We start from the raw sequence: 72,089 nt of genomic DNA on the forward strand, positions 1-72,089 counted from the left end.
ATCCATTGGAACTGTCAGTGTTAAAGATCTAATGCAGAGATAAGTTGCTTAATGGGTGTTTAAGTGTTTCATTGAATCTAGGCCAGACTTCCATCTCAGGTATATGGATGCAAATCCAGAGTTTCACATTGGTGCAGTTAGAATCAGAGTATGGCCCTAGATGAATGAATCACAAGACAAATGAATGCTCAGGAAGTCTGATGTCCTACTGCTGGATGGTGGGAGGAGGATTTGAGAATGGGAGTCTTAACTATTAACTGGAGAGCAAGAACTGGCCCAGATCTTTGCACCTTCCCCAGCCTGACTTTTCTTGCTATTTGGATTAGATTGAACAGGGGTCCCCTCTACACACATTTGGATGGTGACATGTAGGTGCTCAACAGCTACAGTAGCCTCTCTTCTACATCCCAACACAATCTTAACCTTGCACACACTACAGACATCTTCCCAATGAACTGCATGTCAGTTCAGAAGAGACTTCCATTCAGTCATACTGGGATCTAGAAAAGGGCTGCCGTTAGCCTGTTATATCAGAATAGTACCAAGGGAGTAGTCCTGGAGTAATTTAAATACATTGGGGCTAGCCCTATTTGTGGGAGCTTTATGCCAAATAAGATATATAGGAGTAATATGTAGGATCCTGGCCCATCCATCCTTATCTTCTCCTCCAAACTTTTATACCTACTGCATAGCTTCTGCATGAGGGCATATACAAGCCACCCAACATAGGAGCATAAGCAACAAAAGGAAAAGATACCTCTGGTGCATTTTTACTAGTTCCCATTACACTCATGCTACAATACTGTAAAGTAACAGACGGGGAGATCAGTGAGGAGAGGCAGCTGGACACTTGAAAACAGCTGGCCCACTGGCAGCTCTCCTAGAGCTGTGTTATGATTATCTATTTAACAGTTTTTTATACAGTTCAACAGTTCTTCATGCTATACTACCTTCACAGTTGGCATAAGCCTTATATGATCCTGTGAGAAAAAAAACATGTCTTATTGAATAAGAGAAGTGTCCTAAGGATATAGTTATTACTGTCACATTTTAACTTTTCTTATAGTCTAATAGAGTATACACTTACCTGTACAGGAAGGTTTGGAGAATAACCCCCGGGCCTTGACAAAGAAACCCATAGTAAATATGCTGCTATAAACAACCAAGAGGTGAAAAAGGCAGCAGTACTGTACTGAAGCTGCATCTGGAGCAATTGGATATTCAGTAATCTTTGATTGGCTTGATGTAAGCCTACTGAGAATTGACAGAACTATAAAAGCTGGCCAATCACAGTAGGAAGCAGTTAATGTGAACATTGTGGATGAGGAAGAAGTTTTTGGTTAGCAGTCTTGAAAGTGACAGAGTTCAGTCGGGTTGGAGCAGAACTTAGGTTTAGAGGTAATTTTTCTTAGAAAACTGTGTTGGTGTCTGTATTGATTGCAGAGCCAAGCTGTTTGGTCCTGAGGGCTCTTTCAGTTTTCCAGACACAAATGTTTATACACAATTCTGTAAGTTCTCACTAATATATAGTATGGATGGGTTTTGAAGCAGGGAGGTATGTATGTATGCAGCAGGTTTGTGTTGGGTTCAGTTAAAGCCCCCACCTGAAGGCATTAGATGAAATGGAACATGGAAAAGTTTCTAAAAAGCCTTTAAAAGCTTTCTTATACTATCTTCATCTGGGTCTTTATGTGCTACCTTAGACTGTGTTGGTAATGTCTGCTGAGTAACAACTGCTCCAAGGTCTTAAATAGAATGCAAACTGAAGAGCAAACAAATACTACTCTGTCTCTAACTGTGCTAACAAATATATAAAACTACATTAGTGATTGTGAAGCACTCTCCAGCATGTGTAGAAAGAGGCTGTCATTCTCTATATCTATACCATTTTAACTTAAAATTCAAGGTGATTCCAATTGTATTGCAGAACCTCAAACAGAAGTTAGCATTAAGTGCTTGTGTTTCTCCCAGGTAATGCCAGTCAGTCGCACTTCTGTTATAGTTCTTAAGTCTTTTTCTTTTCCCAAAATAATTTAATCATAAGTCTGGCTACAAGAATTCCATGTCATGAAAAACGCTGAGATTTTAACATCTTTTTCTATTCTGATCCAGAACGAAATGGATACAAATTAGAGAGTAACATCCCAGAAGTCTGGTGGGTAGGGCACATGCTTAGGATGTAAGAGATCTAGGTTCAAGTTCCTTGTCTGAATCAGACTGAGCAGGTTCAAATGTCCTAACCAGCAGAATATTAGACAGCTACCTCAGAATAGCTTTTTCAACAAATATGTTTCCACAAAAAAGGTCTGGCTTCAAAAAGTTATCATTTTCCAATGAAAAAACATTTTTGAACCTGCTCTACTTAATTTTTGTCTTCCTCTGTAGGAAAATGCCTAAGAACGTATTCAGTTAGTTATTGTCTTTCAGATATTTCATGATTCCTGACCAAATACCAGGGCAGTGAATCAGTCATGAGAATCTGCTGGACCCACATCGTTTATGCTAAAACTCCCACGGAACTAGCTTGCGGTTTTGTCAGACTCTGATTATACAATGTACTCTAGTTATAATGAAGCTCTGTCATAAGTAGGTTTTGGCTTTCTATACTCTGTTTGCATGGTTGGTTTTATTTTATTCTTATTGATTTTCAGTATAAACCATAGTATAATACAAAAAAACTTAAGTGAACTGAAAGAAAAACGTTGGTTTAGAGTCCTGTTTTCCTGTTCATGACCTCCCTAACACTAAAAATAGTGAAAAATCGATTCCTTACACTGCCGTAAGGCCATGGTTAAAAGTCTATTAGGCTTCAGTGGGCTTTAGATCAGGCCCTCAGTGTCTGGGATGCTACCAGTGCCAAGCAGGAGTGCAGCTGCCAAATGCTGTGTTCAGTGAATGCCAATATAAACTTGATCCATTAGATGATACAACTCACATTTGGAATTTCCCCTTACACCACACATCCTAGCTGTAGACTTGCGCTCAGGTCCTAAGTTCTGGGGTTTGTTAGGAATAAATATAGGTAGGTTTTGGAAGTGCAAAAGCAAAATTAGGGTTGAGTCAGCTCTGGGTCACATTTTAATGAAAATGCCAATATTTGAGTTGCGGCTAGGTGGGGCATGTTTTGGATATGTAGTTGTGCTTGGCATCTCTGTATTTAACTTTTCTCATTGGAAGTTATTAAATGCATATCATTTTAAAAAAGAACCCTTAACTTGGGCCTCCTGATTAGTGAGCAGAGCAGGAATGGCTTTTTTCAAGTAATGTACTTAGTTTTGTACTTGCTGCTCAGACGGCCTAACCCTGCAGTTTGGGTTAGGATCTCCTCACTGCGGAAATTCAGATTGGGACCTGAACCACCCTGAAGTACAGGAATGTTCAGTTCTGAATTATTCTAAAATAGGCCTCAATTCTGCAAGTGCTTATACACATGCTAAATGTGACATCAGTGTGACTACTCACAGTGCCTAAAGCTAAGCACATGCTTAGGCCAGGTCTACTCTAGGGACTTCTGCTGGACCATATAGCTATGTTGATAAGAGGCGTGATCCCTGACCAACATAGCTGTGCTGGCAGAAACCACTAGTGTAGAAGCATTTATGCCAGCAAAGCTGTTCTTTTACTGGTATTGCTTGTTTAATTCATGGGCATGTGGTTTTACTGTACCAGTATAAGACTACTGGTAAAGTATTTCTAGTGTAGACATTGCCTACATTAAGTCTTTGCAGGATTAGGGCAATAAAGTCTACAAGTACTTCACACCTGCAATTTGCACCTTCCTGCATCTGTAGGAGCATCTGCATTTGAGGAGAAATTCACCTTTGGAAGAGTGTCAGTATCACTGTTACTTTTCCCTTGGCAGGGCAGGGTAGCTCTTTTAATCAGGTTGGGACTCCGTTAGGGAGTTGTAAGAGTTGTAACTTGTTGTAAGATCCAGAGACTGAGGTGAGCTAGGGGGCAATCTAGAGGAGTAGTCAAGCGTGCACAGGTGGTCAGATAGCCAGCAGGTCAATCTGTAGCAGAGGAAGTCTGGGGCACTGCTCAGAGGTCTCACAGGGTCAGTAGCAGGAAGATCTAATCCAAGGGACTGGGTCAGTGGATTGGGGGGGACAAGGTCAGGTGAGGCAGCAGGACAAGGTGGTTTAGGCAGCAACAAGTAGACAATGGTCTGTTGCTCAGACAGCTGATTCTTCCCATTGGGGCCTTTGTATAGTCCAGGTATGCTGTGAGAGTGATGAAGGCAGACAACTGAAAAGTGACAAATTTTATAAGTGCTTGCATACAAATGCCGGAAGTTTAAATACTTAGATGGGTGAAGTTGAGTGTCCGGTATTAAATGAGGATATTGATATAGTCATCAAAGAAACTTGCCTCTCACTGCTTCTTTTACTTTGTTGTTTAGCCACAGTGGCTCTTTTTCGGTTTTCTTAACTATGTTTTTTAATTTGGGGTATACATTTAAGTTGAGCCTCTATTATGGGGTTTTTGAAAAGTTTCCATGCAGCTTGCAGAGATTTCACTTTTGATGCTGTACCCTTTAATTTCTATTTAATTAACCTACTCATTTTTGTGTAGTTCCCCTTTCTGAAATTAAATACTACAGTGTTGCATTTTCTGTTGTACGGTACTGCATTTTCTCACAGCATTTTCTGTAGTTTGATAGTGGTTTTGGCTAATTAATGAGGCGGATGAACGGGAAGGGTGGAATCAGCGTCAACAGAGAGCAGTTAAACTACCTCAGATTCACAGATGATATCATGTTGATTGCCAGTAATATAAGGATACAAAATATATAGGAATGACAGAGTAGATCATGCTGGTGAGGGAGTGGCACTATATGTGAAAGAAAGCATAGAGTCAAATATCGTAAAAATCTTCATGAATCAAACTGTACCATAGTATCTCTATTCAAGCATGGAATTTCTATCCATATTCAGAGCATGGCAGTAGGAATACACTACCAGCTACCTGACCAAGATGGTGATGGTAACTGTGAAAAGCTCAGGGAGATTAGAGATGCTATAAAAATAGAAAACTCAGTAATAATGGGGGGATTTCAACTATCCCCATGTTGACTGGGTACATGTCACCTCAGGATAGGATGCAGAGATGAAGTTTCTAGACACCATTAATGATGGCTGCTTGTAGCAGCTAGTCCTGGAACCCACAAGAGGAGAGGCAATTCTTGGTTTAGTCCTAAGTGGAGCACAGGATCTGCTTTCAGAGGTGAATATAGATGAACCACTCGGTAATAACAACCATAATATCATTAAATTTAACATCTTTCTAGTGGGGAAATACCAAAGACGCCCACCATCATAGCATTTACCTTTAGAAAGGGGAACTTCACAAAAATGAGGAAGCTAGTTAAGTGGAACAGTCACAAGAGTGAAATGTCTGCAAGATGCACTGAAACCTTTTAAGAACACCATAAAAGAAACTCAAATTAAATGTATATCCCAAATTAAAAAAAAAAACAACATAGTAAGAGGACCAAAAACGCCACCCTGGCTAAACAATACAGTAGAAGATATAGTTAGAGGCAAAATGGCATCCTTTAAAAATTGGAAGTCGAATCCTGCTGAAGAAAACAGAAAGGAGCATAAACTCTGGCAAGTCAAGTGTAAAAGTAAAATTGGGCAGACCAAAAAAGAATTTGAAGAGCAACTAGCAAAAGACACAAACTGACATGAAAAAAATTAAGTACATCAGAATCTGGAAGCCTACCAAACAACGAGTAGGACCACTGGACAATTGAGATGCTGAAGGAGCACTCCAGGAAGACAAGGCCATTGCAGAGAAGCTAAATTAATTATCTGCATTGATCTTCACTACAGAGGATGTGAGGGAGATTCCCACACCTGAGTCATTTTTTTTAGGTGACAAATCTGAGGAACTGTCCCAGATTGAAGGGTCAATAGAGGAGATTTTGGAACAAAATGATAAATTAAACAGTAATAAGACACCAGGATCAGATTGGTATTCACCCAAGATTGCTGAAGGAACTCCAATATGAAATTGCAGAACTAGTAAGTGTGGTATGTGAACTATCACTTAAAACAGCCTCTGTACCAGACGACTGGAGGATAGCTAATGTGATGCCAATTTTTAAACAAGGCTCCAGAGAAGTTTCCTAACATAGTCAGCAAAGGACACGCACCAGGTAATGAATCTGACTCTATATATTAGACCTGCAATCTTAAGTAGATTTTGAAAATGTGTTTCAATGTTGTGAAGCTCTGTAGAATTGCTGTTGAAGTATGAGCCAACGTGTGTGTGTGTATGTGAGAGAGAGAGAGAGAGAGAGAGAGAGAACGAGCGAGAATGAGCCCCTAACAAATATAGCAGGAATGAAACACAAAATGAATTGAATGTACTTAGAAGTGAACAAATTCCTCTTGGATTAAAAAGAGACCTAACCAGGTTTTTGGGTCAATGCCAGTTAACTTATTAGTGACTAATATAAATATGAAGTTTCAATAGCAATTTCTTTGGTACACTGAATGTGTGTTGTATGGTATTTTTGTTCTCTACTTTGTACTGAGGCTTGGCACTTCTTGGCAGTGTAGCAGGGACTGATCTTATTCCAAGAGGGAGGAGTGTCATGATTCAGGCCATATCTACACTGACCAGGGATCGACACAGCTGTGATCGATGCAGCAGGGATTGATTTAGTGGGTTTAGTGAAGACCCACTAAATTGCCCGCAGAGCACTCTCCGGTTGACTCCGGTACTCCACTGGAACAAGAAGAGTAAAGTAAGTCAATGGGAGAGCATCTCCCATCAACACAGCATGGTGTAGACGCCGCAGTAAGTCAACCTAAGCTATGTCAACTTATTCACGTAGCTGGAGTGGCATAATTTAGGTTGACTTACCCAAGTAGTGTAGACAAAGCCTCAGAGATGGGCTTGGGATGTGGGAGGCAGGAAATGTTGAATGGGAACCATATGCCATTCATCTCTGCTTAGCTTCTGCTTGTTAAGCATTGATACAGTTATGTTGAAGGAGAGGTGATGTATCAACTTCTTAAAGCTCATGTTAGTTGTTCTTGTTGGGTATGTTTAGAACATACTGCAAAATGTCAGAAGACCTGCAATGTAGAATATGACTTGATAGAACTTTCAGTCACTCCTGTTCATTCATCACTGGTCTACTCGCATTCCTGTTAGTAAATTGTATAGCTGTTAGGGTGAGCGTGGGGAGAAATCTTCCCTATCTGGGAAACTTCAGTGCTTCAAAATTGCTTTCCATTCTGAATCAGAAGAGTCACTACAAAAAAAAAATCCAAACAGTTTAGAATATGAACTTCCAAATGGCTTTTTCAATTAGACATGTTGAAACACTTGTCATTTTGAAACGTTGATTTTAAGGAAGACTTTGTGTTGAGTACACCATTCAAAATGACTGACATCTACACTTTCTCTGCAGAGGTTTTTGACAAAACCACACTTCACAAAAGGAAAATTTGGGGGATGAAAAATGCCATCAAGCTCTAGTAAACTGCTACTCTGACTTCATACTTGCTATCTTCAGTGGCAACTTGGCCATTTTAGACATTGCCTAAACTTCACAATCCAGGTCTAAGATTTAATCTTGCCCAGATTTTGGAGGTATTTGGACCCAGACCCATATCTAGTTCTCATAGCGTAGCTAAGGTGTATGGACCTAGCAGGTTTGAAAAGACAAATTCATAGAAATAGATAAAAAGCTAAGTGCCTGATTCTAATCTCACAATTCTCCATACTTCAGTGGCACTGCTCTAGATTTTACAACAGCATACTTTAAAAATGGCTGTTGGCAGATTTCGTTTGGGAGAACTAAGCAAGTGCTTCATATCCAGATATGCTGCATTATTAAAACAGCTAATATATCTTGCATTAGGCACTGTATCACAGGGCATGGAGACTTGCAATCTGTATGAATGTTTGACTGATTGACAAATTCCAGGGATACTTGCTTTTGAATGACAAACACCATGTTATGAAGTAGCCCACACTATTCTTAAGCGGAGGGAGGGAATAGTGGAAGGTCAAGTTGACTTTTTTTACTTGTTTTCAATGACAATATTTATGTAGTAAGAATGAGTGAAAATAGCAAAGTAGCAAATGATCTGTGTGAACCTTTTGCAATGAAATCTGAAACTGAAGTTCACTTTTTTCAGGGAACAAAATGTACTAAATTTCTGCAGATTTCTGGGCCCCATGAAACTCCAAGTGAAATGTTTTGTTGTCTTTAGATGAAAATAATGTTCAGGGTTGAGTTTCATACTTTTGGTCTTGTTTGGCAAAATCTGTGGTAGTGCGAAGGGGAGTACAGACTCCTTAATATGAACTCTGAGCTAGATTCACAAAGGGATTTAGGTACCTAACTACCAATTTAGGTGCCACTTATAATCCACAAAAGCCCTGCTTGGCTGCAGCCAACACTATAGGTACTTAAAGTCACTCACCTACATTTCTGCTGTAAAACTTTTCTGGGCACCTAAGTTTCTGCCTCTGGGCATGCTGACTACTGCCTCACTCTAGGTGCCTGTGCAATTCACAAAGCAGAGGAAGGTAGGTGCTCGTCCACCTATCTTGCCTGCAGGTCCTGTTCAGGTAGGTGTGCTCACACAAAATGGCAGGGGGGAGGGAAAAGAAAGACAACCTCCCTCATAAGTTTTAGCCCAGTCAGTGGTTGGCACAGGTACTCACATGGGATGTGTGAGACCCCCATTTTGTGCCCCCCACCCCTCTGCCTGATTAGAAGGATTTGTACACAGATCTGCCATTCCTCAGGAGAATGCGCTGATCACTAGATATGGGATATTCTGACATAGGGGTCTCTCAGTCCTCTATTGAAGTTGTTTCACTGTGTGTAAACAGTCATTGGGCCAGAGAGTGAGAGAGATTCTGTAGGCTGGTGGTTAGGGCTCTCATATAGGAGACCCAGGATCCATTTCCTCTGCTCCAGTGAGTCTTTAATTATTGATACAACAATGAACAACTTCAACAGAAGAAACTGAGGGAGCCCCACATCAGACTATCCCATATCCAAGGGTTTGGGTATATATTTGAGAGATGTAAAAGCAGCAAAGAATCCTGTGGCACCTTATAGACTAACAGACGTTTTGGAGCATGAGCTTTCGTGGGTGAATACCCACTTCTTCAGATGCATGTGGTGGAAATTTCCAGGGGCAGTATGTATATATTGTTATCAAGTATATATATATACATACTGCCCCTGGAAATTTCCACCACATGCATCTGAAGAAGTGGGTATTCACCCACGAAAGCTCATGCTCCAAAACGTCTGTTAGTCTATAAGGTGCCACAGGATTCTTTGCTGCTTTTACAGATCCAGACTAACACGGCTACCCCTCTGATATTTGAGAGATGGTTGATCCTGTTGAAATTCCTTCTGATCAGGCTTAGGCGACTTGAACTGGGGGGGGGGGGGGGATGTCACATATCCTAGGTAAGTACCTTAACCAGCGGGCTAGAAGTTATAATGGAGGTTTGCTGCCACTTCTTGCCAGGTGCCTGATTCTAGGAGAGGGTTCCCAGCTGTGAATCCCAAGCAGAGATATCAAACTCCCTGAGAGTTGAAGAGCTTAGCACACACCTTGCCCCTCCTGGTATCTCCCATTGGCTAGCTTAGACAGCTCCCCGCTCTGCATGCTGCCTTTTGTGAATCCCATTCTTAGGCGCCTGTCTTTCCCAAGTTGCCTTGCAAATATCAGTGATTTTTCCCTCAAGCACCTAAAAGTTAGCCATTGTGGTGTTCAGTGTGGCATCTCCTAAGTGCCTCTGTGAATCTAGTCCTTAGTATGTGAGATGCTCTCTCTTTCTGAATTAAAAATAAATCTTGATGTTTGAGACACAGTAGTACTAACACTCGCACTAAATGACACAAAGTGGGCCAAATAACACACAAATCTGATTATCTTCCTCTCAAATTATGACATTTCATCTTGATTTTCCTTTGTGGGCGATAAACCTCATTCCTGTGTTGGGTTTAGCTTGCCAGTCTTGTGGGAAGCTGCAATTATTTTCATTTCTCAGTTTTGTAACCTGATCATACCACAGCTGTGAACCTGTGTCATGTGCAGTCCAAGTCACTGCTTTCTTTTGCAGTTGATATTCTTTATTTCTCCTCACTCATCTGCAGTCTGAGTTGCCTGACATCCTGTAATACATCAGGACCACCCATCATGTCTTTGTGGAATTGCCAAGCTTTTATGTTTCCACATGACTTTTAGTACATAGCCTAAAATAAAGGGGGAGTTTGCTTTTGCTAGTGCTTCCTCAGAGTCACAGGAAACTGACATCACCTTGTGAAAAAACATCTGCACTTCAACTCTGGAGTCCATGCTTCGTTGCAGCTTAGCTACAGGGAATTTTTGGTTGACCTACAGGAATAAATTTTCTCTGTTTAAATATGCATTGAAAGTGACTGCCTTTAAATACAGCCCCCACAGTCAGTGATAAAAAAAGAGATGTGAGAAGAAAGCAAAGGAGGCTTTTTGAAATATATTAATTATTATTTCTTTACCCCCTCCCAAAGGATTTGCACTTTCAATGAATAAAGTTCATTTCAAGGCACATGGATCTGTACAAGAATGTCCACACAATTTCAGCCCCACATGAAGGACTGAAGTGATACAATAGTCTCAGCATTAGGATGAGTTCTGTCCTGTGAGCACAGTTAAAACCTTGTTCCCCTACTGCTTACAAAATAAGCAAGGAGGAACATCTGAACTACCAGGAGTGACTGGAGTAGGATACCTGTAGCCAGGGCCCTGGGGTTTTGTTAACAGCTCTGCAGCTGATGTGCAATGTGGCAAGTGTTGTCTCAGTATGCCTGTCTGTGAAATTGGTATAATAATTATTTCACAGATGTTTTTGAGATGTAATTAGCAGATATCCTGTTCGAGACCCTTCTGTGACAGTGTTTTATATAAAAGGGCATAGTATTGTCTTTGCCATTGTCGAAGGCTATAGCAAAGTTGAGATGTCTGCTATAGCCACCCCCATTTTCTGTGTTATCAAAATTAGTTCTTAAGAACACTAGAATTGCCAGACTGCATCAGATTCCTGTTACATCTATTCCAGTTTATCTCCAACAGTGGCCTGTACCAAATTCTTAGAGGAAGGGCAAGAAATGATGTAATAGGCAGTTAAGGAATAACCTGCCTGTAGGAAAAGCTGCTGACCCCGTTATTACAGGTTGGTTTATGCCGTGAGACAAGAGGGTTTCTATCCCTTTCAAAGATCTGCACTCTAATTCTTCTTGGCTGCAGAAGAGCTCCAGAGCTGTTGGCAGTTGACCATAAGCTAAAGAAGGCCTAAGGCTCCTCAAATTTATACTGTGGCCACATCTCAGTGTCTCCTGAAGATGCACATTGGCCATAATGCCTAGAGAAAAGTCAGTTAACTTATACTGATTAGCTTGGGAAGTTCTTGAATAGCTTGAATACACACTCAACCTAATTGAACGAGTAAAAATACCCATTAACTTTATTACCAAGACTTGGCCAAATTCACTATTCTGCTTGTATGTTGCATGTCTCTTTCTCCTGTTTTATCTTTAGATTGCATGAGTGTCTGGCAGGGATTATGCCTTCTCATCAAGTCTGCTGAGAGCCTAGCAGGCTCTAGGTGCTGTTTATTTCCAGCAATTTTACTTGTATGATAAAGGGTTTTATTTGTAGGTGATTGGGTAGAGCTCATCACCAACCCTACAGCAAGAGTTCCACTTCCCAGTCTTCATCTAGAACCCCCTGTACCACAGCAAACAGCTGAGACTTCCCACTCTCTCTCTCTCATAGTCCATGAGTGGCATTCTGTATTGGCCATTGCTGGTTCAGGGGCTGCTTCCCTGGCCTTCATGTAAGCATTACCTTGTCCCCTGCCACAATCTACCTAGCCTTTGCCATACTATAAATATGCATTACAATATTATTTCAGGGTTTTCTAGTATTATGGCTCCAGGGGCCTCTGCCTCTGTTCCGGTCAGCTCATTCTCTTGACATTTTAGGAAGAATGTTTAAAGATTCTGAAAAAAATCCTGGGACTATTGCCAGCATGGAAATACTGCTTACTGCAACTACACTTACAGCTGTGTCATCACACTAAAAAGACAGGGACACGTCTTTGATGACAAATATTTATTTTTAAAACATTTGTGAGAAAGCTTAATTTTCAAAAATCCTCTTCAGCAGGAGAAATGGATATTAAATAAAACTAGGAATGTGGCGACTTGTCTCTCTGATGTACACTCTAGGCATTCTGTTTAGGATGGGAAATCAAACAACGGGGGAGAAATAATGAATTAGAGAGCTTCAGCTATGTATTTTTTGCCATTTTAATTTAAGCCTTTTATCTGTCACATTTGGGGCTTGAGTCTATGGTGTCCGGAGCAACCTCCATTGACTTGCATAAGAGCTCAGGGTGCTCAGCATATCACCAGATCAGGGCCTGTGTGATTTTTTGAGGGGGTGGTCATTAATGGATGGAAGTTGTTCTGACTCAGCTGAGACCTCCCCAGTTCCCTCTGCTGTGATATTGTAAATGACTCCAGATTCATATAAGTCATTTCCTTGTCTTAAAAACAAGAACAGAAAACAAAAAATCCCCTCTCAGTTCTTCCCCACCCACAATAAATGTGTCCAGGGAGAAATGTAAAAGTGAATGTAGGTATCTTCGTGACTCTAATGCCAGCATGGTCCTGCCTCTGAGGTCTATTTAACTGTGACATGCTTTGGGAATGCACATGACTGAGTTTTCCCCAATGTTTCCTCTTGTCATCTGAAAACACTCATCTGTCCCCCCACTGCAGTGGAAGGAAAGAATTCCGTCCAAAGATGTGAATCATGGGCTGATGTCACTGACTTGCTTTGTAGCTCAAAGGGTTGCTTAACATTTAGACCCAGTCAGTGGCATAGCCAGGTTCTAACATCAGGGGGAGCGAACACATAAAAAAAAGGCGCCACTCGACATATCAAATTACACCTCTACCTCGATATAATGCAACCCCATATAACACAAATTCAGATATAACGGGACAAAGCAGTGCTCCAGGGGGCTGTGCACGCTCCCGGTGGGACAGCCTCTCTCATCAGTCCTGAGGGGGCTGCTCTGCAATCTGTGGCCCCTGGAAGCAGGCAGCACACAGAAGCGGGGTGGGCACAGTCCCCCGCATAAGAGAGACAATCGGACAGAGGTGGGCAGGGTCTGTTGGGGGTTCGCAGGGGGAGAGGGAGCGGGGGGCAGCACTGAGAGACTCTCCGATGCAGCACCTAGCTACGCTTGCTCTGTGCATCATGAGGCTACTCGGGAAAAGGAGGTAGCAAAAGAGAGGCCGAGAAGGAGTGCCCTCCCCCACCCAGCTGGGTCTGTGAGTCCCTGATCTCGTAGAATCTCAGCACTGCAGGCACCCAGCCCCCAGGTGCTGGGCTACAGTGCAAGCTAGAGGGGCTGATACAGAGAAGTCAGGACCAGTCAGAGCATTTCCCATGTCATCATGAAAACTCACTCCTGGAAAACTGGGTGAGGTAATATGGGGGAGGGGTTAATATATATCAAGGTGAGTGAGGTAATATATTTTATTGGATCACCTTCTGTTGGTGAGAGAGACAAGCTTTTGAGTTTTCACAGAACTCTTCTTCAGGAAGAAGGAGCAGCTTTCATGGAGTTCCAAGAAACAAGGGTCTAATTTCCTAGGAACAACAGGGCTACACCAACCAATACAAAAATGCAAGATTCACATGAACAGCACAGAGTGACCACCATCACACCAGGACACTGTTTTCACGATTCATCTTAGCATAATGTCATCATCACACCAAGGAAGTAGCACTATCAGCACAATGAGGTAAATACAGCCACATGTGCATGCCAAAAAATTCACAGTACAAGCACACTGGGATCTACACAGCAGGATAGTAGTGTCAGTTTAGCTCTCAGTCTCTGAGTCCATCCCCACTAAACTAAGTCCAAAGTTTCAGCTAAACACAAGGGCACCTGCAAATAGCTGTACTAACAGCAGGATCTACAGTGGTACAATAGGAGGAGTTGCACGTTAGGGCACGAATTCCCAATCCCAGTATAAGGCAATATGGGATCCAGGCACCAGGTCCTTAGAACCAGAATTTGTACTCACAGAAGAGTGGCATGAAATTAGAGAAGTTACTGAAGGCAACTCCCAAGAAACAAGGCATTGACCAAATGACTGGGTGGATGTTAAACAACCACCACCAGCCATTGTGTGCAGCAAGTGAATGACAATTAGTAATTTAATGACCACCATCACCAGAGAATTACTCAACCTTGGGACTCAGCAATGCCCCCCACTCCTCTCAACATGATCACAAGCCCTTCCCTTAGGAGACAATTCAGGTTTTCCCTGATAGGAGAGGAAAAATCAGGCTACCTCTCCCTGCCCCCCAACATGGTGCCTGGACTTGTGTTTTCCAGAGCACATGGACTCAACTAAACACATACTACAGCAGCAGATAGTTTGTTCCAGCCTTCCCTTGGGAGACAATTCCATCCACACCCCCAATGCAGAGATTGTATTGCTATGAAGGTTTCCCCTGATAGTCCCAGCTTTCCTCTCCTACCTCTCCCATCCCTTCCCCACTGTCTCTTCCCTTCCACCCCTCACCCCCTAAGAGGCAGTCACCCAGATGCCAGGGAGGGGGAACCAATCACACTACATGGCCACTGTCTCTGAGAGGCAGGTGTCTCTGCCTGGGCAGGAAGGGCAAGCAGGGACTACACCCCACAGGAGACCAGGAGATGCGCCTCCCCCACACCACCAATGCCTGTCCTGGTCCAGCTGCCCGAGTGCAGGGGATGTTTTTGGACATGCCTCTGGCTGAACCCCCTGCCCCCGACCATGCAGACGGCCATCCCACCAGCAGCCAGGTGCTGGTGCTCACAGCCACCTGGGGGGTTTCCAGTCCCCCCCCCAGCCACCCTCACCACAAGAAAGACCCCCTTTGAAATACGCTTACCAGCTGCTGCTATTAGCTGCCTTTAGTTGGGTGAGAGGTTAGGAGCTGCTGCTGCAGAGCCAGAGAAAGCACACCTGCCACAGTGCCATAAGAAGCAGGTAGGAGAAGGAGGTGGGGTCTCTCAGCTGCTCAGCCCCTTGCTCTAGGAGCAGTTCCCCTCACTGACTGGCTGGCAAAAACCAGCTAAACAGCGAGCACTCACACTCCCCTAGCTAGCTACCCTACTGCCCCCACCCCGACAAACAGCTGATGGCTTGTGGGCCCCCACGGGCCTGATAAACAGCTGACTGGTGGGTGCCCCTGCCCCCTATAGGGGCATGCCCTGACCTATCCCCTTCTTCCCCAAGGCCCAGCATCTCCTCCTCCCCAGGAGCCCAGCTTGTTGGAGCTCAGTTCTTTCCCCCTCCCCTCACTGATTAGCTGTCTGTCTCCCTCCTGCTGGGAGACAGCTAATCGGGGAGGCAGGGTTTATGCAGCATACCAGGAGAAGCCAGCAAAACCTGCCTGCAGGAACCCAGCTTGCTGGAGCTCATTTCTTTCCCTCCCCTCCCTGCCACGTGATCAGCTGTGTCTCCCTCCTGCTGGGAGACACAGCTGATTGGCAGGGGCGGGGTATGCAGCACGTTGAGGGAAGCCGGGCAGGCCAAGCTTCAGAGCTGAGTGTGGGCCCCACCCCTGGCGCCATGGTAATCTCGCCTAAGGTGTCTCTTTTTTGAAAATGTGCTGAGGGGAAGCAGTTGCTTCCCCTGCACCCCACTAGCTACGCTACTGGATCCAGTTAGTGTTTTCTTCTGAAAGAGAACCTGAAGGGAGCACAGGATAATAGCGGGCCCCTAAAGTAGTATAATTAAGGTAAAATAAAAATGTCTTTTTGCTGGAAGTAGAATAAGATCTTCCCTCCACTTTGTAATAAATTGCCCTGTTGAATGAATGAGGTGTGAACAAGGAAGGTGTGGAAGGCAGCACCTCCAGACAGCTGCAACCCTTGGCGAGGGGATGGGAGCCAGACCAAGGACAATTAAACTTGTCAAGTGGGCTGACTAGAGAAGAGCAGACATACTGATGGCCACAGGGGTTAGAAGCAAGAGCCTCCCTTTGGGAACACCCTCTTTGCAGCATTGGGACAACCCCCAGCCCAGAGAAAAGCAGCAAAAAGGACCAATTTTTATGAGCGATAACAGGGCTGGCTTTAGTCTGATTCGCCCGAATCAGGCCCAGTGCCTAAGAGGGCCTCGCACCTAAAAGGGCCCCGTGCCCTAAAGAAGAGCACGTAACTTTTTAATTTTTACTCACCTTGCGGCGGTCCAGGTCTTTGGCAGCATTTCGGCGGGGGGTCCTTCAGTGCCGCGGAAGACCCGGAGCGAGTGAAGGACCCACTGCCAAAGTGCTGCCAAAGACCCGGACCACCGCCGGGTATTCAAATTGGGCCTTGCACTTCCTAAAGCTGGCCCTGAGAGACAAGATCAGTAGAACAGGTCAGCCACCGACTTGCCGCTCGCCTCTTCACCTGCCCACTGGTATAAAGCCCCACCACCACTCCCTGCCCACTCGCCTCATCATCCTCCACCCCCCCCCGGCTTGCCTACTCACTGCCCACTTGCCTCTTCAGCCCCCCCGCCACTGCCCATCTGCTCACTTCCTCAGCCCCCGCCACCCACTCGCCTCCTCAGCCTCCCTTCCCTGCCTCCAGCTCACTTGCTCCCCCACTGCCTGCCCACTCGCCTCCACACCCCCCCGCGGCCGCCGGCTCACCTGCCTGTCCACCGCTGGCTCACCTGCCTGCCCGCTGCTGGCCTCTTACCTTCTGCTGTTGCCCCCACCCCCTGCTGCTGGCCTCTTCACCACCTCGCCTATCCACTGGCCAGCCAACCGGCTGGCCAGCCGGCCAGCCATTGGCTTGCCTCATCCCGCCGCTTGCCTACTCACCCCCTGCAGGCCTCACAGTGGGCCCACGCGGGCCACATGTAGCCCACGGGCCGTATGTTGTGCAGGCCTGGTCTACATAGATAACAGTCACATGGCCGTGTGACTTTATAGAAGAAGCAGAGTTTTTTTTATAATTAATTCAAAGCTTGTGGGGTACTGAGAACCTGGGAGAGCTATAAATTTCATTTTAACTGCAGACCAACTGTTCACATATGCACTGTTAGGCAGTTTTTATATTTAGGGGACAAATTCATGCAAACTGGTATTTAGAGTCCACCTGTATGATGTTTGCATCCTCTGAGATTAACTCTGAACAACTCCACAAAATTGAAAGTGAAATTTAACCAAAACCTCTGAAATTTAATAGGCCAAAACAGTTTCAGACTAGTGTCTAGTCTGTTTCCTTCCTTCGTGTAACTAAACCTCTCTAGAATTTCAGTTTCACGATTCTTCACTGCTGATGTAAATACCTTTCAACAATAAGTGGTGGGGACACCAACTTTATGTAGATCATAGTTAACTTTCAGAGTAGCAGCCGTGTTAGTCTGTATCCGCAAAAAGAACAGAAGTACTTGTGGCACCTTGGAGACTAACAAATTTATTTCAGCATGAGCTTTCGTGAGCTACAGCTCACTTCTTCGGATAGTTAACTTTGGGACTGTAATGGATGATGTCCCTTGAAATGATGGTTGTTTGAAAGGGCATATGTTTTGGAGGATTACTCATCAGATTACTAGTTTATAAACTGTTCCCACTAACCATTCATGATACTTAATTAACAGAGGTGGTCAGGGTTTTTTTTTTATTCAAACACTTTTCAGTGGAAAACGGCTTTAATCAAAAGGGACATTTCTGTGGGAAATGTCTTTGTCAAAAAACAATTTTTTGTTTTGTTTTCCCCAATCAGCTGAAATCTTTTAGCTTTCAGTTGCTGAAAATGGAAAAATCTTTGGTTTTGGGGTTGTCAATTGATTGCTCACAATCTCTAGTGATTAGTCACATTGCATATTGGTCATAATAATCAGGGAGCAGAAACTGAATCAGTTGTTTTATTAGAACTGGTGGATCAAAAATTCTTGACCATAATATTAAGTGATTTCATTAAAGTGTGACAAGCCTTGTTTTAATTCTAAAACATGACTGTACAGCTGCACCAGGGAGATGCTACCATAAGACCTTGCTACACAACAATTTGAGATGGCAGATGTGGCTCTTCAGAGCAAGCAAAATACAACTTCAGTATTTTCAACCTTAAGTGGTAAAAATATGACAAGTTGAGCCCTCCAGAATATGGACTCATTATTTACCTTCTGGTGTTGGAGCTTTTAAGATTCTGTGAAGATGTGAAAGGAAATAACATTTTCACATTCACTTAGCTATTTAGCAGATATTTTACAGCCGTTTTTCGTTTAATGGTGTGAATTGAAACAAAACCCAAATAAATATCATCATAATTGACAGTGAACTAGAATGATGCCAAAAAGAAAATGCTCCAATGACGTTATTTTGCCCATTGGGCTTAACTTGCAAGTCAATAGTATTAAAACCAATAACTGGAGACTTCAGTAGTCAGTGAGTAGGTAGCGTGGGAGTGAAACTTCTAGTTTTACTCCCCTTGTTTCTAGTTTCACTCCCCTTGCAAAAGAAGTATTTTGTAAGACTGCAGTAGACTTCTTACATCAACTTGATTTGTAAGTAGCTGCAGTATATATATATTAGTATATATATTAAAGTTCTGTTCTGTAGGTACAGCTGAACACTGGTTCTTAATTCCATCGCTACATAAAAAATGAGATGCTACTTTAGATGTCCACATTTTATTGCAGATTGCCACAGGTCTGGAGCTTTTTGGTGTAATCTTCCTGGAACAGTTTCTGTGAGACAATATTTTGTTTACATAGTAGCCTAAGCAGTCTGATTATATATCCTGCAAAGAGAAGCATATTGCAGCATCTCTTGCAATGTAACTTTTAAAGATATGACCATTGCCAAAACCACATTTGAAAGCTAAATTGTTCTCAGGGGATTTATGATAAAAAGAAACTTGATCCAATGCATTCATAGTTGCCTATCTGGTCTTGAACTTGTTAATAGCTTCCATATGGAAGAATTTATATAGAGGAAGACTAAATGAGTGATGCCTTTTTTTCTGGAATAGCATCAGCTCAGATTTACAATTTAATAGTTTAGTGCACCTAGGAAAAACAATTTTAGTGGACCAATGAGCTTAGCTCTAAGAAGGGCTACCTATACTTTAAAGGTTTGTTTAACTTTCAGTGACTCAGATTCTCTCTTAATCTTTGAGCTACCAAGACACTTGTATTGCCTAGGTGGCACCTGGTCCACATAGGGGTCAAAATTCATGCCTATATATAATCTGCAGGGCAGCATGTGAATGTACATATCAGACCTCAGCATGGGAACTGCTGATGAGCCCTTCTTTGCAGGGGCGGCTCCAGGCCCCAGCACACCAAGCGCGTGCTTGGGGGCGGCAAGCCGCCGGGGGGGGGGGAGGGGGCGGGCGCTCTGCTGGTAGCCGCAAGGGCGGCTGGCAGGCTGCCTTCAGCGGCTTGGCTGCTGAGGGTCCGCTGGTCCCGTGGCTTCGGCGGACCTTCCACAGGGACCAGCAGCCCCTCCGCAGGCAAGCCGCCGAAGGCAGCCTGCCTGCTGTGCTTGGGGTGGCAAAATGCCTAGAGCCGCCCCTGCTTCTTTGGGAGGACAGAGGAAATGTACGAAGGTGGCATACATAGACAAGGCCAGATTTCAAAGTTAGGCATGCTCTGTTGCTCACAGACATCTGTGACGCACAGGCCTAATTGATGCCAGGTGGCAAAAGGTTCACTACTGTGGCAGCAGCTCCTATCAGGCCTGACAAACTTGCTACACCCAACACACTGCTTCTATAGTACTTATCCAAAAAGTGTCTTGTAAAGGATCAAATGAAAGCTGATGACACACTGGGTCATTGCAGAATAATATTAATGTATGTACTGACTCTATGTAAGGAATTGTGCGTGTGTTTACTAAAATTAAGGTTTAAAGTCTGTAACAAGGCAGAGTAGATAAATAGGTCTTCCACTAGACCACAGCACGCCTATTCACCTCTCTTTGTCTCTGATGTAAGTTAAGCTTTGTAAAGCCAATACAGTAGAAACCCCATATGGATGTAAAACAGTGATTCTCAAACTTTTGTACTGGTGACCCCTTTCACACAGCAAGCCTCTGAGTGCAACCCCCCCCCCCAAAAAAAATTAAAACCACTTTTTTATATATTGAACACCATTATAAATGCTGGAGGAAAAGCAGGCTGTGGGGTGGCGGCTGATAGCTCATGACCCCTCACAACCCCCCCAAGGGGTCCTAACCCCCAGTTTGAGAACCCTTGATGTAAAATAAACAGGAAAAAATGGTTAACAGAGAAGTGTGAAACCAACGTGGAGGAACACACGGGAGAACAAGAAAAGGGGGAGAAGAGTCTGATCTGGAGATGCATTTCAAAAGGTGCATTTCAAAGAGTTATAGGAAGGAAGGGAAAAAGGACCCCTTTCTTATCCTTCACTAAGGAAGCAGAAAGGCCAGAGCTTTTTGCATTCATGAAAGTTGGATCCTAGACATGTGGGGTATTCATGCTGGGCTGTTGCTTTAGGTGAGAAATTGCTTTTAGACCAAGATGTTAGCTTGTTAGAGTTAAGATTAGACTCTAGAAAGTGTGTTATTCCTTTGGTTTTATATGTCACCTGTTTTCCTAGGACACACACTCTCTCAAATCTTAATGTTTGTAATGTTGGACCAGCAGGCTGGGGGGTGAGCCAAGCATGAAAGCAATACTGTGTTTCCATTTAGATTGTCATTTAACAAATTTGGTCCCAAAAATGCTTGCTAACAATCCTGAATTCAATTTCAATATTTTTTAAATCAATATCTTAGCCAAAAATAGAAAATTAAGTTGACAATTATTTGTGACAAGTTTGGTATGGGGAAGGGAGTAGGCCAGTTTTCATCAGAGAAACAAAAAATGTTGACTGACTTTCCTATAGCCCTGTTACTGCTAAATAGAGCCCTTCAACAACTGTAAATATGCTTATCTCCTTACTAATGTATAGAGAAGGGGTTGGCAACCTACAGCACACATGCCAAAGGTGGCATGGGAGCTGATTTTTGATGGCATGCAGCAGCAGGCTGGGCGGCTGAGCCCACCACTGCTCTGGGGTTCAGGCGGCTGCCCCATTACCACCAGGGGTCCTGGCCGCTGGCTCTACTCAGCACCCACTGCTGGCCTGGGGACCCCCCCAAGGAACCACAAGCTGGCAGTGGGCCAAGAAGGCCGGTGGCTGAGACCCTGGCCAAGCCACTCAACCCGCTGTCAGCCTGGGGTTCCATTCATTCAGCTGGTAGTGGGCTGAGCAGGACTAAATTCAATGAAATAGGAAATCAAGAGCAACTAATGACAAAGTGCAAGAACCTAAAGCAGTGGTCCCCAACCTTTTTCGTCTGGTGCCCGCCAGACAAAGAACCATGGCAGTGGACGAGCATCCGCCAAAATGCCGCCGAAATTCGGCGGCATTTCAGCGGCGACACCTCTGGATGATGCTGCTTATCGGCAGCAAGCGGCGTCATCAAGAGGCATAGCCGTCAAAATGCTGCTGAATTTCGCTGGCATTTCAGCAGATGCTTGTCTGCCGGCCAGTACGCAGGTGCACTGAGAGGCCCCTGTGGGCGCCATGGCACCCTCGAGCACTGCGTTGGGGACCTCTGACCTAGAAAGCCTCCTGAAGCACGGCTATCGTTTTGATTTAAATGGACTTGAACTGTATGAAGAATTGAGTATACTGTCATCCGTGTTGCCACATGCAAAATCGATGATGGACATTGTACAGTTTACTCATACCAGCAAACTTGTTGACATATATCCTAATGTGTCCATTGCCACTCGTATTCAACTGACAATTTCTGTAACAGTAGCATCAGGAGAATGGAGTTTCTCAAAACTTAAACTCATTAAAAACTATCTCTGCTCTACAAAGAGTCAGGAACACTTGACTGGTCTTGCTATTCTTGCAATCGAACAAGACATCACTTTGTCATTGTCATACGATGACATTATTCCTGATTTTGCAGCCAAAAAAAAGCCAGAAAGATTGCTTTTAATTAAAACAAATCCTTGTTTCAATACCTCTTTATATAAATTTTCAATAAAATGTTCACAAATTAAAAAAATTATATTAGTTGCATCATTCTGTCAAATCAGAATTTTTTCTAGAGTGCTACTTCTTTAGTGCTAGTCCATCAGCATTACAGTGTGCTTAACGACGTTAAACTGGTTTTAATAACGTGTGTGGCAAGTTTTCCAATAGTGTAAGCTTATGTTTGTGCTGCTAAGAGCAAGACAGGCACAGGGGCACCAGATTAATAATCCCGCCTAGGGCACCATAAATCCTAAGGATGGCCCTGGGGGGGGTGGTGAAATCCCTCACAGCTCTGGGGAGCATCACGTCTTTCTTGTACTCACCAATACAGGGGAAAGCATGCACAATGTACACATGCAGATACCTAAGTGGCAGATGCACACTATCTAGCAGCACAAATAAACTCTGCCCATACACATAAAGGCACACACCTGACTTGAGAAATATGGGTTATAATGTACACTTTACACAACATTCTGCCCCTGTGGTATTGTCTCTGTGGCCAACTAGCAGCATGTGATTGTGATAGGGTAGTTCTACTACCTACTATATTCCCATAAATCCAGGCAGCTCCTTCATTCTCTTGTTTCTGGTGTTAATGTGTAGGCTTGGAACATGGGGAAAAATCTAGGCTTGAAATCCTCACTAGTGAAAGGCAAAGTTTGGTGCAGAGGATCACTAAAAATTATGGATAATTCTCTGTATTTATGGATACTGCTCCAAACCTCTTGTATGTACAAAACTGGGCTGAAAATCTAATGGTCTCAGTCTCATCTGAGTTTTCTTTACTTCCTAAAACCAACTGGGAAGGAACTACTGTATGATGAGTTTCTCTCACTGTATTTTAACACGGTTGCTTTTGAACCCAACCAGTCGCCAGATACATACAGGTGCACAGAAGTGAAAAACATGGGGAAGCTATCAAAACTTTTCACAGCGTTAGGGGTCAGTTCTGGTTTGGGGTGAAGGGCTGAACAAAAGGGGTATCCTTTTTTTTATCCAAACAATTTTGTCCCACTAATCTTCACAAGCCAACAATGAAGAGACTCTGTTGCTATCCAGATGTAAGCTCTGTTGCCTGAAGCCTTGAAGAATAGAGAGCTTGTTATTGACATTTGTTGGTGAAATGGGAGGTGTGTGGCCCAGAACTTTGGGACATCGGCTCTATTGGGAAGGGGGCTTTCTACCAGCATGTGTTGGTAAGCAAAGGGGAAATGACTTAAAACATCCAGCCTCATTTGCATTTCAATTATGGGACGTGTTTTGGGCAGTTTGGTCAAAATGCAGTTACATTTTGAGTTTGGGGGAATAAAACTTTATTTTTTGTTGAGAAACAAAAGGACAAGAGAATTGCCCAAAACATGACTGGGATGAGAGATCGCCCTGGCCAAAGCCTCCGTTTTCCACTGCTAGAATCTGGAACTGGGCTATCACCAGAAGATGGAAGAGATTCTGCTAAGCATCCTCTGTCACTGATCCTTCTCTGAAGACTCTGCAGTGAGGTGGTGGATGGACCTGAGACAGCTTTGGATGAAGTTGCATAAGGCAACAGCATAGTTAAGAAACTTCAACAAGGGTCCCCTTACCCAATGCCAATAAGGCGGTAACCACTACTGCTGTGATAGGTGGTAGAATCCCGCTGAGCAAGCCAAGCAGCCCTTCCTTTAGAATGCAAGATCTTTGTGAGAACTTGGTCAGTTGTTATAGGAATGAATTTCATGCTTTACAGCAGGCTGATCTGGTCTAGGTTTACTCTGTAAACTCATCAGTGAAATGGGGATCATACCTACTTTACACAAGCATTGTGAGAATTCATTAAGTAATCCGAGTTGGACAGTGAAATAGAAAACTACTGTTACCACTATTCTTAGCCTGAAATAGCACCGCTGTGATTGATTTCTTTCCTGTTTTTGATATGCAGAGGAATCATATAATAAAAACCAAAGAACAAATTGTATAGAGTTTAAAGTAAACAAAAATCAGTATTGCTAGGCCTCTCCAGACTAGCCCTGTTCCACTTCTTAATCACCATGTCGAATGAAGATTTCATAGGCTGTTTTGAGTTTTCCAGAAATCTACCTTCCAAGCTTCCTCAGAGATGCTGGTTTGAATCAAGCTTAATGTACTTAGCAGAGGGACCAATTAAGATTTATAAGTGACCTAGCCTCAATCAAAGCCTTCTTTTTTTTCCTTATTCTTACTACATGCCACCAATGTGATCAGAAAAATGTAGATGCGACAAACTGCAAAAGTTAGAAGCATTCATGGACTGGAAATGAAACTAATAGTGATGTGTCCCTAGATGAAAAAAATATCCAGTTTGCAGAAAAATGTACCCTGGCATATTTATCAATAATTAGAGGAGAAACTGTTCATATGTAACTTTGTAGGCAAATTTCTATCTTGCAGTTTCCTGGCCTGCTGACTGCACTAATAGCTTCACTTGTTATGCACCTCATACAGAAAAAACCTGTTGTGGTTAAATAATTTTTTCACATCTTGCAAATCCCTACCTGTGACTAACAATGCCTCAAATCAAGAAAATGGAAAGAATTGTAAAAATTTATATTTCTCCATTTTCCTGTTTACCTTTTTTGCACTTGATTCAGCTTGGACAATGGAAATAGATTAGTCAGCCTGATTTGCTTAGTTCCACTTTCTGGTTCTGAGGGCATGTCTATACTGCAACTGTAAGGTATAATTTCCAGCTCAGGAAGACATCACTGAGCTAACTTTGATCAAGTAAGTATGCTAAAAATAAAATGTAGCTGTGTAGCTTAAGTATGCACCTAGGGTCTCGGATGGGATTGTACTAAGGACAGTTATCCCATTCTGCTTCTTGTGCCAGGGTAGTTACACTTCTATTTTTAGCACACTAGCTCAATTTGAACTAGTGAGCGTATGTCTGCCCAAGATGAAATTACACCTTTCAGCTCCAGTGTAGTCATACCCTAAGCACTGGCAGCACCATGCTACGTTTGGCAGTAAATACAGAATGTTTGAAGCCATGTTGTCCTTAAATCATGGAAGAAATGTATCAAGTTCAATAAGACTTCAGATTTGGTCCCAAGCTACCTGACAGTGTCCCTTTCAGTCAGCCCTTTCCCATTTTGTTGCTATTATTGCTCCTGATCTGTTTCCCCTTCATGATAATATTCCCTGTGTGGTACTAATACCATTCCTTCTATAGAAGGATGTCATCAATGCTGTAGTTATATGAATACAGTGTTTCAAGTTAACACCTACCTTACAGGCAGCAACTGACCCAAATTCTACCTTCCAGTGCTTTAGTTGAAATACTCAGTGCGTTCACTTATGTTCCCAAGAGAAATGAAATAACAAACTGAGCTGTGAATAAAAGCACCTGGTTCAGTGCTCTGACATTTCGGTTTTACATCTCTTCATGAGTGTTCAGACAACTGCCAAATAGTCACAAAGGCGTGTAAATTCTCAAAGTGCCATAGATTTAAGCACAATTTTATCCAAAAACTCATAATGGAAGTGTGTCTCCATTCTTCTGATCTAAAAAAGTCATTCAACAGAGCAACGATACCATATGATTTAGGAAATCAGCTACACAATATGAACAATACGTTTCTAAAAAAGATCTCCCTTAAATTGAAAATGGTTCATACAAACTGCTAAACAGTAACAGATTTTATTCAAAGACGAGGATTGATTTGTGTGACTTGCTACTCAAAAGGGCTACATTATTAAATACTGGACCATATCTTCAACTAGCATAGCTCCATTGACTTCAGTACTGTTGTCTTCAATAGAGCTACAGCAGCTCAGTCTCTGGCCTGGTCTATCATACGTTACAAATATCTGGACTCTCTAGTCATTACATTCACAGTTGGAAAACTTTGGTAATATGGATGAAATTTATTCCTGAAAGAGAGTTTATTTAAGATTGTTAATGTTATGTTCAGTTATGTTTCTAATATATGGGTCCATAAAAGTTGAACCCAGTGAAAAAGCTTTGCAGAGATAAGACTTGTTAAAGCAGTGATTTGATAAAGTGATCAGCTGATTACATTGCAGCTTTAACTCCTCTTTCTGTAATGAGCAGCACAACACAATCATACTCTGGTAAGTCAAATACATTTTAGCAGTTCACTGACCTATCAGCTGCTCTTTTCCTTCAGAGCTGGGGAATGAAGCAAACTTATTCCTTGTAAAATCTCTTGGATTCTACACGGTTGTCACCTGAGTATATATACTAGTGGAAGTATTTGAGAAGTTGGACTGAGCTAGTATGCATCACCTAGCATATGCTTTTACCAAAAGAAGACCGTCCTCTGTAGTATGTTTCTAGGCACTTGCTCCTGTGCTCATTGAAGTAAATGGGTGTGTGTCTAAAGCCTAGTAAAGTTAATGGAAAAAGTGAAATCAGTTGTTCATTCTCACTTGCAATTACCCAAGTGACCTTCCAATACTTCTTGTGAAAGTCTATTCAAGATTGCAATAGATCTGTTATAATATTTTCCCAATAGTAATCCTAAATTATCTTATTGCAGTCAGAGGCAAATTAGCAAAATACGTTCTGCAAATACTCGGTCAGATTTTTAAATGAATCACTCAGACTATTTTTGCTCATTTTGTGTTCATTCATCAGTTAAGCTAGTGAACAACTTCAGGGGCAGAAACATTCATTGGTGGAGAGGGAAGCAACTAGAGCCTGCCAAAGCTCATCCTTTGGAGAATGGTAAAAATACAGTACAGCCTTATCTGCTGATGATTTCAGGGGCACCAGCTTGCCTACTTCCCCCTCCCTTGCAATGTTCAGATATGGATGGCAAGCCTGCTCTCTCCTCCATGTCTCCTAGGACATTGCCTCCTTCCACCTGATAGTTCCACAGGAGCCTCTCTGTTTCTCTCCCCTTGGGGATGTGGGAATGGGGTGTAAAAAGGAGTGATTCACATGTGTACATATATTAATTGGGACTTGGGAGTTAAATTTTGCACACACATAGCCCCTTAAATGCCTACCTTCACTCTTTCATTGCAATAACTAAATTGGTAAAATCTTTTGCCTGATACTGGTTGGAGGCTGGATACTGTTTTCAGATCTTTTTGCCTGGCTTGATTCCCTTCCCTCGCCCCAAATATGTTCTGGTGATTCTGTTAAGGTGTCTGTTCCAATCTGGTGTCAGCCTTCGTGCATCATCTTTCATTAGGATACCAATGCAAGAAATAAACAAATCAATCAGCACAACATTTACTGTCAGCTGCACTGATATGCCACTTGCCTGTGCAGACAGTTGACTACTTAAGCCCACTTGAGCTTAAAACTCAGCAAAGAAGAAAACATCAGATTGAGTGGTTTATTAACAAGCCATCCCGGAATAATGAGAGCTCACAGCAAGAGGGCGAAATAGTCTCTGATGCAGGCTATTCCTGCACACTGTGTTGCTCCTCCAGACCCTACCTTTGGGGTGTGCTAAGCTTCTGGCTTCTCACTTAAAATTTTAAAACTTTGTTTACGTCTTCAGTGATATTATGTTTTTGTTGCTGAGCAGCCCAACACTCCGTTTAAATGTACAGATTTCCTTCTGGGATGTTGCTTGGCTTTACCTTCCTAAAAAGGAATGGAAAGTTAGAAGGCTGAACAAGTTTGTGTCTGTTAACAAGAGATATGTTAGCGCAGAAATTTAATTAGGTTTTCCCTCCATCATTACTTAATTTAGACATAACAGATAAAGTAAAATCATTTATAATTCTTTTACCCTTCTGATTATAATTGCTTTTTCCTATATAGACATGCACACATATTCGTAAACACACTATATGGAAATACTACTCTTCATCTGAACCTTAAGACCCATAGTTCTAGGCATACTCTTGGATTCCTTGCAGATACTGAGGTCTCACATAGCAGCAGCCAGTGTAATGTTTTATATCATTTCTACTTGCTTAGAGGACTCTGTCCCATCATAGCAGAGAATAACATGGCCTCAGTTATTCATGCCTTCATCACCTCTCAGCTAGACTACATCAATACACTATACCTCAGGCATGAAGCCTTCAGCACTTAGGAAACTGACTAGTACAGAACACTGCAGGGCATCTCCTCAGCAACACAGGCTACTGTTAGCACATCATACCTGTCCTCCATTCTCTACACTAGCTTCCCATAGAAGTTCAAAGGTCTCAGTCCTTACCTTCAAAATGGCCCATAGCCTAGGCCCAGAATCTCTAAAAGATCATCTAAAGCTCCAGGATGACAACTCTGCTCTGGCACAATGGAGCCTTCTACAATAAGGGCAAAGCTCATCCATGTGGGAGAAAGAATTTTCTTAAAGGTGGTCTGAGACTGGAACAAACTTCACAAACCTTTCCTACAAGTGCAACTTGCATTTCTTTGACCTTCCCTCACATACACATAGGAACAGGCGCATATATTATATAAACAAAATAAAAAGCACTCACTACCAAAACAAGACTCCAATGAACACGCTTCTCCCAGTGAGGAGAGTGAGAGAATGAAGAACATGTGACAGGCATTAGTCATGTTGCTTAATGCATTACTGGAAAGCACTTGGGTATTATGGTGATGAATGTGGGAGAAGAACCTGTAAAGAAACAAGGCAGAAGAGGTTTTACCAGGGTGGCAACTATTCCCATTTTATAGTTAGAGTAATGGAGGTACCAAAGGAGGCACTAGTCTCATTTTATAGGCAGGGAAATTGATGCACAAGCTAGTTAAAAAGACTTGATGAAGGCCACACAGTGTCAGCAGCCATCAGGAATTACAACCAAGATCTCTAAAGCTTGTCCAGTGCTCAGTGCACTCTAGCTGCCTTTATGTACCAAAGCATGTTATGAATTAAGTACCTGTATATGATGACAACAGCAGGAATCTCAAATCCCAAAGCCATGAGTGGAACCAACTGTTACACACAAGCCACGATCAACAAAGATTAACTTCAAGCTGCACTAGGATCTCAGTCAACAAAAATACTTTCCTTAAAGAGGAAAGGGACTTTATGCCTAAGTAACAGGATTGCCGCTGTATAGACTACAGAAAATGGGTGGTCTCTCTGCTCCCTCTGCTGGCTCAGTGTGAGAGCTGTAAGAGAAACATGAGAACACAGTTATAAACTTACACAGAGTCCTGTGGCACCTTATAGACCAGGGGTAGGCAACCCATGGCACACAAGCTGATTTTCAGTGGCACTCACACTGCCCGGGTCCTGGCCACTGGTCCGGGGAACTCTGCATTTTAATTTAATTTTAAATGAAGCTTCTTAAACATTTTAAAACCTTATTTACTTTACATACAACAGTTTAGTTATATATTACAGACTTATAGAAAGAGATCTTCTAAAAACGTTAAAATGTATTACTGGCACGCGAAACTTTACATTAGGGTGAATAAATCAAGACTCGGCACACCACTTCTGAAAGGTTGCCGACCCGTTATAGACTAATAGATGTATTGGAGCATAAGCTTTCTTGGGTGAATACCCACTTCGTTCGACATTCATCTGATTAAGTGGGCATTCACCCACTAAAGCTTATGCTCCAATATGTCTGTTAGTCTATAAGGTGCCACAGGACACACTGTCGCTTTTTACAGATCCAGACTAACACGACCACCCCTCTGATACTTGAATTAAAAACTTATTACTGTATTGTCCACACAGCTTATATAAAACTTTAACAAGTTATTTACACGTCTGAAATAAAACTAACTTCAACTCCATACACTTGCTTTATTTAATTCTGGGTGATGTACCAGTGGACTGAACAGTCTGATTAACAGGGAAGTGTTTAACAAAGCAGCTAAGGAAATGCATATCCACACCATGGCTGTCTAGAAGACAGTGTGGTGCTCTGCTGAAATAAGCATCATATTCAGTACCTCCAAAATAAGTCATTCAGGAAATATTTTGAGATGGGTCCTAATGAATCGACGGAATCAAAAGGACAGGTTTGCTAATGTACACATGGCAAATTATGTTGGCAAAAAATAAGCTTCTGTTTCATGACTTTGTCCTCCACATTTTTTCCTCAGTTATAACTGATAGTTCCTTGCAAGTCCTGCTGTGTCCCAGAAGTAGTCTCAAAGACTGATGCCGCAAGTAATTTACAAGTAAATCTTTACCTGCACTAACAGGAAAAAAAACCCACACAGTACGAAAAGTAGATTTGTAAGATACTATAGCCTCTTCCAGCCTCCTGAAAACAGATTCCCAGCTAGGACAAGGAAAGGAATCCACAGTAGAATCTTTCCTATGTGCCATGGTACAGGGAAAGCAGCTGGCTGGGAAACCTTCTGCCTGGAAGCAGTGTAAACTAGGAAAGCTAAAACTCTCCCCCAGTGACTGACAGATCTGGTTCTACTCCCACAACAGTAGAGCAGAGGGAAACAATTATCTGTATTTCTAAAAGTAGGTGGGGGTTAATTATTTTTACATTACCAAAAGACCATGCTGCTGGCTTCTCAAGATTAGTTTTATACTGAGACAACTGACTGAATAGGCTTATGGATAATATAATGTGAAGTTACCTAGTTTCATGGAAAAATGACAGCATTGACATTAGGAAGTCGTTCTTAAGGTTTTCATAGTCTCCAGGGTAGGCTAGACCTCAATATTTATTATACTTCATAAAGCAACCTAGGTCCTTGTTCTTGCATAGTAGTTACTAATATGAGGGTTTAAAGACCTCAGCTGAGTTGCACATCTGAATGTAAAAGCCTTTTCCAGTGACCAGTACAGTAACCCCCATTCAACATAAAGTATCTTTAAACTCATTTAAATAGCTACCCAGCTGTAACCAAAAAAGCTAAAGAATCTTTGTCTTTTATGGGAAAGGAGCATCAACAAGTATAAGGTACATGAAACCAAGAGCTCGTAGATATGACAACATATCCACCCCACAAAATCCCTGAAGCCTCTCCTCACTATAGCTCTGCTTCAAGTTACTGAAAATCAGGGCTGTGTCAGCCACAAAATCTGATGCAACTTTTCAGATTCAGGGATGTTTGGATTTAGACCAATCACCACTGAAAACAAAAACTGACATTACAGACAAAACTGTAGATGCTGACCAGTACAATCTCCAATCCTGATCTCCTTCGCCACCACTCTAGCCCTGACCCCTTGCTCCTGAAACTCCCTTCCACCACACAGGTTTTTGAGACAACTAATCTGCTCCAGTCCTCGGGTCTCCCCTACTTCCTCCTACCACTCCAATCAAGCTCAAGCCAAAAAACACACCTCATGCATCCATTTGTTCCCCTCTCACTTAGTTCCACCACCAAGGTATTTGTATTCTACCCCCTAAGAAAATCATGTAGTAAATATGCAGTGAGGATTTATACTAGTTTACTTCAAGACAGCCACTACATTAGAATATGCTTAAGGGTGCAGAGATCCAAAACTGCTATTTAACATTTATCTGTAAAGAAATTTGAAGTAGTATTTTGAAACATAGATCCTGTTGCCTGTGCTCTACAACATGTAGAGCATGGGTCGGCAACCTTTCAGAAGTGGTGTGCCGAGTATTCATTTATTCACTCTAATTGAAGGTTTCGCGTGCTAGTCATACATTTTAACGTTTTTTGGAAGGTCTCTTTCTACAAGTCTATAATATATAACTAAACTAAAGTATTGTTGTATGTAAAGTAACCAAAGGTTTTCAAAATGTTTAAGAAGCATCATTTAAAATTAAATTAAAATGCTGATCTTATGCTGCCAGCCTGCTCAGCTCACTGCCAGCCTGGGGTTCTGGTCACCAAGGCTGGCAGCGGGCTAAGCAGGGCCTTCACCTGGGACCCTAGACCTGGGGGTGGGGTCAGGGCAGAGGGCTGGGTTTGGGGGGGTTCAAGGGTCAGGACAGAGGGATGGGGGCTGTGGGGGTGCAGGGCAGAAGGCTGTGTGTGCAGGGCAGAGAGATGGGTGTGTGTTGGGGTGTGGGGGGTTCAAGGGTCAGGACAGAGGGCTGGGGTTAGGGGGGTGCAGGGCAGAAGGCTGAGTGTGTGTTGGGGTGCGGGGGCTGGGGCATGTAGGGCAGAAGGCTGTGTGTGTGTGGGGGGGGGGGAATCAAGGCAGAAGGCTGGAGTGCTCGGCTCATAGGGGTGCTCATGGCAGGGGGCTGGAAGGGATATGCCCAGTTCCAACCCCTTCCCCAAGGCTCCATCTCTACCTCTCTCTGCATCCTCTACGGAGCTGCGCACACTCTGCCGCACTTTCCCCTCCCCCTTGCTAGGGCCATCAGCTGATTGGTGCAGGGAAGGAGAGGGGGAGGGGCAGGAAAGCACCACGCTGGGGGAAGAAGTGGGGGATGGGGGGAAGCTTGGCTGTGCAGGACCAAGCTTCTGCCTCCTGCCCCCGCAGGGGAGAGCAGTGGGGCTGGGAACACAGCAGCCAGCTGCGTGCCACTCAAAATCGGCTTGCGTGCCGTGTTTTGCACGTATGCCGTAGGTTGCCGACCCCTGATGTAGAGGATTAATCATGGACTATTCACATAAAATTCATATAAACATTTAAAAAAATCAGGTTAGCATCAGCATGGATTTTTAAAAACTAATCTTTGGGGTTAACACCACACAAACGGAAAGAACTTTTACTGTAAGGATTAGTGCAATAAGTTGGCTAGCGTGCATCATGACTTTAAACTTCAGTGCATGTTCTACCCATGTTGCTTTTCATCCAGAGCTGAGAGATGGAGAAAAGTATTTTACATTCCAAGCAGCTGCAGAACTCCTCAGCTCAAACAAAACTAGGCTCTTTGGTTAGTGAAAACAAAGGACAATTCTCCAGAATGCAGCATCATCTTCTTGTGCTCAAGAGGGCTGACTGGCAATTTAGAATTCTTGAAATAATCATGAGCTAGTCAGCCAGTGTAACAAGTAAGCGTTGAACTGAACTGAACTATCAGGCTGAGTAAGCACAGCCAGGATGTATCAATGTATAATACCACCAAGTAGCAATGAATTGTTCAGGAATGCAGGAACCAATATACATTCCCAAGGTAGGAAGAAAGACAGTTTTGATGTGAAAGTTTACATTGATGTTGTCAGGGTCATACTTGTTGCACAGCCTCTATTCTTCAAGGTTATCAATGTATGGCCATTTATGAGTTGTACATTTAAAAAATGGCAGCTACATCAAAATTTAGTTATACCACAAACACATTTAATCTTTTCTTTACAGGTTTTCCTCTACAGGAAGAAGAGCTGGAGAGCTGGTCTCATCATGTTCCCCTACTGTTAAGTTATATGCAACAGTACAAAGTATATCAATTACAACAGCAATTTGTGATGCTACATATTGACTAAGAGCAGCAAAAAGAAAAGAACAATGGAGGCACGACTGAACAATCTGGAGTTATTTATTAGGAAAAAGTAAGACAGTACTGTTTCAACATTCATACTGAACAGTAACAAAACCAGAAAACTACAAAAAAGTAGGTCCATCATATTAAAGTTGGCTTATGGCAATACAGTACAAACAAGTAAATTAAATCCAAACCTCATTTATGCAAGCAAGCAGTAAAGAGTTATATACAGTTTTGATGGGGATGGATTACATTGTAGGCACAATCAATTTGGCCAGAATGAAAATACTTAATTACATTAAATCTATTCTGTACATTCAATAATGAGCTATAAAATGAAAAAAATAAATTAAACAATTTACAAGAGATGTACTACAGTTTACATAAAGATATAATTTAATAAAGTTAATACAAATTTGCAGCACATTGTACTTTTTACATCATATCTTCAGTGTCAGAACAGTAAACAAAAACTCAGACATAACATAAGTACAATACAATAGAATAAGGCAACTAACTGAAATGGCTCTTATGGAGAATATCCTCCTCACATGGGTTTGGAGTTTATGGATTTGCTATCCTTTTTGCTAAGGAACTAAAAACTCTGAATGTACGATTTGGTCACTAGAAGGCCTACACATGGTAAGAAAATTGCCTAGCAATTAAGAGATAAAATACATATGGTTAAAATGACAAATGTAAAAACAGATGGTGCTGACTATCAAAATACAAGAGACAAGTTTTTGTGTATGTCCCATCTCAATCTGAACACCAAAGTAACACAAATTTTCAGGTTTTTGGTACTGCAAATTTATTTTTTTCCCCCCAAACATTGTCATTTCCTACAAAAATCTGTTTAAAATGAGTCTTTTCTAATGTTCAAACTGAAACCAATCTGAAACCAATGCTTAAAGACTTCGTATTTACAAAGGTCTAAAACATCCGTGCTGAAGGAATAGTGAAATTTGAACAGATTAAAACTGTTACTGCAGATTAACAATTCAGAAACCCTATTTCAGTTTATTTTATGGATAGGACTACTTAACAAGTTATACCTTTAAAATTAACTTTAAATACTCACAATTTTCAACAAAAATGGTAAATCCTTACAGTAATGGCTGTACTTTTTGAAGTGCTAACACAGGACACATGCATGCTGAGCCCACAGTAGTTGGTACTAAAACTTCATCTACTCTAAACAGCTACAATGACAAAGCATGGGAAAGTATAAGATTAACATCTAAAGCTAGTTTTAAGACTGAAATTCTAGAAATGGAAAGTGATCCATGACATAAAATGCACAAATTGAATGTAATCTGCTTTACAGAAAGCAGCATAGAAAGCCAGCCCCATGAATGTCTTGACTTTAATGAATTTCAATCCAAATATATAAAAAAGGAAGCTCAACATAAGGCCATGAGAAATCTTTACAACTTGACAAACTTCAAGTCTGTCAAAAGGACCAGGCCGTAAATATTAATTCTATTTACAACTTATTTTGATTCTAAATTTTTCAATTGATTTAGCACCAACAGCAATATGCAAAGTAGCACTACAGTTTTCCCCATCTGAATGGCTTTTTAAAAAGAATCTTGGGGCCAAATGTTTCATTACTGCTAAGAGTAGTTCCCATTTAAACCAACAGACTACTTAGTAACTAAGACAAGCAGGATTTAGCAGTCAGTGTTACAATAATACAGCGATACATGTCAGAGATCTAAGCAGGTAAACATCTTGGAAAACAGGCTTGTTTGCAGACTTTATGTTCTTTATCTTCAAGTCTTCTTTAAAGGTATTATTAAATTTTAGAATACTGGTAACAATATTTGGAATATATTAACAAGAAAAGCCAGATACAACTGATCAAGGTTTAGTAATATGCACTTAAGCATTTTGTGGACTATAAGTGGGGAAATTATCTCTATGCTGTGAGAAGACATCTTAGTGCCCCCCTTCCCCCTACCCCCCCCCCAATCAGCTCCATATCAAACACAAACTTCCATAAGCTTCATTAAGTTTTTGCAACAATTAACCCACCAACTCTATTCTTAATGAGCTGAAAATTTCCTGCGCCACACTGCTTTAGCCTGAAGGGGAAGAATTTTATCAAAATTTATCTTTAACTGTATTTATAAAACAGTGCTTGTCGACCTATTTCTGTAAGAGACAAAGCTAGGTAATACTTCGTATGATCCTCAATATTGTGTAAATTCCTTAATCCAAACAAAACCCAACAACTGTACACATTGCTGGTTTTCTAAATACCCGTATGTGGGAAAGACGGAGAAATATCTGTTTCATAAGAAGAACATGAACGTAAGAAATAGTCAGCTTGACTGCACATTAAATTAGATGCAGGAGAAAGTGGGTTACACCTATTTAGCTGCATTGGTTCAACCTCAATACTTGTTTTGCTTGAAGTAATCAGTAACAAGACCATCTTGTCTCCAATTCTGTTATGAACTAAACTAATCTGTCTCCTTAGGATACCAACAATTCATTTACAGAGGTTTTATAATGAATGAGATATTTACAGAACAGTAAAGGCATGAAAGATTATATGATCAATAAACATAAGACGACACTGATTAGTCTTTAAAGAGCACAACTTTGCTCTAAGGGCAAGCACTTTGAAATACTTTCAAATGCTTAACTCCTACAGCTATCCTAAAACATTAGGAAATATAAGTTATTGCCATAGTTATTTAGAATGGGCCAGCTTCTTAAAAAAACACTCCCAAAAATGTGGTGCTTTATTAAATATCTACACTGGCTCAGGTAGAATATAAAAAATTGTAATATAACAAAGGCTGTTTACCCTCCTCACACTAAAAAGGCAAGGAATACCTTACATGTATATACATGACGTATATTACCAACCACCTGAATGCAATAGGAATAGAATTTCTCAATACAACTAAGTATTAGTTGAAGAACCAGAATTGTTAAGATTTTCTTAAGTATCCCTTAGAGATTGAAAATGGGTAACACAGCCTGACTTCCAACTCTCTTAATACCAAAAATTTAAATAGCACGGCATGTGGTATTGACGCTTCATAAGTGCTTTGTTGCTAGATGCATATCACTGCAAGCAAAACTCTTAATGACAAAAAAATGGAAAAACTGATCTATTCAGAGTCTTTACATTCCCAGATTCTAAATGGAATGATGCTTTATAGAAAAGTTGTTTATACAAGTGGCAATACTATTAGAGTCACTAAAAAAAAAGACAACAGAAAAACGCAATGCCAGTATTCCAGATTTGGTCTTAAATTTAAAGGTCCAAAATATGTAGCAAAAAAGAGTTCCTTAAAGTGCAGTTACCTTAAGCCCAACTAGAAAGTTGTTGAGACTGGTTAGAGGTTTGTTAGCCATACCAACCAGTCCATAAAATCTTCATATAAAAATGAAGCATCCAGAAACAGCCTGTACTTGTGGAACAAAAAACAAGCATCATTGCAGAGACACAATGACATGCTAAACATTCTGACATAATGCATGGACAAATCCCATTGGGGGGGAGGAGGGAAGAGACAAACTGGTAGGCAAAACTACTCCAACAAAAAAGTAGACTAGCTTGCCATGAAGATGGGAGGCCAGAAAGCTCATACTGTCTTCTTGACTGGTCTAGTGGCTCATCTAAAATGCTGATACAATTATTGTCCACATCTACAGTAAACAGTCTGGGGTGACAAAAAGTATTACTGGTACTAATAATGCTCAAACATGAAGTTGCAGTGCAAGTAAAACTAACATCATTGGCATCACATGAGAAACTGAAGGCACTAGTCTGGCTGCTTGATCTGAGACCCGCTACACTGAGAATGAGCTTTGCCTTTTTTCTTTCAAGGGGAAAACCTCTACTTGAAGAAAGTGGTTCCCTCTTTGAGAAGTCAGCATTAGCCAAGAGGATCCACAAGCTTGCAAAGAAAGGTGTTGCACTTCTTCTGCTATAGCATGTGACAGCTTGTTTGAGTTCCTTTACTGTAAGGAAACTCCAAGTAGCATTGAAACAAAGGAATGCCAAACGTCAAAGTAAAACATTGAAGATAGGAAAGAAATTCATCTACTTCAGCAATTCCCTCTAAAGGGAGCCCTGGTAAGGTTCTTTTGGTCTGTATACAAAGGTCTAGATGAAGAAATTTAAAGCTCCTTTCATTTGTACTTACAATGCTTAGTGACCCCACTAAAGGTCCAATCAATCTCTGGAAACTCTTGGATGACAAAAAGGTGTATTTGTAAGTTTTTGGAAAAAAATAACCAAATAAACCTCAGCAATTGTGCCTGAACACTCTCCAGCGAAAGACCAATAACCCTCTGTTACGATGGATCTCAAGGGGTGCACTTACAGGAGAGCTAGAAAGCTCTGCTGGTAGTCTCTGGGAGAATGGTGGGGGGGTAAGAAGAAACAACCAAATTATGCAGAAGGAACTAAAAATAGGCCAGCCAGACTTTTTCCAAAGTTGAAGGAAAGAAATATATAAAGGTAGGACATGCATCTTATTTCTCATGAGAAATACTAATAGCATATGCAATACAGCTATTCAAGAATTACTTCTGAATTTATTCCGGTGTCCATGTTAACTTCAAAAATGTATCATAGGCTACATCAAATTAATATTTCTTGAATTTATGAAGGTCATGTCTCTCAGACTGCCTTGCTACAGAACTGGAAAAAGAATATTTTAGCTAAACTTACTTTCAATATCTTCAGGTCAAAATATACAATCTACGAAATACTGCTTCAAAAGCAACTCTCAGTTTATGCTCCAGTAGTACAGGATGTATATGGAAGAAGTAATCTATGACAACAGATATGGACTAGCTAACATGTTTTTTGCCAGACTGCATGACGTGTTGCTGAAGTATTAAGTCTCCACCCCTCGGGAAAGGCAAGCATCTGGGGTGTGAAACTTTGTATCAGACTAATACAACCTGCAGAAAAATAAGTCTTCAAATAATCTCTCTGTGAAAAGTTCAGACAAGAAACAAGTCTAAATTACTTCTTCCTATTACTGGCTGTTAATGCAAACTAAACTAAGCTACTAGATTTTACATTCAGTCATGGTAAAACTTCTCGCAACTTTCATAAAGACACACTTTACCCAAGCTGTACCAACTTGCTTCGTAGATTGATGCTGCCTTTGCTCAATGATAAGCATAGTTCTAGAAATGATTCTATTTCTTTCCAGACTGAAGCCTCAATTTAAAAGTCCTCACAACGGAAATTTAGCTTAGGTACTCAGCAGCAATGACAAACTATATTTGAAGTTGGCATTGCGCTGGGTTGAATGAAATGGCCTTCTTCTCACCCCTAGAAGAGTCACTGCACTTCTGGCCTTAGGAAATTTTCTGGAATTCAACTAAAACAAAAACACCCCAAACCCCAGAAAAAATTAATTTTTTACTTACTATTTTCAGTCCCCTTTATGCATATTATGTGGAAAGGTAATGTGGCTAAGAAGTTCAGATGCCACTGTAATGCAACATAGCAATGTTCTCAAATACTCACTCTTTTACTTGATTTAGAGTCATATCCATTGAAAAAACAGGTTTAATTCCAACATATGAGTTCTAGTCAGATATAGCTTTTTATGCATATACAGGAAATACTTAACATTAATTTACTTACTGCAAAATTGGATATTTCTTCTGAGGTACACACACACACACACACAAATACACTGACATACACAGCTGGCTTGACTTCTGACATGGTCTTTCTAGTCCAAAGCCTTTATCTCCTGGCAGCAGCAACACTTCTCACAGTAAAACAATTATTGTAAAATTTAAAATAGTCTGAGAACACAGTATGTAGACAAAACAAAGGCTAGTCTCAGAATATGGAGTTTATCCCAAGGCCACGGTTTGCAATAATGGGAATTGTTTAACAAAGTATACTAAACACTGGTCCTTCTGACTCTGCAATACAAACTCTGGAGCTACAAAAACAAACTTCCAATTCAAAAACAAGATAAATTAAAATCATCCACCTAGATTTGAGACTATTAGAAGTGAAATATCTTGTTTAAGATTAATGAAATGAAGGACTAAATGTTTTCAGATCGGTAGAGTAGGGACAGAATTTGTACAAGCTTCCTCAAAAAGATATGCCAAAGCAACAGAATTACAAGCTGAAATAATTTTAGTTCCAGGCCTCTTTTCGGTAGATATACTCTGCAAGTTTTGTGGTGACTTTCACAAGTAGAGGAGAATGAAATCAAAATTTTGTGATTTAGAATGTAAGGTCATGGAATTTTGGAAGTCAGATGCCTTTTCTAAAGGCTTGCTGTTCCTTGAATCATGAACCTAATCCAAAGGGATCTTCCCAAAATACCATATCTACCTTTCAATAAATGAACTGAACAAATGTAAAGCTTCAAAAGAGTACAGATATGTGGAAATGCAGTACTGTATTTTCACTTAATATACGTGCTAAAAAACTAAATTAGATATTTTCCCATTAGACATTAAAATTCTGCAATTACTGGAACATATTAAGTGCTGTAACACTTTATGCTGTCATACTGAGAAATGATCTTCTACACTACAAAGCTTTGCTTTCTGTTGATGGCACTTTGGTGTTTTCAGGTCAATTGTCTTAAACACACAATTCTGCTCTTAGTACAATGCAGTAGTGAGACAAAACACACAAATATCAAAATAAACCACTTTCACCAGATTATCTGCAAAAGATATTTGCTCTGCACTAAAGCTTCATGTTTAAGTCCACACTATTGTAAAGGATGGACACCTAAAAGGGCTGGAATTCTCTTTTGGAAGCTTGTTTTTCAGAGGATGTATTGCATATTAGAAGTTCAAAACTGGCTACAAGCACTGGAGATCATAAGGCAAAATCCACAGGTATTTCACTTAAAAATGCCTTACACAGCAAGATCCCATTTCCTTAATATGGTAACATCCAGCAGTTTACCACTTAAATTTAAAAATAACTGCAGCAAAACTGCTGCTTTTTTTCCTTTGGTTCCCGTTGACTTAAACAATGTAGTAGTAATGCCAACCAAGTGGAAAACAATTCAGTGTAGTGGCATCTGGTACTTCAGCTGAAATTCGGCAATCCAAGAAGAGCACCAACAGCACCAAAGTATCCCTGTTTAAAAAAAAAAAAAAAAAAGCTGTCATTCCAAGTTTCAACTACCACATTAAAATTCCGCATTCAGAAATACCCTTTTTAGCCACAGAAAGGTACTTGGAAGTCTCACACTAAGTATGAAGAACATACATTTGTAATATACTGCCTTGTATCTGACGTACTAAAAACATAAAAAAAAAAGTATTTAATTTTGTAAACAGCTAGCATGCCCTGGGTTAACTGCCTCCCCCTGCTCCCCTCACACTAAAGCCTATATATTACTGAAAATTATTTGTTTTCATTTGTTTGTAATAACAGCTAATGTATTTCGAAGGCACATATCAGTGGTATCTGAGCACATATACCAAAACCGAAGGCTTTTGAGAAGAGCCTACAGAGATGCTGGCTGATCTTTGAACTTCAACATTACCTCTGAGGCAGCAGTTCAGCACTTCTTATTTCAACTCTCCACCTTAAGTTTCTCAAAGGTATTCTTCAGGCCTGAACAGAGCCAGTTATACTTTGGACTGGACCTTTAGGCTGCATGTGGACAAACACAAGAACCACCTCTCTATCTGTGGAAGCAAGAATTTTCTCCCCCATGCAAGACAAAAAGACCACCATCATGGTCCCCCAAAAATCATACCTTAAAATCTACTCCCTAAAAGTCCAAGGAGTAGAACTAGCAAGGAATTTCAACTACTCACTACTACTATAGATACTACCATTTCTCCCACCTTATGCTCCCAACGGAAATGAAAACCTGAATACTGGGAGTAGAAGAAAACATCAGATACAGACTGCCTCCATCACAGCAGTCGCATTCTGTAATTCTATAGAAGTCATATTAATTTTTTTCTGTCCTCTGACATAGAGGCAACAACTTCAAACCCTGCTAGAGCAAAAAAAAATGACTTAAATTCTGACTGTCTGCATTCAAGCCCAGAACATGTCCTCTCCTAGTAGGAGGAATTAGCTTATGTCAGCAGAGGCTGACCTCAACCAAGTTAGCCTCCAACCACCAAAAAAGGTAGACAAATGCCTTCCCAAGAATTTGGACCATTCACTACAAGTATCAGTTGTGGAAGAATTAGAAGTCAGGGTGGCTTCTAATCTTTCAAGATATGAAAGCAAGCTAATCAAGAGCAGCCAAAAATACACAATAGCACTTTTAGCTGCCAGCATCCTATATCCCTCAGGTGGGCTTCAGAAAGGTACTAGTAGCTAATACTCCACCCATAGACAAGGAAAGAATATCCACATTCATTCTGTTGGACCTCTCTACAGCAGCTGGTGACAAACAAATATCCCTGTATTGTCCCCAAGAAAGTACAGGATGAAAGGAAATCCCCGAAGTCCTGGGACCCAGACTGAACCCAGAGAACTGATATAGGCAACTATTTCTTCCCGATGCTTACCTATAGAGTCCCAGAATACCAGATTCTAACCTCCGCATGAAATAGATATATGAGAAACTGTTGGGGGAATGGCTGAGACAATCTGAGTTAAGTGCCTGTGATATATATATATTACACCTAGCTCTACATCTTCCAGAATTTTCAATACCTCACTGAAACAATATCTGGATTAAAAAGAATTTGTTAAAGCTGAACCTTGTAAAAACTGAGATGATGCAGGTTGAAACAGGGAATTGAACCGTATTCCCTTACATCTTCAACTCCTGAGAAAATCTGCCCTCAAATTAATACAGTCCATAACCATTTGAATCCATCTAAATGCTAGTAGCTCCTGTGGAAAAATGACTATTTAATTTAACTGACCAGAAGACTGTCCCACCTGAATAAGAGACAGACCTGGCTACTTTGATTTATGTATTAATTCCTAGATAAGTTTCAATAATTGAAATTGTGTGGCTGAAGCCAGATACCCTGAAATGCTTCACCTGGTAGAAAGCAAAGCAAAACATATTCTGATGCCTTCTTTTGTGTTGGTATCCCATTCGAAGTCCCCAGATGGGAGTGGCACTCGCTACTGCTCCCCCTCCGTAACTGTGATATGCTGTAATAGCTGTTCCATCAGAACAATGTAATGGTCCACACACAGGATGTGGCTTACTAATACAGAGGACAGAAGCAGACTCCAGAATTCATTGATGCAAGAAAATTACTACAAAATTAACTTTTCACAAGTAAAGTCAAAATCCATTCCTTGGACTTATCTTGCCTTCTATTTCTTTATGTATACTCTCAACCACCTACACAAAACCAGCTATTTCTCTATAGGCTAGGAAAAATAAGACAAAAGTGATACTACTGTGAGTTTTATAAATATTTGCAAGGTGACTGGATATTACAGTTATGCGGTCATTTAAAATAGGTATTGGGAATTAAGGATAAGGCACACCACATATGTACATGTAGTGTCCTTTGCTTACCTCATGTTCTAGGAATAAGGCCTTCAGCTGGCCTTTTGACCAGTAATCCAGTGCATATGCAAGAAGCTTCATTGACAAAGTGTTCACACGCAAAAAGTTACCAACAAAGACAACTCTGTTTATTTTCTAAAAAAGGAAAGAAAACAGTACGAGTGTTATGACAAGTTTCCTCACTGTCCAGTCTGGCTTTAAAAAGCCAGGACGAGAAGAAAACAGGTTGTCACAAAAAGGTTTAAATATTGAATGCTTCAGAGTAGAGGGGAAGAGTACAGATCCTTAAAACAAAAGATCGAGACTTACAAAAAAACTACTGTAATGTAATTTGAAAATATCAAAGTATTTCAAACCACGGATATAGCCTAACTAAAAGTCCAACTAAAACAAATGTACTTATTCTTGGTAGAGCAAGACTTAATGCCTTCATAGCCCTGTACAATGCTGCTTGATCCATATGCAACAAGGCAGCACTGTAAAGAAGCCGAAGACAATGAGACATTCCAGATGTTCACTTCTTCTTCAGCTGTTAATGAATGATGGTAGAAGTCAATTTGAAGTGAGACTCCAGAGTTCACATTTAATATGTACTTTTAGTTTAGTGTAGTTTAAGAATTTTTTCAAAATTTTCATTGCATTTTCCAGTTATGGGGACATTGAAGTTGAAAATAAAGCTGACACTCACTGATGGCAAGATTAAGCTCCAATAACTGAAGGAGTCTGAGAATTAAGTATATAAAAAACACAAGAATGCTTTACTAAAGTTCTAACAAAATGACTGATGTGAATATTCACATCCAAATTGTTCCAGAAACTTGTGCAGTAGGACCAGCCACTATCTATACTCAAAGGACTGACACTTGTAAAGATAAAGGTGTGGGAAGAGCAGACAAGTTCATAATTTAAAAAGGTACAGAAATACAGTTTAAGCACCCAAACAACCTGGGTGTTAATACTGGACAGAGGTAGGAAAAATCTAAATACAATTAAGGTTGATTTTGATGCCTCAGCTATTTATTCTCTTACTTTAAGGTACAATAACTTGACATGCCTAGGTTCACTATGCTTAGCTGTAGGATAATGACAACATTCCCTGTAAGGTACTTTAGCATTAAGTTACTGGTATGTACTCTCAACCTTATCCCCTTCATAGATTATACTAGGGTTTGGGAGGAAGAGGGTGGGGGCAGAAAAAAACAAACAAACAAAAAAAAAACAACCAACAACTTACTAGCCTGGGGCAGATATGAAAGAAGAGGGAAGGGGATCACCAACTGTGATGTCAAACATAGCATCCATATGCAAAAGCCATCTTGCCCACTTCCTATCCTGGAAAGTAAAGGTCCTTGAATTTTTAACAGTGCTGTCCTGGAAGACTCCAAGCAGGGTCCATATTTCACACAGGCTTCTGGCTACTAGGTAACTATTAAGGAATCTCCACTCTAGCTCAGTTGCTGAAGCTGGAAAAAGCTCTCTTCTCATCCATAGCTTGCTGGTGAAGGGAAATGGGTTTCCACTACCCTATACCTCAGCAGCCACCATTTGGTCCTTTTATTACTAGTTTCAGTGTCTTCCTGTGTTGATCAATGCTTCTTGGCTGTCCACTGCTGTATGGAGCTTTGAGTACCCATAATGAAAATGAATCTCAAGTTTATCCTGATGCTATCTGGCAAAGTTCTGAGAAGAGGAGCCTCAGGAAGAGAACACCAATTTCACATAAATTAACATTTCAAATGTTAATTCAGAAATAATTATAAGCGTAACTTAAAAAAAAATAGCTAAAATTCAGCCAAAAACAAAGCCTTTTCACCACCACTGTTGATCAGAAAAAACATTTTATTTGCCACTACAAAGTAAATTCTCAAGCCTTATGAACCTTCCCAAAAGGTAATAAAAGTATTCTGACCTGATGCCAAGTTAACAGAACCAAACGGCCTCAGCTAGGAATTTGATAAAGGACGTGAAATGGGAAAAAAGAAAAAAAAGTGTTTTATACTACTAGTCCTCTGAATGACTGAAAGCCATCACACTACATGTATGAAATGTTTTGATTTCCCTCCCCCAGCTCACCCTCTGACTAAAAACATTTACCTCATTTACCGCACACATCCGTGCTATAGACCCAATATTATTGGTGATCGTGACCAGTGTAGCTCTAGCCAGGTCTTCTTTACGAACAGATTCTCTCTTCTCTTTGTAGATCATATTCCCAAAACTGGAGAGAGAAAAAACAATACAAAGTGATACATTTGCGTTTACAACAAGTTTAGAGTACAGTTTCCATGATGTAGTGGAAATTACATCTCCTGTTTATCCTCAGTCTTAACTGACCCCCTTTTCAAATGATCATCGAACACAGCAATTGGACCATTGAGATTGTGGATGGTTAGGTATGTATCTGCATCCATTCCTTAAAAAGAAATATACTTCCTCCAAACGTTTTAAGACAATGAGTTAAATCTTTCCGATTACCCTACAGAATTCCATTGAAGGAACACCTTAAGTCACAGCTAAACAAGATTAGTCTGCAGCACTAGCTAGAACAAGTAAAGGTAATTCTGAACCCTGACTGATGTATTCTGCAGTTTCTGAAAAGTCAGCCTCACTTCTTCACTAAACAAAACTATTTTGCTCCATTCTTGCCTTTAGGTGCCACTGAGAAAAAGATAACCAAAGACAAAAATGTCAAGTATAATAAAATAGCCCTGGGGATTTAAAGTGACTACATAATCATAAGAATCATACAAGTTTACTGATGCTGCCACAATTCTAATTTTCCTAGGGCTTAGGAATTCTGCCCTGCTGCTGGCCCTACATCAAGCCAGCAACTTCAGCTCATATACCTAGTCAGTGTTTGGCCTAATCACAGCCTGTGGTCTCTTTCTGGGAGAAGACACAAGAACCCTCATCCTGTTCATATGGAGTGGCTGAAGCAAAACTGGGGGAACATGGAATTAACAGCACTGTTTCCCATCTCAAGCCCCTCTGAAATTAAAGACACTAGTAGTTTCAGAAGGAGGGAAAAAGTGAGTACAGGAGGTATACAATAGACTCCAATTGAGGGCAAATAAGAAAAATCAGAAGTAAGATCTCCCTGGGGAGTGGCAGAACCTATTTAAAGAAAAAGAAATGCATGCAGTCATAGAAACGGTCATTCAACTTGGAGGGATACCTCAGTGGTTTGAGCATTGGCCTGCTAAACCCAGGGTTGAGAGTTCAATCCTTGAGGGAGCCATTTGGAGATTGGTCCTGCTTTGAGCAGGGTGTTGGACTAGATGATCTCCTGAGGTCCCTTCCAACTCTAATGATCTATGATTCTATACTTCTAGCAGGACTGATAAACCCATTATTTGTTCAGACTAAATGCTTGCTTCAAGTTTATTTTATTCTCATTCTCCAGTTTCATCATTCCTCATTTCTGCTTCCAAGAACACGGATGCTGCTCCATCAGCCTCCAACTAACGAGCAAGCTGAACAGTGAACAGAGTAAAATACTAACCTTCCGCCATTGGAGGACTGCCCAATTCTCAAATTTGCTCATGGCATAATTACCCACCATCCTGAGACAGGCCTAAGACTACTTTGCAATTATGAAATCTTGTGGTAGGCTAGCAACAGTGTTTGACAGAAGCTAAGGAAATAATTGCAATATGAATGACTGAATAATAAAGTAATTAAACCAATGACTACAATAAGATCACCAAAAATATTTTCCCAGTCGAAGAGCTTTTTAATGTCCATTAGACAGCAAGTATAAAAACTACACTAATTCATCTAGTGCCCACTGAATGCTTCTGAAATGCTGAATAACTGAAAAACAGTGGTTAAATCAAAATGCTTTGCCTGGGTGCCTGACTTGTTAACCTAAAAAAAAAAAATCAAAGTGAGGAAATAAAGCCCAGACAGGAAGAGCTGTTGTAAAATGGAGAAGAAAGTTGTCAGATTAAACAATGCTCTCAAAGATCCCAGCCACTAAAAAGGTTTGACAAACATTTTCATTAATTTTTATTTCCTCTTTCTATGCCTGACTACCTTCTGACCTCTGCATAGTCTATGCAGGAACTTGTTTGTTTCCTTTAAATCTACACTTGCTGTTTTTTAGTTTTTCAGGAATAAATTACACAGAATGGGACTGCCTTGGCATTCTTTCTACCTAGTAATCAACTACTACTATCCGATTTCAAAATGTTCAGAAAGGTTAGCTGTATGTATTTTTAAAAACACAGAAGTAATGTAATTGAAACAGTAAGACTGCAAAAACTGTTCTGCTAATAGATACTGAACACAGGTCTCTTAAAACCTTAACACCTCAGTCTTAAGACAAGACAAGGTAATACTTCCTCATTAACAATTCATTATAGTTAAGACTACATTTTAGTCACAGGTATTTTTACTAAAAGTCATGGACAGGTCAAGGCAGTGGACAAAAATTCACAGGCCCATGACCTGTCCATGACTTGTACTATACACCCCTAACTAAAACTTGAGCCAGGAGGCCATGGGTGCTCTGGGGGAGGGGAGGGGGTGGAAAAAAAACCAGCAGCAGCGCATGGCCTGAGACTGTTGCTGGTGGCAGGAGGGCTGGCAGGCTCCCTACCAGGCTCCTCGCAGCTCCCCAGAAGTGGCGGGTATGTCCCTGCAGCTCCTAGGGGGAGAGAAGGCCCAGGGGACTCCACGTGCTGCCCCCGCCACAAGCTCCAGCTCTGCAGCTCCCATTGACTGGCAACCGCAGCCAATGGGAGCTATGCTGGTGGTGCCTCCAGGCAGGGACAATGCCGAGAGCCCCCTGTCCCTCTGCCTAGTAGCTGTAGAGACATGCCTGCCACTTCTGGGGAGGACCACCCCCTCCCCACACCCTGAGGTAAGCACTGCCCCTCACCCCAACTCCCAGCCCCGAGCCCCTTCCTACACCCAAACTGCACCAGCAGCAGTCGGTGTGATTGGCCCAGGGGCTGCCTGATCTGCTTGCACCAGCCTCACCAGCCACTGAAGTAGTCACGGAATCTGTGACTTCCATGAGAAATCTGGAGCCTTAATTTAGTTAAATAAGCGAGTCTCTTGCTTACCTAGAGGCTACTGCCCATCCTGGCAAGGCAAAACGTTCATAGTCCCCTCCATAAATGTCCCGGACAAGCTTATCAGCATGTGTACTGTCCCCTTTGGAAGCCATTTCAAGAGCTTCTTCAAAACTTTCACAACCAGTCAATAAACTGCATAAACCTAGAAATGTCCCTCCACCTAAACTAATGAAAGAGAAAAAGAATGACTTTTAAACAGCATTCTCACATTGTGCAACTAAATAATCTATAAATGCATTCCTTCAAATACTGTTTTGTCTGCCTTCTTGCTCACAGCTTAGTATTGCTTAGCAAAGTTGTCAGTTATGAATCATGGCAACAATGTTAACACAGGCTTCAGCTTAAATGTGCACAAATATAATAAGATTGAGCTGCAAACTTAAGTAAACTCTTTAAAAATAAATGTGTGTTTGCTGTTTCAAGAATTCTTTTATGGTGCACCTAAGTTAAGGTATCAAAATTCATACTTGCAATAGGTAAGTGAAATAGGTGTGAGTATCAAAGTGCCAGTGGGAGGGAAAACTCAGATGAGGATGCCCAGAAGCATCCACATCTGATCATTGGCTTCAGGTCCTTGTTCCTCTTTCTGCATCAGTTCAGTGAACACTCATTTTTCTCCAGTAGAGCAGAAGAAACATGAGCATGTTGGAACAAAGCTGTGCAATCAAAAAAATGTTATAAACCTAAAACCACACAATACTGATATTAGTCGCCTGTTGCAGGCCACACAGCAGAAAAAAAAACCTACACCTTCTTAAAGCCATGAAGATAGCTTACAATTAATGCTGCTGGTAATTAAACAAGACATGAAATCAGTTTATCAAATGGAAAAGACATGCAAAAAAGTTATTTGAAAGCTTAAGAAAATATTAGGGTCATTATTCCATACAAGAATCATAACTTAATATTTCATGTCACTACCTTGTTCCAGTCACTCTCTTATAGCTGTCTTTTGAATGGACTGCTAAAATACTGACTCCTGAACCAATATTTACAACCAATAATGGGTATGGGTCATCCAAGTTAAAAGGCATCTTTTGGCATCTTTCAGGTTCTGAGGCATTTTCAAAGTAATAGCACTCTGCCTGGCCATTGAAACTGACAGAGTCTATATACAACAGGCCTTTGACAAGACAGTCAAGCTCATCCAGTTTGTGCAACTGGAGGTTTCCAATCTGTGAAAAAGGAAAGGACAAAATTAACAGTTCATGAACTAACTATGCGGGACATTTAAGTAAGCCCATTAGCATTCTACTAAAGATGGATGATGTTAGCTTTCCATGCACTTATGCTTTAAGCCATTGTTCAAAAATTACTTTGTTTTGCTAAGACCTACAGCAATTAGCAAACACTTAAAAATACCAAAGTATTTTATTAGTCAAATATCACATTTGCAAACCTGTGTACCTTAAAAGGCAAAACGCTCATTTGTAAGATACTAAAAAAGAAAAAGTTCCTGACTACTTAAAAATTAAACAATGCCCTATTTAACTTAATCATTACTTCAAGGATTGTAAGAAACCTAACCTGCAGTCTACCTGGCTTCCGTCAATGTTTAATACTAAAATGTTTCCTAACACAGAAACACTAATAATATATATATGTCCTATATATATATAATAAATAAATCACTTAGTACCCAGATGTCTCAACTCATTAATGTAATCTTTTAATTAAGATTTTTCAACCAGATCCATATTACTAATGCCAAATCTCATCTTCCTTTTTTTTTAAAAAAAAAATCTGATTATTAATAATACCAACAGAACATTTCTGAGGTTACTGCATTTAACAAGTAGTTACTTCGCCTTTGCATGTCAAAGGTATGAAAAGATTGTCCCAGAAAGACACTGCCTATCTTCTACTGCTAAAATAGCTGTGACCAATTTTGTCTATTTGTTTTTTTAAACAAAGACTACAGTACTAGGGAAGGTAGGCTACCTACTGTGCGAAAATCTTCTTCAAACTTATAAGCGCCACCTCCAGTGGCGCAAAGCACCGTGTGTAGTGTTGAAAAGTTTTTATTTCTTCCCATTTGGATAAAAGTAGGCAAATCATGAGTTGGGAATCGAATAAAGTGCAAGTTTCCCCTTCGGCCAAAAAGTGTCAAGTCTTTCAGTTCAAGGTGGACATCTCGAATACCAGTGGATCCATAGGCTATATTGGAAGTCAAATATTTGCGGATGCTCTTCAAGCTTTCAACTTCCTCCTGCTCCTCTTCTGCAGTGATATCAATAGGTTCAAAATATGCAAGTTTCACCAGTGTTCCCCCAATGTCCATGCCAAACCATGGAAAAGCTGTGGAGATGGAAAAAGTATTACATTAACACTGTGAAAAAGCCAAACTGATACATCACTTAAATTGATATTACAAAGACTGAATACTCTTCGAACTAGAAAAATTAATTCTTTGTTTTCTTCAATGCTAGGGAAGAATTTAAAGTTTGGAACCAGATAAGAAAAAAAGTGACGTTATCAGCCACCCCTTTGAAGTTATCTTTGCAAAATGTACTCCACTGGACCTGGTTAAAACCAAAATACGAAGTAACTTATTCCTCTTCCCCCAACTTCATGTGGTCTCCCAAGCTAATTCAAATCCACTAACACGATGCTCGAACAGATGTACTGTAAAGTATTCTACTCCCCACAGCCTTTTAAAGAGGACGTTTACCTAAAATTTTCCAAGACCCATTTTCTCCTGACCATAATACATTTAATAATTCTTCTGAGAAATAGGCACTTTTCCACTGATTTCTGAAGTACAATAGAACCAAGATAGCTAATTCCTGGAGATAAAAAAGGAATTGTTGTCTAGCTCTCAGAAACTGCAGAGTACTAGTATCAAGGACGTGTATTAAAAAAATATGCAAGATACTGAATGTTACTGAGTTTGGGTTCCAGCTAGTGTTTGTATACCTTTTTCCTCAAAAAAGGGAATTTCTTGTATGAAAACAGAAGTCATCTTTGTTAAGAAACACTGCCAATGCTACTGAAATACTGGTATTTTGTCTCAATCACATTTCCTTCACTGCATGTATTTAGACACCTACCAGTCTTTGGAACTTTAATTTGATTTACAAGAACGAGTGTATGCTTCTTGAATTCCCAATAAAAAACAGGCACAAAGCAAACAAACAAAAAAAAAAAAACAGTTGAGGGAAACAGAAAGCCAGCTTAAGATGAAAAGCTTCCCATTTTTCAACTTGGAACATTTTTATGCGAGTGTTACCCCCAAAAGAAAGCTGTATTGGATATCTACTCGCTATTGGAAGGAGGGTATTCTTGACACCAAATTACAGAGTTTAGAGAAAGATCAGATTTTTTCCTTCTACCTCATGTCAGAAGATGATAGAACCCTAGAACATAGTTAAGTCAGTTCTGGTCAATGGGTTTTAAAAGAAATTTAAAAAAACCTTTTACTTGTGAAAAGGTTGCAACCTTAACATAGGGAGGTTTTGGGGGGTTGTTTTACTGCATTTACCATGCAAAATGCCACTAGTTCACTGTCTATATTAGAACTATGAAACGTAGGTGAGAACCTTTTTCAGAGAGGTTTCTTGGTTATATAAACCATAATAATTTAGTTTATATGAAATTTGCTCCCAGGAAAAACAGCAGCATTTTGCTTTCTTACTAAGTGGGTTATATGCAGGGCACTGTAGGAGCCAGCTGTGCACCTTGACAGTGACAAAAATAGGAAAATATATCCAGGTTTACCAATCTTACAATAGGTCTCTAGAGCTGTAAGCAGGCTAGAGCTAGAACCAGACTGTTAAAAAAACAAAAACAAAACACACCAAAACAAACCCTACTCCTGAAGAGCCAACTAGTTGAGAATTTCCATACTGCTGGAGTCTTTGTCATCTTTTCACACTCTTGAATCCCTCACTCAGTAGAAGCTGCCTAAGATGGGCTCATTATGTGTATCTTTATTATGTGAAAGAAAATACAGGTAAGCACATATACATTTCCCCTTCATAGAATCTCGCTGTGGGTGCTGATCAGTCAGCAAGATTAACATACGGATGACAACAAGAGAAGTTCTGGTTCTAACGCTATTTAGATACAGTTTGCTCAAGCTCCAGGCACTACTTCCTGCTTGCATCACCACCTCTGGACCAGTTATGACACTGCCAGAGGATTTCACATCTAGTTTGTACATTTCCTTATACAAGGTCTATGACCTCTCTATATAAGACGTTGATGCATCTCTGAAATGGGGCATGCTCCAAAATGGAGATTTTCTTTTCACCTTATGTTCTACCTGATTCATCAAGGGAGTTAATTTTGAGGCCTTCTTGCCTTTGAGAGTGGTTTGATACAGCATCTACAGTGCGGGACTTGGGATGTACAAGAGGATTCTATGGCCATGACTGTTTCTTTGGATGAGTGGGCTAAGGATAGACTGATGGCAGTATGATCGCAAAACCAAGGAAAATCTTGAGTTGACTGAGACCACCTCCTCAACACTATGCTGGAAGTGTAATGGTTGTAGAACTATGCCTGGCTGGGGAGAGCTCCCAACCCTAAGATCTAGTCAGGGGAAGGAGAGCATTCTTGCCTTTTCCTTTTCTGATTTCTCTATTCTTCCCCTGAGCCATTTGGAAACGAGATAGAAAATTTCAGCTGTTGTCCTCACAGAATATACCTTGTACTTGTCCTTCTAAGGGTCCAATACACTTGGAAGCAATTGACAGAAAAAAAGAGGAAGCAAGCTGTTCTTAGCCCATGAGATTAGGTTTCGAAGACTGACTGCACGGGGCTGCTACAAAACAATGCCATCTATTCCTGTGATATTCTTGGGTGTTGGACTTCATTAGAACATTAGAAAACCAGGCAATGCTCAGTTAAGGTCTCTCCCACAAAGAAAGGTGAGCGTTAGAAGAAAGGAAACTTGCAAATATCAGGAAATGATAGTTAAGGTACTGTCTCAGACATATACAGCACCAACATCTTAAACATGAAAATGCAAAATTTCATGCAACAGCTTGAAAATCTCAATTTCAATTAGATAGCAATGCAAGAGCACTTTACAAAACACCTATATAATATCACATAATCTAGTTATTTAACTCATCTCTAAAATATGACTTCTAGCATAGATCTTGTTGGGTAAATAGGTTTTGTCTGTCATCAAAACTAACCCAAATCTTACTTCTAACCAGACTGCACTAAAGCAAATGCATAAGCATATACTTCAGTTTAATCAGCTAGTAGACTAATTAGTTTTTCCACTCGTTTTTAAACTCTTGATTATTTACAGGTTAAGTTTTAGGCAAATATCAATAGTACAATTTGTATATATAATCTAACTGCTGGGGAACAAAGATGAATTGAGAAAGTAGTTAGTTCAAATCTGTGTGTTTCCAACTCTTCTGAGTCAGATGGTAGAAAAACGGCAAAAGCATACATATTGAACTTTGATATTGTTTCTCTCCCAACAGAATGTAAACAAGCGTCCACATGTATATGAAAACTACATGACACAGAATTTGAGTTCTAAATCAACTTGCATCAACAGTACGGTTTAGTAGCAACATTTATATCCAATATAAATCTTATACACATTACATTAGTGAAAGAATTAACTTGCTTGAAGTTCTTAAACATTGAAAATGTTATCACTTACAATATATGAAAATTTGTATTATTTCAGCAGCTCTCTAACAAACTAATTTTTTGCTGTAGGTGTCCCCAAACTTGCCACATTTGGACTTGTAAACAACCCTCCTCACAAATAAGAACTTTGACTAGTAGGTGTGTCAGATGTTATCCCCTCCAGCTGCGTGTTGGAAGGCAGTAATCTTACCGTTCAGAATTTAAATCAAGCACCCACAAAAGGCAGCTCAGTGTCAGGAAAATTATTAACCTGAAACTTGTCTATAATAATCAAAGTTAAGCCTGTAAAAAAGAAAATGGATGACAGAAAATGTCACATGCCATGTTATCTTCTACAAAAATCCCTCTCTCCAGTCTTTCCAAGAACTGTATCTTTCTAGCTCTTAAATTACTTCTCTGGTTTTGTGATTAAACAGAATGTACAAATGCCTGTTACCAAGAAATACTTTCTTCTTACATAAAAAAAGAAGCCCTTTCCCATTCATTACAAGTTTCTCAGTCAAATGAGAATCAGTTGTGACTAAGAATGTCATGATATAGTTGTCTTAGCAACATCAGGTACATGAAAATCTTTCAACCAATAATTTACAGAAGTTACTTGTGTTGCATTTGCCCACAAACACCTTCACATGCCCTCTCACACTGCCCCATAGGAATTAGAAAAACTGTCAAAATCTGTAAAGCAAGTACCATCCTTTCTTTCAAATGCCTCCAAAAGTCACCTCTGCTGTGGTAAAGAAAAGCTGCCATCGAGCAATAGCTAGGCAGATGCCAAGTTATGACTACTGTTATTCTTTAGTCTTATTACATTTCTTTTGCAACAATTTCTACAAAGAAATCTCCTCTTCCATGACGGCTGCCATCTCCCAATGCTTTCAAAGTGGGGTTAAAAGTATGTTCAGCTAAGATATATTTTCAAAATCGTCAATGCATTCCACTAGAAAATGTGACAGTGTGAAGCCTAGTTGCCCTCAGAGAAAATCTTCTCTGAGAGAACTAGGCTTCACTTTCACTGTCTCTACCATCAGTGGAGATACACTAGTACTAACAATAGAGAGAATTTGTTGGTTTTTTTAAAAGCAAAAAACAAGAAGTGGGGGCATTTCTTAGAATTCATAACATCATTGTTAAAGCTGCAGAGGACTAACTGGGGTGCCAGTATTTTATTATAACCCCATTTACACTAGGAAATTTACCCATTGTAACCATGCTTTAATTGTGTTGAACATGGTTCCATATTGTCTACACTTGTTCTTAATGCTTTTTAACCTATTTCACTTGATATCTGTTAGCAACTGGCGCATCCCCTTTTGTAAGCAAGACTTAGGCTTCCCCCCACCCTTACACGCTATTTGCTCAGTAAAACACAGTTATGTACTGACATATCCCTCAATATTTACTGAATATTTACTGTCTAGTTATAAATTTGGATAAATCTGATACAGTTGATCTAATTCTCAAGTCCTTATTCATGTTCTTACTCCTTACACCTAATAGTTAGTCCATTGACTTTGACTGGGTAACTCATCTGAGTAAGGGTTGGAAAATGGTTCCAAAGACCATGGGTCACTTGCTGGTGGATTCTCTGCAGCTTGAGGTCTTCAAACCACAATCTGAAGACTTCAATAACTCAGACATAGGTTAGGGGTTTGTTATAGAAGTGGATGGGTAGGATTCTGTGGCCTGCTTTGTGCAGGAGGTCAGACTAGATGATCATATTGGTCCCTTCTGACCCTAAAGTCTATGAGGCCACTTAAAAAAACTGAAACTATTGTTGCCTGTTCAGGTATCAGCAAATAAAGTGACACATTATATATGTACACTTTTTAGGATTCCCTATATATTTGTATGACTATGAAAAAAAAATTAACAGCTTAGAGTGTCACTTGTTTTCCCTTTTGGCCATGAGCGCTAATAAATTCATCAGTTATCTGTCATAAAATGAAGAATATCTTCAGGCCAAACTTAAAATTCATTGATTAAATATATATGAAGCTTTGAAGTTACAGACCTAAAACAGTTAATTCTCATGTTCAGACAGTTTCAAATTGTTCAGTGACACCATTAAGACTTGTCACTGATGATCCCCTACAGCACTTGTGCAACTCAGAGGTGCTACTGAAATTAACAGTTCATACCAGTTATGTTCAATCAGACTAGCATTGTTTTAAAATATTGATCTACTATAGAGGTGTAGCCCATTATCATAGAGACTGACAGCACTCCCTGAAACTATTTCAGTTTGGAGACAGCATTAGAAGAAAACGCTCTGTTCAGAAGACATTTTCTAAAGATCAGTACAAATGTACTGTTCACTTGAGAACAATTCTGCAGTGTACTCAGCAACCTTAGTTTCCACTACAATATGGGGTAGTTAATCTTTTTCTAGTGCATAAAATAAGCGTTAAGTATTTTTCTTAACTTAAATCAATTTTATGCTTTTAACCCCCTTTTATAGCCTTACTAATACTTCTTCCATGATGTGCATATTTAATAGCGTTTTATCACATCTGTTCTAGCAGTAGGGTGCTGACATTTACTATATAATTTTTCAACCATTAAGCTTTTTTAAGGGGAAAACACACACCCACATAAGATAGCAACTTTAAGTAAGTGAATGAATGTCACAAACAGGAAAAGGTCAGGCTGTTTTGAGTTTGCAAACTTTAATTGTGTTAGTTTTAAGCAGTACATTTCAGCCTGTGATATTCCTTAAATTTGACCAACAGAAAAGGATAATCTCTAGATGGGGACTCAAAACAGGTGGACTTGGCTTCCAGCTCAGAGAGACCTTCTTAGTGACTCAGCTGATCATTCATAACATGGGAATACTACTATTCACCCACATCTCGTAAGTTCATATGCTATGGTGATGAGTGCTACCCAAAAGCCTTAAAGTTCTGTGGGGCAAAGACTATCTTTTCTATATCATGGGTGTCTAGTACCCAGTGTAACAGAGGTTTTATCCCCAGTTGTGAACTCTAGGTGCTACCACAATATAAACAATAATGAATAGTAGTAAGTGTAAGAAATATCATTAGGACTACACTTGTGAAAAGAGTACTTAAAAAAAGCTAATGTTACCTTGTAACACTGATTTATTCTTTAAAATATGGTTCTCCTTCTGTGTTCCCCCACCCTACCTTCAAGAAGCTTTATAAGGCACAAGAATATCCAAGTAACTGACTGGCCACTGACATGCAACTGCTTCACAACTTGGACACACTGATGAGTTATTAACAGAATAAAGTCTCATGCTCCTCACCCCCTCAAAACATAATCCCTGTCCTTCCTTCCACCTGCAAAAAGCCCTCCCATCAGAAACACTTTATTATGTAACTACTTATGTAGCTCCCATCACATGGGCCTCCCATATATTTAAAAAAAACCAAACACGATTTTAGTTGCTAAAGAAACATGATTTCAGAGCTCAGCTGATTTTCTAGAACAGCCAGCCAAGAGCTGAAGAGATTCACATAAATAGAAAACTTCTGTACTTATAAGCAAGATCAATTTGACGAAAGGGAGCCCGATTTTACACCAGTTTTTCCAGCCCACCCACAAAGGGAAAATAAACGCCTCTTCCTTCCTAAATCAAAGTGTGTAATTACACCCAGGCTCACATGGTTTCTTAGCATCCTTGATCTTCATGTCTTTGCAGTTGCAGTAGCTCTGTGTAGCTTCCTCTCCTGATATTGGTGGGTGCGTGGAGCAGGAGCAGCACCTCTGAATGGGTCTCTTTCTCTCTCTCCTGATGGGGCGGGACGCGTCAGCAGCTTGTCAGGGCTGGGTCTCTATCTCCTGATCTGGTGCGTCGGGCTCGTGGGTGGTAGAGAGCAGCAGAGTTCAGTCAGTGGGCGTCTCCTCAAGGTCTGGGATAGCAGCAGCACCTGATCTGTTTTTCTAGTTCAGGGGAAGAGGCACAAGCGTGGGGGCGGGAAGAAGTGTCTCCTCCCTAGATTAGGCTGGTAAGGAGTGTCTCTCCAGGCTGGGTGGAGTAAAGAGGCAAAGACCTGGCCCCTGGAGCCCGGGCAGGGCTCCGTTAGGAGGACCCGCCTCCTCTAGGCGACGGTGGCATCAGTTCTAGGGCAGTGCAAGTCCTGCTGGGGTGGACACGGCTTCCCTCTCTGTGGGGCTGCTCCTGTTTGCTGCTGTTGCGGCGGCACGACCTACGTGGGCTATGGGTGAAGGGGGTATGGAGGAAGAGGCGTGTGCTCCTGCTCGCAGCACCTACGGCTCAGGGTGTAGCTTCTCTAGACGGGTGTGGCGGCAGGCCTGCGGCGGAGGGGAAGCCGCTTTCTCGAGGCGGGTCCTCTGCCGCGACAGGGCCCTGAGGCGATGGAAGCGGGTCCAGGCAGCTGGGAGGAGAGGGGCGGCCCCACTCGCACTCCACCTTCGTGGCCGGGGCTCCGGATGCCCCACTGGGCTCCCAACAGCACAAGATGGCGGCCGGCACCAGGGAGCCGCGGCCGCTCTAGGGTTCCACACGATGGGGAGGGAGAGAGGGAGACTCCGCGGCTCCTCAGCTTCTAGTCCGCCCGCCTCGATTGCAGCTACCGCAGCGCTGCCCTCTCCGCCCCGGCTCCAGGGTCCCGCGCAAGGAACGATGGGAGCCGCAGTCTGTTAGGCGCCTAGGAGCCGTTCTCGACCTACAGCGCCCAGCTTGCCCCGCGCCACCCTCCTCTTTCCGCCTTACTGTGCGCGTGGCACGATGGGAGATGCAGGACGTCAGGCGCAAGCCAGCAGGCTTTGCCTACAACTCCCAACAAGCAGCGCGGCCTCGGCGCCCCAGCTCCCCCCCCGCCGCGAGAACAGCACCGCTCACCCCACCCACCGCCGACCAATCACAGACCGCCGCCTCTTCCAGCTCCCCCTCCCCTTCCCGTCGCCTGTTCCTGACGCGACCCGCTCATCTTTCTCTCTCGCCTCTCCCCAGGCTTGTGTAAGGAGTCAGGCATTTCCGGGGGAGCCCCTCCCCTGCAACGCAGCTGAGGGGACCGCGAGGCGAACTGGTGCTGGCCCTTTAAGAGGCTGGGTGGAAGAGGCGTAGCTAGCGTCTCAGGAGATGTGCCTGTGCTCGTTGTGCCGGCTCCCTGCCCATACAAGGTGGACTCCCAATCCCTAGCTGCTGCCCCTGCCCTCGCTGCTCTGGCCTGGGCTACACTACAGGGGAAGGGCGATATAAGTTGCATCACCTTGACCTAGCTGTGGAAGCGTCCTCACTTAAAGCTATCTCCTGCCAAATGCCGACATAGCCTGTCTCCGGTGCTCTGGTAACACCACCTTCCTGAGTCGCCTAGAGTCACGCTACTTTATTAGGTCGATGCAGTGTCAGTGTGGACATTGCTTATGTTGATTTTAGTAGCTGTCAGGACCCATCCTGCAATGCCCCACACTGACAATACAATCAGTACAAGCGCTTCTGGTGAGGACATGCAACACTGACACGAGAAGCCACGGTTGCACACACACAAATGATTTAATAACTCTGATAGCCATAGGCTGGTGTAAGTTAGGCCAAGTTTTGCAGTGTAGACATAGCTTCCGCTGGCTCCAAGGCTTGGCTCAGCAGGGGCAGGAAGCAACAATGACATGCAGGTCCTACTGCTTGGGGGAGGTGCCCTGGCAGCAGCTGAGAAGTACCCCAGACCAGAACCTTGCCTTGCCTCAGCCTGCCTCCTCTTCTCCCCCCCCCCGCCCATGTCACTCTGTGTGTCAGCTGCTCCCACAGCTGTTCTGCAGCTGAAGCCAGACAATACCTACCTTCTCAAATGAGCTTGCACAGACACATGAGAAGAAAAATAAAAACACTTCACCTGGGGTAACCACCACAAAGTCATCGCTCCATGTCTGGCTTCTCAGTCCTCATCCTCATGGGAAAACAGCACACCACCTCTCAAAAAAAAGCCTGGCAGCTTAAATTCATCATTGTGCTAGATCGGGGGGGGAGTGGAGGACAGATGACTTTTTGGCCTGAGGGCCACATCGGGATTCTGAAACTGTATGGAGGGCTGGGTATGGAAGGCTGTGCCTCCCCAAAAAGCCTGGCCCACATCCCCTATCCACCCCTTCCCACTTCCTGGCCCCTGACTATCTCCCTCAAAACCCCTGACCCATCCAACCCCCCCGCTCATTGTCCCCTACTTTCCCCTACCTGGAGCCCCTGCCCCTAATTGCCCCCCTGGGAACCCCATCCCCTATCCAAACCCCCTGTTCCCCACCCTCTTACCATGCTGCTCAAAGCACCAAGACTGGCAGCCGCACCACCTGGCCGGAGCCAGCCATACTGCTGCACAGTCTAGAGCACCCGAGGAGGCAGCTGTGATGCCCAGCAGGAGCTCACAGCCCCACTGCCCAGAGTGCTGGCAGCACAGCGAGCTGAGGCTGCGGGGGAGCGGGGACAGCAGGAGAGGGACCAGGGGCTAGCCTCCCCAGCTGGGAGCTCAAGGGTCAGGCAGGACGGTAGGCTGCAGTTTGCCCACCTCTGTGCTAGATACTAAAAATTCTGGTGTGACTAGAGACACTGGATTTACATATCATTACAGCAATCTGTAACCCACTAATCCTCCTTTGTGCTATGACTGCAGAGTTGTTAATTGCCAACTTCATCTTGAATGGTCTCTTCCAACATGTGGTAACTCCTTATGCTTAACAATCTGTTCCACTTTGTATTAAAGGCTATGTCTACGCTACCGCAGTAAGTCGACCTACACTGCAACTCATGTATTCACGTAGCTGGAGTCAATGAGTCGAGTTATCCTGTGGTCTACACCATGGGGTGGGGGGGAAGTTGATGGTAGAAAAAAAGTCTCCTGTTGACTTACCTTACTCTTCTCATCGGGAGTAGAGTACAGGGGTCGACTGGAGAGCGATCTGCAGTCGATTTGGCGGGTCCTTACTAGACCCGCTAAATTGACCACCGGTGAATCAATCTCAGAGAGCCAATCCCTGCTGTAGTGTAGACCTGCCCTAACTGACATTTTGAGAGCTTGTCTACATTTAGAACACTAAAGCAGCACAGTGTAGACACTACCTACAATGATAGGAAGGATTCTTCCATCAGCATAGGTCAAGGCTGATTCCCCACTCTGGCACTTCGCAAGGATTCTAAAAATTAATACTGGCCAGTCCAGGCTTGTATTAAACTCCCGATGTTACAGCTTCTCTCTGACCTTGGACAGGTAGATGCTGCCATCACCCAAATGCAAAAACAAAACAAACACACCCCTTTTGAGATCTCAGAAAGGCACCTTTGGGAATTCCTTCCTGTGGGGTACTCTCAAGCCCTTTCACACACACACACCCAGGGAAGAGCTGAGAAAGAAAACAAAGGAAATCAGATGTTGCCACCAGCTAATTAAACATATGCACAAACCTTGTAGGGACACAAAAATCCAATCCTGTTCTTTAAAAAAAGGTAAATTTTATAAAAAAGAAAGACAATATATCTTAAAAAAACAATTACAGAAATTAAGCATCAAGACACCTCTCGAGGTTCAGCTTAAAAGTTACAAGCAAAACAAAAGCACCTGGGGTTAGCACAGAGAAGTTCACAAGCCTTACAGAAATAAAATAACTAAGTCAATTTTGTCTTCCTTGACATTCCCTGATCTACTTACATATCTGGGGTTTCAGATAAGTAGGTTTGAGATATAATTTGACGATTTTTCATGCCTGGTTTTTAAAGCTTCCTACAGCATAGTTCAGCCCTGCCTCAGTCGTGCAAAAGTATTTCATTTATTTGTAATTATGTTTACAATATGAGTTAAGCTCTGTGTCCCCTCTCTCCAGAGAACAACAGACAGCAGATGGGGAGTCTTGTTTCAATTTTAACAAGTTCTAGCCTTCCCATTGGCTCTTTTGACCAGGTGCTCACTCATTTCCCGTTACCTGTGCGTGCAGTCAGACTTTTTAGCCCTTTACAGGTAAAGCAAGTAGAGAACAGTTCTGTGTAGCCTGAAAGATTTATTGGACAAACTTTTTTGGTGAAAGAGAGACAAAGATATTATCTTCCCATATAACAACATTACTCAGGGTTGTGAAAAATCCACACCCCAAGCGATGCAATTATACCAACTAACCCCTGGTGTAGGCAGCACTATGTCAAGGTGGAGAGGTTCTCCCATTGACACAGGTACCACCTCTTGTGGAAGTGGATTAACTACGCTGATGGTAGAAGCTCCCGCATCGGCGTGGTAGTATCTTCACTGAAGTGTTACAGCAGCAGGATTTTAAGTGTAGACTTGCCCTTAAGCTTATAATAATTAGCAATTATTCTGTCATTTGCCTGATTTTTCAGGAATGAGAAGTTGGAAAGCCAAGTGATCTGCCAAACCTGATTAACAAGATTGTGGAGTTTTCCCCAATGACTAAGATTCAAGCACTCAGACTTTGCATTTTAAAATAATGTAAACTAATTATAAGCAATATTTTAATTGTTCTGATACACTCCAGCAAAGATGACACTCCAGCAAAGAAGACATTCATGTAAATAGGGATTTGAAATAAATGAAAAATCTTTTCAAATTCACGGGATGGCTGCAGGAGCGGAGCAGCTGATGGAGTGGCTTGCGGTGAAGGCTGCAGCAATCCCAAAATCACCCAAAAGTCCTTAAATGTATACCCCAATTTAAGAAACATAGTAAAAGAACTAAAAAAGAGCCACTGTGGTTTAACAACCATGTAAAAGAAGCAGTGAGAAATAAAAAGACTTCCTTTAAAAAGTGGAAGTCAAATCCTAGCAAAGTAAATAGAAAGGAGCATTAAACGCTGCCAAATTAAGTGTAAAACTGTAATCAGAAAAGTCAAAGAGGAGTTTGAAGAACGGCTAGCCAAAAGCTCCAAAGGTAATAACAAAATGTTTTTTAAATACATCAGAAGCAGGAAGCCTGCTAAACAACGAGTGGGACCCCTCCATGATAGAGATAGCAAAGGAGCGCTTAAAGACAATAAAGTCATTGCTAAGAAACTAAACAAATTTTTTGCTTCAGTCTTCACAGCTGAGTATGTTAGGGAGATTCCCAAACCTGAGCCGGTTTGTGTAGATGATAAATCTGAGGAACTGTCACAGATTGAAGTGTCACTCAAGGACGTTTTGGAATTAATTGATAAATTTAACATTGCCATCTGGTCCCAGTGACTTGTTATTCACCCAAGAGTTCTGAAAGAACTCAAATGTGAAATTGTGGAACTATTAACTAGGGTTTGTAACCTGTCCTTTAAATCGGCTTTGTACCCAACGACTGGAAGATAGCTAATGTAATGCCAATATTTCAAAAGGGCTCTAGAGGTGATCCTGGCAATTACAGACCAGTAAGTCTATCATCGGTACCGGGCAAATTAGTAAAGAATAAAATTGTCAGACACATAGAAGAACATAAACTGTTGGGCAAAAGACAACATGGTTTCTCTAAAGGGAAATCGTGTCTTACTAATCTATTAGAGTTCTTTGAAGGGGTCAAACATGTGGACAAGGGGGATCCAGTGGACATAGTGTACTTAGATTTCCAGAAAGCCTTTGACAAGGTTCCTCACCAAAGGCTCTTACATAAATTAAATTGTCATGGGATAAAAGGGAAGGTCCTTTCATGGATTGAGAACTGGTTAAAAGACAGGGAACAAAGGGTAGGAATTAACGGTACGTTTTCAGAATGGAGAGGGGTAACTAGTGGTATTCCCCAAGGGTCAGTCCTAGGACCAATCTTATTCAACTTATTCATAAATGATCTGGAGAAAGGGGTAAAAAGTGAGGTGGCAAAGTTTGCAGATAATACTGAACTGCTCAAGACAGTTAAGACCAAAGCAGACTGAAGAACTTCAAAAAGATCTCACAAAACTAAGTGATCGGGCAACAAAATGGCAAATGAAATTTAATGTGGATAAATGTAAAGTAAAGCACATTGGAAAAGATCACCCCAACTATACATACAATATGATGGGAGCTAATTTAGCTACGAGTCAGGAAAAAGATCTTGGAGTCATCATGGATAGTTCTCTGAAGATGTCCACGCAGTGTGCAGTGGCGGTCAAAAAAGCAAACAGGATATTAGGAATCATTAAAAAGGGGATAGAGAATAAGACAGAGAATATATTATTGCCCATATATAAATCCATGGTACACCCACATCTCGAATACTGCGTACAGATGTGGTCGCCTCATCTCAAAAGAGATATACTGGCACTAGAAAAGGTTCAGAGAAGGGCAACTAAAATGATTAGGGGTTTAGAGAGGGTCCCATATGAGGAGAGCTTAAAGAGGCTAGGACTTTTCAGATTGGAAAAGAGGAGACTAAGGGGGGATATGATAGAGGTATATAAAATTATGAGTGATGTGGAGAAAGGAGATAAAGAAAAGTTATTTACTTATTCCCATAATACAAGAACTAGGGGTCACCAAATGAAATTAATAGGCAGCAGGTTTAAAACAAAAGGAAGAAGTTCTTCACACAGCGCACAGTCAACATGTGGAACTCCTTGCCTGAGGAGGTTGTGAAGGATAGGACTATAACAGCATTTAAAAGAGAACTGGATAAATTCATGGAGGTTAAGTCCCTTAACGGCTATTAGCCAGGATGGGTAAGTAATGGCGTCTGTAGACTCTGTTTGTCAGAGGGTAGAGATGGATGGCAGGAATAAGATCACTTGATCATTGCCTGTTAGCTTCACTCCCTCTGGGGCACCTGGCATTGGCCACTGTCGGTAGACAAGTGTCATAAACAGATGAGTAAGAGTTAATAGAACAGAAGTACTTCATCTCTTTTGCCTGTAAAGGATTAACAAGGTCAGTGAGCCTGGCTGTCACCTGACCAGAGGACCAATCAGGGGACAGGATACTTTCAAATCTTGAGGGAGGGAAGTTTTTGTGTGTGTTGTTAGATTTTGGTTGTTGTTCTCTCTGGGTTCTGAGAGTGACCAGACGTGCAACCAGGTTTCTCTCCAATCTCCCTGATACAGGTTCTTATAGATTCAAAATAGTAAGTACTAGGTGATAAGGCGAGTTAGGCTTATGTTTGTTTTCTTTATTTACAAATGTGTATTTGGTTGGAAGGAGTTCAAATTTGTATTTTGCTGAAAGGATTTTAATTTGTACTTGTATACTTAGGCTGGGAGGGTATTCCCAGTGTCTATAGCTGAAAGACCCTGTAACATATTCCATTTTAAATTTACAAAGATAATTTTTACTGTTTTTCTTTCTTTAATCAAAAGCTTTTCTTAAGAACTTGATTGTTTTTTTTATTCTGGTGAGACCCCAAGGGACAGGGTCTGGATTCGCCAGGGAATTGGTGAGGAGAAGGAAGGGAAGGGGGAGAGAAAGGTTAATTTTCCTCTCTGTGTTAGGATTACTTTCTCTCTCAGGGAGAGTCTGGGAGGGGGAGAGAGAAGGAGGGAAGGAAGGTGGATTTTCCTCTCTGTTTCAAGATTCAAGGAGTTTGAATCACAGTGATCTTCCAGGGTAATCCAGGGAGGGGAAGCCTGGGAGAGGCAACTGTCATAACCTATTCCCAGATTTGGACCTTAGCGTCCAAAATATGGGGGTTAGCATGAAAACCTCCAAGCTTAGTTACCAGCTTGGACCTGGTAAAGCTGTCACCACCCAAAAAATTAGAGTGTTTTGGGGCACTCTGGTCCCCCGAACAACCTTCCCTGGGGACCCCAAGACCCAAATTCCTTGAGACTTGCCACAAAGAGGAATAAACCATTCCCCTCCCCCTTCTCCCTTCCAGGTGTTCCCTCCCTGGGTTCCTGGAGAGATACACAGAAGCAAGCTCCGTGAATCTAAACAGAGGGACTCCACCCTCTCTATTTCCAGTCCTGGAAACACAAGGAGAGAGAGCCAATCTCTCCCCCACCCCCCTCCTTCACCCAGAGGGAATGCAAAGTCAGGCTAGTAAATCTAACACACACAGATTTCCCCCTGACTTCTTCCTCCCACCAATTCCCTGGTGAGCACAGACTCAGTTCCCTGGAGTTCCCCACTAAAGAAAAACTCCAACAGGTCTTAAAAAGAAAGCTTTATGTAAAAAGAAAGAAAAATACATAAAAATGGTCTCTCTGTATTAAGGTGACAAATACAGAGTCAATTGCTTAAAAGAAAAATGAATAAACAGCCTTATTCAAAAGAACACAATTCAGAACACTCCAGCAACTACACACATGTAAATACAAAAGAAAACAATATAAACCTTACTGCCTTACTATATTTGTACTTACAACTTAAAAACAGAAGATTAGAAAGCAAGAGACAGAAATCCTCTCATAGCTGAGAGAGAGACAGGCACAAGACCAAAAACTCAGACACAAACTTCCCTCCACCCAGATTTGAAAAAGTCTTGTTTCCTGATTGGTCCTCTGGTCAGGTGTTTCAGGTTACTCCTTTCCAGGTGAAAGAGACATTAACCCTTAGCTATCTGTTTATGACACGCCCCCCAAATTGCAGACAGTGGGGAACCTCACTGGCGGCGATTTCCTCCTAGAACTTTAAAATAAACAGATTAATACAACACATGCACCTTTACATATACCACTAAGTATATAACTAACAGAACACTTTTTAACTACTGGATTCTGGGAAACTCTCACGGGAGAGAGCATCAGCTACTTTGTTACAAGATCCTGAAATGTGCTGAATTTGAAAATCAAAATCCTGGAGAGCTAAACTGCAACGAAGAAGTTTCTTGTTGTTCCTCTTGGCAGTACGAAGCCACGTTAGCGCAGCATGGTCAGTTTGTAGCTGGAACCGCCGTCCCCAAACATATGGGCGTAGCTTTTCCACAATGGCATAGCATTCCTTTTCACTGACTGACCAGTGACTTTCCCTCTCAGACAGTTTCTTGCTGAGAAACATGACAGGATGGAAGTTGTGATCCGTTGCTTCCTGCATGAGAACTGCTCCTATACCATGCTCAGAAGCATCCGTGGTTACTAGGAATGGCTTGTCAAAGTCCGGGGCCCTGAGCACAGGGTCAGACATGAGCGTTGCCTTAAGTTGGGTAAAGGCCTTTTGACACTCATCAGTCCACTTAACTGCATTTGGCTGGGTCTTTTTGGTCAGGTCGGTCAGTGGGGCAGCGATTTGGCTGTAGTGTGGTACAAATTGCCTGTAGTACCCGGCCAAGCCTAAGAAGGATTGGACCTGTTTCTTTGACTTTGGGACAGGCCACTTTTGGATAGCATCCACCTTGGCCTGTAGGGGGTTTATGGTTCCTCGACCCACCTGGTGCCCCAGGTAAGTCACTCTGTTTTGGCCTATTTGACACTTTTTGGCCTTAACAGTTAGTCCGGCCTGCCTGATGCACTCAAAGACCTGTTCCAGGTGTAGTAGGTGTTCGGGCCAGGAGTCTGAAAAAAATGGCCACATCATCGAGGTAGGCAACTGCATATTCGCCCAGTCCTGCTAGTAGACCATCTACCAACCTTTGGAAGGTGGCGGGTGCATTTCGCAGCCCGAAAGGAAGGACATTAAATTCATACACCCCCGCATGGGTGACGAATGCTGACCTTTCCTTGGCAGGTTCATCTAGCGGTACTTGCCAGTACCCCTTGGTTAAGTCTATTGTAGAGATGAACTGAGCACGTCCCAACTTCTCCAATAGCTCATCGGTGCGTGGCATTGGATAGTTGTCCGGACGAGTTACCGCATTTAGCTTACGGTAGTCCACGCAAAAGCGTATTTCCCCATCTGGTCTGGGTACCAGAACCACTGGAGATGCCCATGCACTGATAGATGAGCGGATTATACCCATCTGTAGCATACTGCCTTACTATATTTGTACTTACAACTTGAAAACAGAAGATTAAAAAGCAAGAGACAGAAATCCTCTCATAGCCGAGAGAGAGACAGGCACAAGACCAAAAACTCAGACACAAACTTCCCTCCACCCAGATTTAAAAAAGTCTTGTTTCCTGATTGGTCCTCTGGTCAGGTGTTTCAGGTTACTCCTTTCCAGGTGAAAGAAACATTAACCCTTAGCTATCTGTTTATGACAGCAACGGTGAGGGAAAGGGTTTACTTTCCTTGTGTTAAGATCCAGAGGGTCTGGGTCTTAGGGGTCCCCGGGCAAGGTTGTGGGGGACCAGAGTGTACCAGGCACTGGAATTCCTGGTTGGTGGCAGCGCCACAAGTACTAAGCTGGTAATTGAGCTTAGAGGAATTCATGCTGGTACCCCATCTTTTGGATGCTAAGGTTCAGAGTGGGGAATTATACCATGACAACAGGATACTGGGCTAGATGGACCTTTGGTCTGACCCAGTATAGCCGTTCTTATGAGAGGTGGGGCAGTTGGCCTTGGACCACGTAAGGTGCCCCTTAACACCACTGTCCTCCACCCCTCCCCCGCCCCAGGGCTGGGAGGTAAAACTCTGCAGATAAACTTTTGAACTCTGGGACTGCACTGACCAGGGACAGAGACTTTTAAGGTGTTGGACTTTAAGTGATTTTTTTGGGTTGCTGGACTTAAGACCGAGGGGAAAAGGATACTGCCAAACTTATTTGGGGGTAGGGTTGGGTCTTTTGCTCATGGTTTGTGTTATGTTTGTGGTGTTTCTCCAACATAATGACGCATTGTTTCCCTCCTTTTGGATTTTGCTACACTCAGACTCCATGCTTGCGAGAGGGGAAGTATTGTCTCTTAGAGGTACCCAGGGGGTGGTATGTAATTGTCCCAGGTCACTGGGTGGGGGCTCAAGATGGTTTTGCATTGTGTTATTGAAACTGAACCCCTAGATACTGAACCTGACTTTTGTTGCTGCCAACTCAGACGGGCAGAAGCGTTACACTAGGATAAATGTATTACTGTACTTTTTAAAAAAAATACAGGTGGACCAATGGACACATGAAGAAGTTAAGTGATTTACTCCAAGTTACATAATAAGATGACAGCCAAACGAAGAATGAGTCTTGGTCTACATTTAAAATGTACACTGATGTAGCTATGTTGGTCAGGGGTGTGAAAAACCACATCCTTGATTATCATTGCTCTGCTGATGAAGCCCCCAGTGTAGATGCAGCTATGCAGACAGAAGAGGGATTCTGTCAGCATAGCTAACATTGTCTAAGGAAGTGGCTTTCCTACACAGGCAGAAAAACTGTCAGTGTGTGATGCCCGCCTCTATAGAAGAGGGCTATATTGGTATATGCACTGTAGGGTAGACATGGTCTATGTCCTAATTCCAATTAACAGTGCCTCTACTAAACTGGCCATCATCTGGTCAAGACCACAAGAACACGAGTTAACATTGTGTGTAGTGTATTTCATAAAGTAACTATCTGTGTGTCAAAACGTTGACTGCTAATGCCACTCGATAGAAATAGCTACTACTAAACAAAGAAAACTACACATCCCTTCCTTGTACATCCTCCATCAGAAAAGCCTTTCCTTTCCAGCTGTGTAACAACAGGCCTAATAAACCCCGTTCCCTCTTTATTATTTTAAAACAACCCTCCCGCTTCTTTCTAAAGTTTAAGCAGAACTATAGATATTACCCTTCTCTTGACCCTGATCACGCTCCTGCCAGAATGCCACTGCATCCTTCCTTTAAAACCCAGAAGATAGGTCTGATACATTACTAAGATCAGCAGCATGTGCTCTTTCACCTTTCCATGCCTGTTTCTCTACTACTGCAGAGCCAAGAGTGAAACAAGGGTCCAGCTAGGACTACTCTGATGGATCAAAGACCCAAATGTACAGAAGCCATGGGGACCTAGATGAGTAGTAAATTCAAAGAATGCATGACAGGGTGTATTTCCTTCCCCACAAATACACAGCTGTTGGAATTTTTTTGTAAGAAACTAAGGCCCAAATCTGTATTCATTCCTTAGGCAAAACTCCAATTGACATAAGTAGGAGTTTATGCTGAGAAGAGTACTTAATTAGGCTCTACACCAGTAGAGCTCCACCATCACTTGTCAGTTTGCCAATCCTTAAAGCATTAGTAATGCCCAGCAGATGTCCTTAATCAAAGACCTTGTCTTTTACAACTAGAATAATAAAATATCACATTTAATAGGTTTGATCTGAGAAGTCTAATTGTCTATTATAGCATCCAATGTATCGTAATATTAATTCTTTATGCATGCATTGTATAATTAAATGAAAACCTCCAGAGGTCTTGTCAATTTATTGCACTTTTAAAGGCCTACCTTCTTCTAACAGTTAGAACAGAAGAGTAGCAGGCCCAGCTCAGGCAAGGAATCAAGAATCTTAAGTCTTGAAATTCAAGTGTGTACTAGCTGACTTTCACAGTGCCCAGCCAGAGAAAATAATCCTTACCAGGTATCTGAATTTGAAAGGCTTCCTTCAGCCTACGTCCTAAATGAATAAAAGGGTGGCTCTCTGTAGCCAAAGTTTGAAAAACTGTCAGAAGCCTTTCCTCCTTTTCACAAGCATGGACAGCTACATAATACTCATTAGATGAGATTCCAGAGGATACATCCTTTCTCTAATGAGCTGGGGTGGGGAGATAACAGCTTATCCTGATAGAAATCCATACTTCCTTCCCCAGCAGGTTTCCTGAGAAGTGCCTGCACTGGGCGCAGGCATTTGTGATTTTTCTTCTCAGTGAAAACCCTCACTCTGTCAAGCCCCGGAAAGGTCTAAAAACCCATCACAAGGGGACTGTATACATTTTAAAACCAAATACGAGTTGAAAAAGTTTACAGAAAATCAAACTGTGGACACAAATTTTCAATTGCCACATTTCCTTTAAAACTATGGATTTTTTTTTAACATCACTTCCTCCCACAAGAGGGGGTTATAAAAATAGCTGTACGAAACTTCCTTTCCTGTAAGCCCCAAGAGACTGTGGGAATTCCCAAACACTGTTTTTAAAGAAAGGGAATTAAGTTGCAGTTTTGTGGTTTGCTGTGTAAGAGGCAGATTACAAATAGAATGTACAAAAAACTATATTAAAAGAACATTTAGATTGCAGCATCAAGCACTCGTGAGTTAGGAAATGCCAAAATACAGTTTGCCTGTGGAACCATAATTCTGCCCCCTTCTAGGTATGCATTTGATGCAGCCTTTAGGAATTCTGCCTCATTCAGTACACAGGATGGACAGTGCTTAGGGAATAAGGCAACTGTTCAGGATTTCTATCATTGTTCAATTAGTGGTCCCTGCCTTATTTACTGCACACCATCCAAAATCCCCAGTCAACACAGAATTAATCATTGCTTCCAGGTCTTTTCTAGGACACTCATTGGGGGTCTCGTATGAGGAGAGATTAAAGAGGCTAGGACTTTTCAGCTTGGAAAAGAGGAGACCAAGAGGGGATATGATAGAGGTATATAAAATCATGAGCGATGTGAAGACAGGATACTGGGCTGGATGGACCTTTGGTCTGACCCAGTACAGCCATTCTTATGTTCTCTCTCTTCCCACGGTTACCTACTGTGTTTTCCACACACCTTCCAGTTTTAAGGTAAATGAGAACACCTCTCTTGGATATGCAACAGTGCCCAAACTTGTTTTATTGAAGAATGCATGGTGCATGCCAGCTGCCCCAATTCATACTCTGCTGTAATACACAGAAAGCTTGCTGTGCAGAACCTAATGGGAATCACAGAGGAACTTAACAAGTGCAACCTTCTCTTTCCAGATTCATGTGCTTTTTTCCTGGCCTGGGCCCTTTGACTTCAGCACGGATGTTTTGTCTACTGTTCTGTACAAGCAAATTTTAGTGTTTTAAATGTTTATTAAGAAAAAAGAGATTTAGTACATAAAATTGGTATATGCTCTTGTTTTTTGCACAGGAAATGCAATTATTTGAACTTGTTGTGTAGAGCATAACTTTATGGCAATAAAGTAGATGGCTGTATAACAAAAACAATGTAATTAATAAATCTGAATGAGACAAGCACTACTGTTCAATACAGAAAGTTAATGACATATTCAGCATGTATTGCACTGTAACAGGGCACGACTCACCACAGCAGCGCCTCCTGCTGGTTGGTTTGTGAATTAGCTTTTTCAGTTGTGCGCCTATGCTAATGGTGTCACAGCCATCGTTACTCTCTCCATTTCCATCGATCTCACAGTCAGACCGAAGTCACTCACAGACTGCAGTGTCTGCTTCTGGACACTGCCCTCCGGCTGTGCCTGCTCCGCTGGCTCTCCCCTCTTTCCAGGGGACCGGCAGCTTCTGGTTCTATCTCTCGCCTCAGTGGCTCACTGCAGTCCTCAGTCTAGCCCCTTCCTCCCAGAGCAAACTGCTTAGCCACTCTCATCACTGGCAAGTGGAGGGAAAAAGAAGGGGGAGGCGGACCAGCCGGCCTGCTACTCTGGACCTCAACCCAGAGACCCTCCAGCAGCAGCCTCTTATTGCCCCTCTCCAACTGTCCTCTACTGCCTACTTCCCTGGGCCACTTCTACATAGCCCCAGTACCTTCTCTGTCCCTTTGTGTCAGGGTCCCAGTTCGGCACTCATCAGCCTAGAGCTCTCCCAGCCTCTACTGATCCTGCCCTGCCCTGCCCTGCCCTGCCCTGCTCTGCTCTGTCTTAGGTGCTTCTCTA

General features: G+C 41.8%; 1 protein-coding gene and 1 long non-coding RNA gene across 6 annotated transcripts; both read right to left on the reverse strand.

Moving 5' to 3' along the window:
• Positions 1-26,177: 26,177 nt before the first annotated feature.
• On the reverse strand, positions 26,178-29,368 carry LOC127055689 (uncharacterized). The gene is made up of 3 exons (XR_007775564.1): positions 28,949-29,368; positions 28,544-28,686; positions 26,178-27,692 (listed from the first exon to the last, which is right to left on the reverse strand). It is a non-coding gene; the product is annotated as an uncharacterized LOC127055689 (long non-coding RNA).
• A 4,068-nt stretch (positions 29,369-33,436) lies between these two features.
• Positions 33,437-57,823, reverse strand: PANK3 (pantothenate kinase 3). Of its 5 annotated transcripts, XR_007775516.1 has the most exons (8): positions 57,203-57,823; positions 49,906-50,258; positions 48,882-49,135; positions 47,949-48,125; positions 44,974-45,097; positions 42,889-43,014; positions 40,924-41,033; positions 33,437-40,511 (listed from the first exon to the last, which is right to left on the reverse strand). XR_007775516.1 is itself a non-coding variant. In XM_050962774.1 (7 exons), the coding sequence occupies exons 1-7, from the start codon at positions 57,228-57,230 to the stop codon at positions 40,461-40,463; spliced, it is 1,113 nt and encodes a 370-aa protein (XP_050818731.1). In that variant the 5' UTR covers positions 57,231-57,823; the 3' UTR covers positions 33,437-40,460. The 5 variants fall into 5 exon arrangements, 4 of the variants coding, with proteins under 4 accessions (XP_050818731.1, XP_050818734.1, XP_050818732.1 ...); XM_050962774.1 differs by lacking the exon at positions 40,924-41,033; XM_050962775.1 differs by lacking the exon at positions 33,437-40,511 and having other exon boundaries at positions 40,522-41,033.
• Positions 57,824-72,089: the final 14,266 nt, after the last annotated feature.

Source organism: Gopherus flavomarginatus, chromosome 7 (genome assembly GCF_025201925.1).
Source record: "Gopherus flavomarginatus isolate rGopFla2 chromosome 7, rGopFla2.mat.asm, whole genome shotgun sequence".
Classification (NCBI taxonomy): Eukaryota; Metazoa; Chordata; order Testudines; family Testudinidae; genus Gopherus; species Gopherus flavomarginatus.

What these genes read in the sequence shown, in the direction of transcription:
- PANK3 (XM_050962774.1), bottom strand. Translation starts at nt 57,230, where the DNA reads ATGAAGATCAAGGATGCTAAGAAACCAT. An exon ending in AAGAGAGTGACTGGAACAAG is followed by an intron (nt 48,126 to 48,881) that starts GTAGTGACATGA and finishes CTCTTTCATTAG; the next exon opens with TTTAGGTGGAGGGACATTTC. An exon ending in GGATGTGTGCGGTAAATGAG is followed by an intron (nt 43,015 to 44,973) that starts GTAAATGTTTTT and finishes TTCCTTTTTTAG; the next exon opens with AAAATAAACAGAGTTGTCTT.